The 72,089-nt window shown below is 38.1% G+C and overlaps 2 protein-coding genes across 2 annotated transcripts; both read left to right on the top strand.

Annotated features, from left to right (window-relative positions):
* Nucleotides 1-18,453: 18,453 nt before the first annotated feature.
* Nucleotides 18,454-58,113, top strand: LOC149183803 (uncharacterized). The gene is made up of 4 exons (XM_089415088.1): nucleotides 18,454-19,845; nucleotides 19,966-20,390; nucleotides 21,147-22,883; nucleotides 57,996-58,113. The coding sequence occupies exons 1-4, from the start codon at nucleotides 18,454-18,456 to the stop codon at nucleotides 58,111-58,113; spliced, it is 3,672 nt and encodes a 1,223-aa protein (XP_089271214.1).
* Nucleotides 58,114-61,745: 3,632 nt separating this feature from the next.
* Nucleotides 61,746-62,447, top strand: LOC149183802 (protein SENSITIVITY TO RED LIGHT REDUCED 1-like). The gene has a single exon (XM_089415087.1). It carries the CDS (start codon nucleotides 61,746-61,748, stop codon nucleotides 62,445-62,447), a length of 702 nt encoding a protein of 233 aa, XP_089271213.1.
* The last annotated feature ends 9,642 nt before the right edge of the window (nucleotides 62,448-72,089 follow it).

The following is a 72,089-nucleotide window of genomic DNA, read 5'->3' as shown; positions in this document are numbered from 1 at the left end:
AGGAAGGTAACCTCTCCTTTATATGTTTCTTGCTGAAAGAATAAAAGTTAATGATCCCATTATTTCCAACACTTGAATCACTATGCTCTAGCCCATCATTGATCCTTGAGCTTATTCTGATTGTAAATTTATGTTAATAGACTTTGTAATTTGTGACTCGCCTCCAAAAATGACTTTCAATATGACTATTTCTAAATGGAACATTGCATAGTCAATAGGAAGAAATTGAATTTGTCAGCAAAAATAGGAGGAGAATGTTATGCTCAAAGCTCTCACAACTCAACCACTATGCTAGGAAGCCCTAAGGACTGTGGCTCCAATACCAATTGAAAGACATAGTACACATCGAAATCATGTGTAGATTTACCTCACTAGATGTGATGCCAATGGAAGAATTTAATAGAGTACACATCAAACCAAATAACATGCACAACTAAAAACACAAAGAACATAGCTCAATCAAAAAACCATATATGAATTTGTATATGACTATGAATTGTCAAAGAAAACCCAAATATGAATTTGTATATAACCATGAAATATTGAAGCAGCAACTACAACTGCATCCAACTACTCGATGCATCTTGACTATGCATCCTCCTATGCCCGATCATCTACTTTTATACACAAAATTAAGTTAGTTTTTTCATTTGAGATTGATATGGTTATGGCAGTGATGACTCTTCGAAAGTTGAACATGTCATGGTGATGATGCCCTCTCTAATATGCGCAGGTCAACCTATTGAAGATAATGGAGAATATCCTAGAATAGGTAGAGTTGGTTCACGTAACCTCAGGATACGAATTAGTTTCTATTTCTTAGGATGTTGTTCTAACTTACCTAAAGCCATGTTTTCTATTTAATATGTAATGTGCACGAACAATGTAGAGTGTTCTGCAGATCTAGACTCCCCTGGTTCAGACTTTCCTTCGTAGAGATGACCAGTGGGTTTTATTTTATTAATACAAACATTGCCATTTTTATCATGGTATCAGAGCGTCAGGACTAACGAACATGTATGTTGTCTAGTGGGTGTGACTAAATAGAAATAGTTGCAGGTTTTGAATGGATAGGTGCGACAACCTCATACATTAGGTGTATATTTGTGACACACTCAAATATAAGGTGTGCATCGATGACGACATCTTAGAAAATTGATGTATATCTACGACACTCTTGGATATTGGGCATATATCTGTGAAGATCGTGTAAACAAAAAGAAGGCTTTAAGAGAATGTTGTATCTTGGAGAAGGTTGCGAAGGCTAACAATAGAAAGCTCTCTGGAGGCTGTGAAGGAAGCCACGGTGATCTGCAGGTGTGTTGCGAGATCAAACAACATTGAAGATCAGTGATGGTTCTTTGTCACAAATCTAGGGTAAAATCTAACATCTTCTTTTACCTATCTAACTATTTTTTCTAAGTCGCTTAGATGAATAACAATATGTTTGAAGCGTGCTTGAATGAGCATAACAAGCTCGATGGTTCCAATTATGCAAATTGGAAATTCAAGATGTAGAATCTAATAGAAGTGCAAAGTACTTGGAAGATCGTGAATGGGGATGAGCTGAGGCCCGCAGCTGGATCAACATAAATCCTAGATTGGGAGAAGTAAGAAGGTAGAGCAAGGAAACTATTGAAGATGTCAGTGGAAGACTGCATCATAACTCACAATAGGGAATGTAAGACAGTTAACAAGATCTGGGGAATTATAAAGGAATTGTATGAGATCAGGAATTCAAATCAGCTTTTGTTCCTCAAGAGTAAGATCTTATCCCTTAAGATGGAGGAGAATGAAACAATTACTTCATTCGCAGCAAGGATCAAGGATCTGAAGAACAAATTAGCAGACATTGGTCATACAGTTGATGATACAGATCTTGCAACCATTACAATGAATGGTGTCATTGATGATTACCAAATGTTCATCACTGGGATAAATCCTAGAGAGAAGATTGTTGGGTCCCTATAATACTAGTTATTACCCCATTACTATTGTAGTTATACCCCTTATTTATATCGTTGTGCCCCCATTACCCCCAAGTTGTTATTTTTGTGCCCCATGGAATCCCTCTATTGTTATTTTTGTGGCTTTATATTATTATTGTTAGGTCAGTTGGATTATATTGTGACTCCTTAGACTCCTATATATAGAAAGGAGGTTTGTCATTTGAATCATCGAAGAATTGTTCTTTTATGCAATGTAAAGGAGGTTTCCCCCTCAAAGAGGCTGAATTCTAAGGCGTTGATCTATCTTTTCTATCTTTTCTTGAGCTGGTTTCATAACATTTGGTATTAGAGCATTGGATTCTAGGGTTTCGATGCTCCAAACAGGTCACTGTGGCATTTTCTCTATAACGTTTTTCCTGTGACGTTTCAGAAGTAGAAAAAACAACCCATTTGAGAAGAAATCACGATGAACCTTGGGTGCAAATTTTAGAGCTTTTCGCACGATATTTGCGGAGATATGATCTGAGGAAGTTGGTCTTGTTGCAGACTCCTGAATTACATTCAAAACAGGTGACTTGGGGAAAATCGTCATAACTTTCTCTCTGGGGATCGGATTGAAATTTCGTAAGAAGGTACAGAAAGAGGATGGACAGTAGTTCCTTTTATGCTTCTTTCAGATCCAAAGGTCGAAACAGTGACTCGTCGCACGTCGTACAAGTTCGCTCTACTGAACTAGTCTATAAGCAAGTCACTGTGGGAGATTTCACATAACTCTTCCTTGGAGAATCCAATTTGGGTCAGACTTTTGGCATTAGAAAGAGGACACAGAAGGCTACTACAGCTCACAAATTCAGAAGTAGATGATTGTAAAGTACAGAGATACATTAGAGGCAATATCGAGCTCCTACAAAGTGAAAAAAAGGTGTGTAGATTTTCTTAAATTTTTGCTTAAGCTTGGTTTGAAAATTTATTTTGAAGGAATTCAAAGGGCATAGTAGAGCATTATTATCGATAAATGATTCCCTGAGGAAATAAAATGCAAACACCTAGTAAGGAACCTGAGAGCTCTAGCATGACTCATGAAGAAGAGGAAGAAATGCAACATGATATATCAAAATTACAAGACCAAGTGCAACAACTGTCCCTTGTACAAAAAGGAATAGAATCTAAGATGGATGGTTTAAAGAAAGATGTAGAAGCTAAGATGGATGGTTTAAAGAAAGGTGTAGAAGCTAAGATGGACTGTTTAAAGAAACACGTAGAAGCTAAGATGATTGACGTGGAAGCTAAGATGGATGATTTGAAGATAGATTTGAAGACAAACATGGACGAATTGAATATAAATATGAATAAGTTGCTACAAGAAATAGTCCCTAAGGGTGAAAGGGTACTAAAGGAAACTCATGATGAGAACAAAAGAAATGTTAATCATGATTCCATAGACGCTAATGTTATATTGAAGACTCACCATATTCTAAAAATCGATATGAGGAAGTTTGATGGCAAGGATCCCGCCACATGGATATTACAGATGGAGCAATTCTTCGATCTCAATAATGTGCAAAACAAACAAAAGGTACGTATGGCAACTGTATATTTGGAACCAAATCAGTTTGTATGGTATCAATGGCTTTGCTCTCGTAAACAATTTATCACTTGGGCAATTTTTATGGAAGAATTGACAGCACATTATGAAGATACAAAAAGCAACACTTATTTCAGCTAATTGATAAGTCTCTAACAAGAGGGTTCAATAGTGGAGCACATTGAGGAGTTCCAAAAATTGAACATAAGGGTAAAAGATATTCCAGAGGAGCATAGGATTGATGTATTCATAGGGTCTTTAAAGGATAATATCCAACATGATGTTCGCCTTTGGGAACCTGATTCATTAGAGAAGGCATTTAGGTTAGCAAGAAAAATGGAAAGAAAAATTATGGCAACCAGGAAGCATACCACTCACAACTATAAAGACGAAAGTGTTGTTTCCCCTAGTCTTCCACAACCTATAAGGTTGACACCACAACAATTGGAAGAAAAAAGAGCAAAAGGGCTTTGTTACAGTTGTGATAGAAAATACACTAGAAGTCATAAGTGTGCTGAGAAGAAATTATTCTACATAGATTGTGAAGGGGAAGAAGAAAAGGAGCAAGAAATGCCAAAAGAAGAATATATACTCCAGGAACAAAGCCTAGATGAAGAACAAATAAATCTGACCATATCTTGTAATGCATTGGCGGGAATTACCACTCCTCAAACCATCAAGATAGAAGGACAAATCAAGAAGAAAAAGGTAATAGTGTTGATTGATTCAGGAAGCACCCACAATTTTATTCATTGTAGGGTAGCAAAAGAATTGAATTGCTTCATATATCCAGCACCAGAGTGTCAAGTGATGATTGCAAATGGAGGAACAATAAATTTCTTTTGAAGGTGCCATAATATCAAGTTATCCATGGGAGAATATGTATTGACTAACCCAATGCTTGCCATTCCAATGGGAGGTGCTGATGTTGTACTAGGAGTCCAATGGCTACAATCCTTGGGTACAATAGCTTTTAATTTTCAAGAACTTTTCATCAAATTTTCTACGAAAGGAAAGGATGTTGAATTAAAGGGTATTGCAGGGAAACCAGGAAAGATAATCACCTATAATGGTGTGACAAAGCTTCTAAAAAAGGAGAAAAGAGGTGTAATTGCACAATTATGTTCGCTAGATGTTTCCACATCGGAATCATCTATTTCTCCACATCTCCAAAAAGTCCTGGACAATCATTCCAAGGTATTTGAGACTCCTAAAGGTCTCCCACCTATGCATGATCATGATCATGCTATCCATCTGATTCCAGGAAGTGTTCCTCCAAACATCAGACCGTACAGATATCCCTATGTCCAAAAAAGTGAAATTGAACGTATGGTTGCAGAAATGCTAGAGGCTATTATAATTCAACCAAGTCAAAGTTCTTTCTTTGCTCCAGTAGTATAGGTGCACAAGAAGGATGGATCATGGCGCATGTGTCCAGATTATAGGGAGCTCAACAAGCTCACTATTAAAGATAATTCCTATCATATATGAATTATTGGATGAATTGCATGGATCAATTTACTTCACCAAGATGGATCTTCGTTCGAGATATCATCAAATTAGAATGAAGATTGAAGACATTCCGAAAATGACATTTTGAACTCATGAGGGTCATTATGAATTTTTGGTCATGCCTTTTGGCCTTACCAATGCACCTTCAACATTTCAAGGTTTGATGAATTCAATTTTCAAACCATTCCTTAGAAAATTTGTGTTAGTATTTTTTGATGATATACTAATCTACAACAAGTCTTCGAAGGATCATGTTGAACATGTTCACAAGGTGCTACAACTATTGGAGGAGAAACAATTCTATGCAAAAAGATCCAAATGTTTCTTTGGAGTCCACGAGGTGGAATATTTGGGTCATATTGTATCTCATGAAGGCGTTAAGGTAGACCCTAGCAAAATTAAAGCCATTAAGGAATGGAAAATCCCCACATCCATAAAGCATCTGCGAGAATTTCTTGGGTTGACAGGGTATTATCGCAAATTTGTTAAGAATTATGGGAGAATAGCAGCACCTCTAACAACATTATTGAAGAAAGATGCATTTTCATGGACTCCGGAAGCAACAAAGGCCTTTGAACATCTTAAAGAGGCAATGTGCCAAGCACTGGTCTTAGCTACACCAGACTTCACAAAAACCTTTATTGTGGAATGTGATGCTTCAGGAAATGGAATTGGTGCTGTTCTAATGCAAGATGAAAGACCCATTGCTTTCGAAAGTCGTCCAATCAAGGGAAAGTTTTTAAGAAAAGCTATTTATGAGAAGGAAATGTTGGCAATACTCCATGCACTTAAGAAATGGCGACCCTACCTAATGGCAAGACACTTCAAGGTAAAAACAGATCATGATAGCCTTAAATACCTTTTAGAACAATGATTATCCTCTGAAGAGCAACAAAAGTGGGTCACAAACATGTTGGTTTATGACTTTCAAATCATCTACAAAAAAGAGAAGCAAAATGTGGTGGCAGATGCACTCTCAAGAAAGGATGAGGATGTGGAAGCATTGTTGTGCGCCATTTCTATTATCCAACCAGAATGGATAAACGAAGCAAGGGAGGAATGGAAGAATGATGAAGAAGTGCACGAGCACTTATTCGAAAGCTACAACAAGATTCCAGTACGTCTGATACATTTAGCTGGAAATATGATTCGTTATGGTACAAATATCGCTTATACCTCTGTAAGAATTCCCAACTAAAATAAAATATTCTTATGGAATTGCACACTTCTCCCTTAGGAGGGAACTCAGGATTTTTAAAAACTTACCACAGGGTTAAGAAGGAATTTTTTTGGGATGGCCTTAAATCAGATATTCAAAAGTTTGTGGCAGAATGTTTGATTTGCCAACAAAATAAAGTTGAAACAATTAAGACACCGAGTCTATTACAACCTTTATCCATTCCAAGCCAACGTTGGGAGGAGGTTTCAATGGATTTTATCACAGGTTTACCTAAGTCTGAGGGAAAGAGTGTAATCATGGTGTTAGTTGACAGACTTACTACGTATGCACACTTTTGTATGTTATCACATCCATTTAAAGCCAGTACAGTTTCTACTGCATTTATGGAAACAATTCAAAAGCTACATGGAAACCCAAAGATTATTGTAAGTGACAGAGATCCCATTTTTACTGGAAATTTTTAGACAAAATTATTTTCTTGTCTTGGTACTCAGTTAGCTCATAGCTCATCTTATCAACCTCAATCTGATGGGCAAAATGAGATAGTAAACAAATGTTTGGAAGGATATCTTTGTTGCTTTGTATCTGATAAACAAACACAATGGGTCAAATGGTTGCCTCTGGCTAAATGGTGGTATAACACTTCCTTCCATACAGCAACAAAACTGACACCATTTATGGCACTTTATGGGTATCAACCACCATCCATCACATCATATTTAAGAGAAAATTCTAAGGTTCAGGTAGTGGAACATCACATCGAACATCAAAAACAAGTCCTCCAACTCTTGAAGGATAACCTTGTGTTGGCACAAAATAGAATGAAACAATAGGCAGATCAACATCGAAGTGAAAGAAATTTTGATGTAGGTGATTGGGTATTCCTACAGCTACAGCCATACAAGCAAATGTCCCTAAAGCAAGCAAAGAAGGATAATAAATTATCACCAAAGTATTATGGTCCGTACAAGGTGTTGCAAAAGATTGGTACTATGGCATACAAATTGGAGCTTGCTGCAGCTTCTCGATTGCACCCAGTTTTCCATGTTTCATGTTTAAAGAAGGTTATAAGTGACAAGCTCCCAGTTCAAACAATATTTCCAGAACTGATGACGAAGGAAAAATTATATTAGAACCGGAAGAAGTCAGAGAAGCAAGAACTCGACAGCTATGAAATCGATCAATTTCAGAGTATCTTATCAAGTGGAAGAACTTATCCGCTGAAGATTCCACATGGGAGGATGAGAATTTTATGCAGAAGTATCCAGAACTACTCAAGCGTTGAGGAAAACACATTTTTGAAGGAGATGGGCATGTTGGGTTCCTATAATACTAGTGATTACCCCATTACTATTGTAGTTATACCCCTTATTTATATTGTTGCGCCCCTATTACCCCCATGTTGTTATTTTTGTGCCCCATGGAATCCCTCTATTGTTATTTTTGTGGCTTTATATTATTATTGTTAGGTCGGCTGGATTATATTGTGACTCCTTATACTCCTATATATAGAAAGGAGGTTTTGTCATTTGAATCGTCGAAGAATTGTTCATTTATGTAATGTAAAGGAGGTTGCCCCCTCGAAGAGGCTGAATTCTAAGGCGTTGATCTATCTTTTCTATCTATTATTGAGCTAGTTTCATAATAAAGATCCCCAAATTTGAAGAGCTGACAGGAATACTGATGCAGGAAGAAGAAAGAAGATTGACTTTGAAGCCCCAAAGCGTCGATCTGGCATTGATGGGGAAGAAAAAATTCTTTAAAGGGAAAGGAAGTCCACAACAGCAAAACGGAGAAAATTCATAGAAAAGACAAAATTAGACCCAAGGTATGAATCTCAATAAAAATTACTCTGAAACTATATGTTTTTATTGCAAAAAATTGGGTCATATTTCCAGGGAGTGTAGGAAAAAGAAATATCATGAAGAACAACAGAAGATGAAAAGACATGCGGTCATCTCGCGAATGGTGATCAAGTGCAGAATTTCAGATTGTTCATGAAAGATCATGATGAAAATGTTGATGTAGACATTTGGTATGTAGACTCAGGAGCGTCAACACACATGACAGGGAATAAGCACTAGCATGAAGAATTTAAGGGAATCAACGAAGGCGCGCAAATTTACCTAGGTGATGACATAAGTCATCAAATCAAAGGATGTGGGAAATTTTCTGTCATTCTACCTAATGGTAATATCAAACAAATTTCTAATGTTATGTATGTGCTTGGTATAACAAAGAACTTGATTGTTTTATCTATGATTACAGATCAAGATTTGAAAATTGAATTTTTAAAATCTAACTATTATATTAAATATCTGCTAGATGCCATGAATATAATTTCTACAGGAATCCAAACAGGAGGTCTATACAATTTGGATGTGAAACCTGCACCAGTTCGAGCATTGATAGTAGCAAGCCTAACTACACAAGAGCTTTGGCATAAGATATTTGGCCACATCAACTACAATGATTTGGTGTTACTACAAAAGATGGAAATGGTAAGAGATCTTCCTATACTAAAGCACGTACATAATGATTGTCATGCTTGTACATTAGAAAAAATTCATAGAGAATAATTCTGTATTCGAGTAGAAAAGAAACATAGGGATGTACTTGAATTAGTGCACACAGATATTTCCGAACCCATGCAAAAAAAATCATTAGGAGGTGCACAGTATTTCCTATTGTTTATTGATTACTGTACAAAGTTTTCTTGGGTGTATTTCTTAAGTAAGAAGAGCCATACATTCAAAAAATTTAAGCAGTTTAAATATATGATTGAAAGACAACCAATGAAATAGATAAAAATTATATGTTTTGATGAAGGGGGAGAATAAAAGAAGGATGAGCTTATCAAGTATTGTGAAGATCATGGAATTCTGCAACAGTTCACAGTACCCCATACTCCATAACAGAATGGAGTAATAGAAGGAAAGAACAAAACACTAGTGGAATGTGCTAGAAGTATGCTGAAAGGTAAGAATATTTGGAGTTCTTTTTAAGCTGAAGCAGTGAATACTATAGTTTATTTTAAAAATAGGAGTCCTACAAAAATTCTTGTGTCTAAAGCTCCTTTTGAAGCATTATATGGATATAAGCTTGCAATAAAACACTTAAGAATATTTGGATATAAGACATTTTCCCACATTCCAAAGGAAGATAGAAGAAAATTAGATTCAAAATCCATCAGATGTACTTTTATAGGGTACTGTTCATCATATAAAGCATACATTATTTAATCCCTCTACTCAAAGGATTTTTGTTAGTAGAGATGTCAAATTCCATGAATAGGATCATGAAGAACCTGATGAGCACTATGAGGAATGGGACATTCCGTACTTTTTGGAAGAAAAAGTAGAGAACAATCAAGGTCAGCAACAGACAAAGGCAGAGGATGAACAACAACAGCGACAACAACAGCAATAGCAACAACAAAAACAACAATAGCAGCAACAACAACAACATCAACAACAGCAACAGGAGCAACAACAACAACAACAACATGAAGAAATAAATGATAATCAAATAAGGTTTGAAACCACCACCCCACCACTCAGGAGATCAGGTAGGAAAGCTCAAATTCCTACAAGATATAGGGAAATTTCTTTAATAACTAGTATGATGAATGTGATTGAACCTCTAGTTATAAAGAAGAAAATGAATGTAGTGAATGGAAAACAGTCATGGAATAGGAATATGATTCAATAATAAGAAATAACACTTGGGAATTGGTTGAACTTCCTTGAGGAAAACAGACCATAGGTTGTAAATGGTTATATAAACCAAAGATAAATGGATATGGAGCCATAGAAAAACTAAAAGCTAGGTTGGTAGCAAAGGGGTACTCACAAAAAGAAGAGATAGACTATGAATAAACCTTCACTCTTGTAGCTAAATTGAACACTATCAAAATGTTAATCGTGTTAGCTACTAAGAAACATTGGATGATGCACCAAATAGATGTAAGTTCTGTATTTTTGAATGGAGAACTAAAAAAAGAGGTTTATCTAGAGCAACCGGAAGGGTTTGTCCAGAAAGGAAAAGAACATTTAGTCTATAGATTGAAGAAATCACTTTATGGACTAAAACAATCTCCCATGTCGTGGTATGAAAATACTGATTCAATTTTTGTGTAAGATGGCTATAATAGAAGTAAGAATGACCCTAATTTACACCATGAAAGAGTAACAAGGGTGCGTAGTGCTGATTTCATTATATCTAGATGATTTGATAATTACAAGTGATGCTACATATCTAATCGATTAAATCAAGCAACATATGTCACATGTGTTTGAAATGAAGCACCTCGGTGAACTCAGGTATTGTTTAGGTCTTGAGATCTGGAGAGGTTCAGGCCAAACATTTATGTCCCAAGCAATGTATGTTAAAAGCCTATTAGAAAAGTTTAGAATGGATCAGTGTAAACCTGCAATGGTACCAGTACAACAGAACATCAAATTGTAGTGTGAGGATGGCTCAAAAGCAGTGGATGCAGCACTTTACAGATAGTTGTTTGGGAGCCTAATCTACCTAACCACCACTAGAACTAATTTGGCTTATGTAGTCAGTGTGGTAAGCCAATTTATTTCTAAGCCACTAGAATGCGACGAAGAGTGTTTTGAGGTACCTACAAGGTACTGTAGATTATGGTATTATTTGCATTGACTCTTCTGATGTTAGATTGGCATGATTTGCAGATTTAGATTGGGCTGGAAATGTAGATGATCATAGATCTATAACAAGTTATGCATTCAACCTTGGATCTAGGGTGATCACATGGAGCAGCAAGAAGCAGAACATAGTCTCCTTGTCCTCAGTGGAAGCAGAGTATCAAGCCATGTGTGCAACAATGTGTGAGGCAGTTTGGTTGCGAAAACTTCTCCAGGATGTTGGGGAAGAATAGACAGACACAACAACAACCAGATGTGACAATCCGAGTTTAATCAAACTTGCCAATAGTCCAGTGTTTCACAAAAACACTGAACATATTGATACAGAATTCCACTTTGTCAGGGAGAAATTGCAATCCAAAGAAATCCATTTGGAATATTGTAATACATGTGATAATGTTGCAGACATCTTCACTTAGCCTCTTAGAAAAGTTAAGTTTCAAATGTTTATGGAGATGTTAGGCATATTTGTGAACCCATTCTCCATTAAGGGGGAGTGTTGAAGATAATGGAGAATATCCTAGAATAGGTAGAGTTGGTTCACGTAACCTCAAGATAGGAATTAGCTTCTATTTCTTAGGATGTTTTTCTAACTTCCCTAAAACCATGTTTTTTATTTAATGTGTAATGTGCATGAACAATGTAGAGCGTTCTGCAGAGCTAGACTCCCCTCATTTAGACTCTCTTTTGCAGAGCTTACCAATGGGTTTTATTTTATTAATACAAACATTGCAATTTTTATCACAGGCGGTGAGGTGGTGCAGTAGTGAAGACGGTGAGGTGGTGGCGATGCATTGGTGAATTTGACAGGTGTAATTATTTTCAACGAACTAAAATACAGTTAGCTTAGACTCATTACACGAATATTTCATATGAACTTTTCCAGAGTTACCTATGGTCAAAGACTTGACTACAGTGAAAAAGCTGAAAACTCATTTCCGTTGGGAACTTCACAATTAAAGTATATGACAGAACTAGAGTGAAAAATACCCTAACTCATTTATGTTGGCATCTTAATAATTTCAATGACAGAGACATCTTGATTAAGAATGATGAAAAAGTTGAAGCAACGACTAAAGAATTTCCATGTTTAGGTTTTAGAGATTCATTGACCTTCATGATTGAAGGTTGATAATGGCACTCCTCAGTCAATTAATCAATGAAAAATTTATAATTTCACTCATTTTGAGTCATGACCAGTAAATTGGCTTCCTTCGTGGCTCGTCATTATAGTAATATCCCATCGCTTCTAGGCACATTGCCTTGAAACTAATCATATTTATATGTTGCCAATCACATATCTAGCATCAGGGCAAAATGATATAACTCTTGAGAGTTTCAGTTTTTGTTGTACTATAGCAATGAGTAGCCCTTCATATCTTATACTCCTTAGAGTAATGCATTTATAGATAGAGGTGATACTTAGAAGAAGAATTGCAATGAAGAGATTGCAGTAATTTTTTGCTCCTCTTCAGGTGAAGTACTTTGGAAGAGATAAAATCATGAACATGAATTCAATATCAAGTGGTTTGAATGACGACTATGAATTTTCATGCATCAACTCTCCTTCAACTAAGTTATTTTACTTATTGGTGCCCTTGACACTAGCGCATGACAATAGTGAAAGTGAGGAGATGTAGTTTTTAGGAGGAGCCAACTCAAAATATGGTTAGATTAGAAGCATTATAATAGTTATATTTAAAGAAAACCTATGGTATCATGAAGAAATAGACAATAAAAGAAAATTAAAATTAGATGAGTATTGATATGTTTCATAGTGAAAGTGGGCATAGTAAGAAACTGAATGTTTTCAATCTTTGTGATACTAAGGAGGTAGAAGATCAAGATCACTTTAATCACTTGGATTTATAATATTAATCCCTTGGTTTTATTAACATAAAGGTTAACACATGGTCAACCATAGTACAAAGTCACATTTCAACAAGTATTGTCTCTATATGAAAATAAACCATGGTCAACGATGTTTATTGAAGGGTGTATCATTTTTGTCTTAGGGTTTATATACCTTGGGTTTATGCTATTCCCTTGGGTTTATTATTATTCACTAGGGTTTATAATATCAATCATGGCAAACCATGCTTAGTCATGGTCAAACATTTGGAAGCATGGTCAACCATTTTTTATAAAATCAATCATAGCCAATCATGGCCAACGATGGTCCAACTTCACTTTGTGACAAAGATTGTCTCAATATGAAAATGAACGTTGTTGAACAATGGTCCAATGTCACATTGTGATAAAGAATGTCTTGATATGAAAATCAATCTTGGTCAACCATGGACAATCATTTTCCAACTTCGCATTGTGACAATGATTGTCTTAATATGAAAATGGTTCAATGTTGCATTGTGATAAAGAATGTCTTGATATGAAAATCAATCTTGGTCAACCATGGTCCAATGTCACATTGTGACAATGATTGTCTCAATATGAAAACCAACAATCATGAGCTACCCTCAACATGAATTATTTTAGGGCTTAGAATATTTATTCGGTTGGTTTCATTATCCCTTGGGGTTTTAGTATAAATTCTTGAGGTTTATTATTCCATTAAGTGTATAATATAAATTCTTTGGGTTTATTAATCTAAAGGTTCATATTATTATGGCTTAATAATATTATTATTAAATAATTAATTTATATTCCATAATTTAAAAGTAAATAATAAAAAATAATATTTAATATTAAATAATTATTATTATTTATTGAAATATATATTTTTTAATTATGATGAGAATAATAATATTTTTATTACAACATTTTTTTTATTATTATTTTTATTGTTACATAGTTATCAATGAATGTGTGATACAAATGAAGTTTTTAATGTTATATATTTATCAATGAATGATGGATACAAATAAAGCTTGAGGCTATATTAACCACATTAATATATTAATGTGGTTGTGCTAGTCTTAGAATGTCTTTCTTATTGGCCTACTAGGACTCACTTTTAAAATATTTGCAATGCTAATCATTCTTTATACTCGAAAAAATAAAAAGAAAAAATGAATTTTTTTTCCAATAAAACAATTGAATTAAATTTCTTTAAGTTCTAATATTCCAAAATACCTTTCCTCTTGGATCTTCTTAGAATAACAAATTTTACAAATTTTTTCTACCATAAAACTTTAGAACTTCTGAGCGTCTCCCTTTCATTGTAAATTTTATGAGAAAAAAAATGTGTGTATATATATATATATATGAAATGAAATAAAGTTAATTTTGATCTTTCCTGGAGCGAAAATTGTTTTTATAATAAATTAAATCTTTTTCTTATTTTTAATGTTTTGTAATATTAAAAATAATTGTCATAACATTATTAATAATTTTATATTAAGAAAACTATTATCTACGTCATTTCATAAATAGAGATTGAAAATACATCATCTTTCTTAATTTTTTTATTTTTCTTTATGTTTCCCATTTTTATTCATAAAATTTTTATATGTAATACATATATTACAAATACTTTCTTTATAATTTATGGCTCAATTATGATAGGTTTTTTTCCACCTGTAAAAAAAGACATTTATAATGAAACTTATAATAATATGTTTCAATTTCTTATGATCAACATCTTCATTACACATCAAAGTATCTAAAATTTAATTTTTATTTTTTTGGTTAATTTTTCAATTAAAATTTTAACCAATATTCTAGTTTAATGTTTTATTTTACATATAATATTCAGAATTAATACAACCGGTTTAGAATAAATTTTTATTAAATTATATTAATAAATTAGTGTTATTTTTTATTATATATATATATATATATATATGTATATTAATTTGATCGGTGGACGATATCCTGTTTGTGCCGTGAAACTTCGCAACACCTAACTAGCCATACATAGGGTATTTAATGCCTGGGGATATGCACGCACACGAAAACCCAAAAATTATTTAATGCCGAAACTCCCCGTTCCCATGTTATCGTGTTAACCTGATCCCCGAGCATTAAATACCCTATGTATGGCTGGTTAGGCGTTGCAGTGAAACTTTACGAAATGAGCCCTAAGACATAAATAAGATAGTTGATAACACAATTTCTCTTTCTCGACATACTAAGTGGTTTGGAATCTGGATTGGTAATCATGGAGAGTGCCTCCAATACAGAAATCAATGGAGAAGTTCAGTAGTTTATCGATAAATTAAAATTTGTCACGGAGAGTTATTCTGATGCAGAAATCAATGGAAAAGCTCAGGAAATTATCGATATGTTAAAAGATCAGGATACTATGGAGAGTGCCTCTGATGCAGAAATCAAAGCAAAAATTCAGGGGATTGTGGATATATTAATAGTTCGGAAAATTATGAAAACATTACACCTCCCTTACGATCAGTATTTGGAACATTATAAACTGTTTCATGAAGACATGCAGAACCCAGAAATAGCCGCACGAGTTCAAACAGAATTCGATGTGAAAGTTCAGAAAATAAAGAAAGATATACAGTTAGCTCGTGAAAAGTTAGAGAAATCTTCATTTTTTGAGGAAATTATGAGAAAAATGCAGAACCCAGAGACGGTGGCACGAATAGAAAGGGTGATAGGCACAGATCCCCTTCATTCACAATTACAACTGGTTCTCTACGGGGTTGGACAGCTGAGTGAGGAGCAGTCTCAGATGCAGTTTACTTTCGGAATTTTATTGAGAGAGAAATTTCAATGGGTTAACGGTGTAGAGGTGTACGATCCAATTCTTTCTCCAGTTGAGCGAACAGTTATAAACGAATTGAACTCCACAAGTCTTACTGCGAATGAAAGCGCCACGCAAACTGTAGACGGACCCACGCTATTCTTCATGCCTCACTGCCCTGTATATCTCCTGGAATCTGTATTGGAAGCGAACTGGACACCTGAAAATTTGAATAAGATTACCATATTAGGCAACAGTTTGAAGCGCGAGGATACTTTTGATGGGGTACTAGCAAAAGTTACGGCCGTTCGCAACACTGATCATGTAATGTATGAAATTCCACTTCCAAAAACATCTTTTAAAAAATCTTGTCCTGCTGCTCCTAGCAACACCAGCAACACCTCACTTGGAACACACACATTAAGCTCCCTTGATGTTGATCCTGATCGAGTCTTTAGAAAGGCATTCGATCGTTTGAGTTGGCATTTCTTTGCATGGGATGTTTCTTTGCGTAATGCTCCTAGTGTTTTCAATGAGCTGAATCGCCATGCCATTCTTAAATAATTTGATTATGTAGTTGAATTTTATTTATTAAAATAATAAATGAAATTGGCTTTTATCGAAGTTACTGTTACTAAATTTTATTTATTAAAATAATAAATGAAATTAATGTTTTTTATATAGGTTTAAATTATATTATGTGTTTGAATGTATTTATACATTGTATTTTTCCATTTAAGAGCAAATTCTGCTATACTTATGCATTTCTAGAACAAAATAACGATCACCATATTCATATAATGCTGCAGTGTCACAACTATGCATAGAATCCTTTACATATATAATTCAATCACGTAGACGGCATGGTAATCCCGCATATGATGACAACTATACCACAAGAAGTTCATCGTTTGCATCACAAAGTTGATTCGCGCCCATAGTATGTTATCATAAATTATAGTGGTATATGATGCAGGAGCGTCCAACTTCGAGGAGACATGTGACCGTTGACTTACGCACGGGAGAACAGAAACAAGACAAAGACTCCAGGATTGGGTGGACAGGTCACCAAGTTGGTTGTTGTCCTTTCTTTAATTATTGTTTGTTTTCCTTTTATTTCAGAACATTTTAAATTACAAGTTGTTAGCTTAGGAAAGGAAAACTGTTTAGTTAAATTTTTGTTAAAAGAAACCAAATGACAGTTACAGGATTCAGGTAGAACAGTTCAATAAGCAGTTATGCTTCCATGTAATTTAAAAAGCAAAGAAAGAATGTAACAGGGAGACTTTTTCCCCTCATAACAAGAGTGACATATAGCAAGACCGAAACCCTCTGTAACAGAACTAATTCATTTATAACAGAGACAATTTATTACTGATATTTCCCACATATTGCATACAAAGGTTTATTGTGTATTTACTGTGTATCTTAAGAACGAGTTGGAACAAACTCTAACTATAACAGGAATTAGAATAACAGAGAATGCTACAGGCACCAAACAGAAATCAAGTCGACAACAAAAATTATCGAGACAACTCATACGTTGAAGCAAGAAGAAGCGTTGTGGACACATAACCCCAGCAAACAAGATTACGAAATCTTACAAGGGAACCAGGTACAAATAAACACCATCACTGTTTTAATTCTCTTTCATAAAAATAATATAGACATCGTATACAGAAAGTAAGGTTCGACTGCACAAAATCCGCCACGGGACTGTAGAATATTACTGTGTTAAATCATTTGAAAAACCCTGACATCTATCGAAGTACCAACGACTTCCAAGGCCGAAACCACAAGTTGTTGCAGAAGAAACAGAGCTATCGAAATTACAAACGCCGGAAGAGACACGGCTGAGACCATACAACGACGCAGGCAAACATTTCAACTGTGCAAACCCTCCGCAACCTACAGTGATACTAAAGAAAACTACAGTTACACTAGCAAGGGAGCAAACCCTACCCGTTTGCGAAGAGAGACAGGGGTGAGCGGAGCAGTTCGAACGAACCCTAAACCCTCGAAAGCTAGCCACCAGGTCCACCTGCGTCGAAAGCAAAGCAGGGTTAGATAACAGAAATAACAAAACAGAGTTATAATAAAATCAGGGAGCCAAGAACCATAGACGTGCAGCGTAATGGGGTCATAGAACTTACAGATAAGTCGACCAGGAGACCGCCGAGACAGAACCCGATAACCCTAACTGAACAAGGCACAAGAAGTTGTGAGTGGTTGTTGCAAGAACCAGAGCAAAGTGAATCAGGGATTGATAAGTTACCTTTGAGAGCGAAGAGGAACCCAGCAAAGTGGAAGCGCCGAACTTGCAGATCACCTGTACAGTAACCATAACTGAGTAATGAAAGCCGGAAGAACCAAGCGTTAGAGAGTTCATATCAAGACCAGAAACTTACCATTGCACACAGGTGAAGAACGACAGAATCATGTGCGCTCAAACAACTCGTTAACCCAGCGAAGAAAGCCCGGAGACACAGTTTATCACCAGAAGCCGCAACAGGGTGAGACCCAAGGTGTGGACAGAGAGTGAGGTCCATAGAAAGACCAAAGAGCGGACCAGGTTCGAGCTCGGAAAGCGACGACAGAAAAACAAAACGAAACAGAGTAAACCTCAACTGTGCGACAGAGCAAATTGACCCGAAACCTCAGCAAGTAGGGTTAACAAGGGCGGGAAGCTTATTGACCGAAAGAACCGACGGGTGGCCTTACCAAACCGACAGAGAGGGTATAATCATTAACTGCAGATTAAAGGCAGATTTGACTTTCACTCGAACTGTGACAGCGAGGGCCTGTAGGGTGATCACGTGGGTGCATTGTCCACGTCACCACAGGGCTGGGCCATCAAAAGTGGTATCAGAGCAGGTTTTGAGTAAAAGAAAATGGAGGTTGGCAGAAGAGGAAGAGGAAGAGGAAGAGTCCGGAGGGTAGCAGAAGAGGGACTCCGTGAGGAGATCCGTGTCTTGCGAGAACGTTTAGAAGCAGTAGAAGCTGGGGGAAGAAGAAACCCAGCAGATGACAGTGATGAAGATGTGGCAGAACCAGAGGATGAATTGGAGGGGGTGACACCGGAATTCAGACTGTTGAAGTCGGTTTTGCTGTCAAGTCATAAACCAAAACATGAGCTGTCAACTTACGACGGAAGTCTGTCCGCAGACGTGTTATTGGATTGGCTAAGTGAAGTCAACAAATATTTCGAATTTGAGGAAACCAGTGAGGATAAACAGGTGAAGTTCGCCGCCACCAAGCTGAAGGGACATGCGTCCTTGTGGTGGGACAACATTCAGGCGGAGCGGAAGAGGCTTCACAAACAGCCTATAAAGAAGTGGTCCCGAATGGAGGCCAAACTGAAGGAGAAATTTCTGCCGAAGGATTACCAGATTATGCTGTACAGGCAGGTACAGAACCTGAAACAGAGGGGAATGACTGTAAAAGAATTTACAGAGGAGTTCTACAAGTTGAATTTGCGGGCAGGATATGTGGAAGACACCCCGGAGAAAACAGCCAGATTTGTGAATGGCTTAAGGGGGGAAATCTTGGATGAAATCGGTATCCTTTCACCCCGGACATTGGATGAAGCCTATCAGTTTGCGTTGAAGGCAAAGGAGAAAATTAACCGGAAGCAGAATGCCAGAAGAGGTGGAACTGGCAGAGGGAAAGGCAAGATGTTTGGAAGAGGGCGAGGTACAGGTTCAAGTGAAGAAGGCAGCAGCTCTAAGTCTGTTGGAACAACAGAAAAAGACAATAGCACTAGAGGAGGACGACCACCTCAGCGAGGGCGAGGAAATGGTCGGGGCAGGGGAACTGTCCAGTGCTATCACTGCCATAAATTGGGACACAAGTCGTATGACTGTCCTGAAGGTGAACCGGCAGGTGGAAGAGGAGCTTATGTTGCTCAGCCAGAGGATGCTGAGGCAACACCTCAAGAAGCGGAAAATGCACCAGAGACAGGTGAAGCCTTGGTGTTGAATAAAGTGTTGTTGAAACCAGTAAAGGAGGTTGCAGAACCAGATCAACGAAAAGATTTGTTTCGCACTGTCTGTAAGTCGCGGGGCAAGTGCTGCAAACTGATCATTGACAGTGGGAGTACTGACAATCTTGTGACTGTGGAGATGGTAGAAAAGCCGAGATTAAAAAAATTGAAGCACCCTACTCCCTACAAAGTGTCATGGCTGCAGAAAGGACATCAACTGTTAGTTGACGAACAATGTGAGGTGGAATTTCAGATTGGTAGGTACAAGGATAAGATCCTTTGTGATGTCATGCCAATGGATGTCTGTCACCTACTGTTGGGACGACCTTGGCAGTTTGATAGAAGTGCAGTTCATGACGGAAAAACGAATTGCTATAAGTTTGTTAAAGATGGGATCAAGCACACGCTTGTACCCATCAAGGAGGAAAATACAGCAGAAGCCAGTGGAGTGAAGGCATTGCTGATGGGCGGAAAGGAGTTTGTGAAACAGATTGAGGACAACGAAATAAATTTTGCTGTCATAAGAAGACCAAAGGCAGTGGTACTACATACACAGATATCAGATTTGCCCGAAGAAGTTCAGAAGTTGCTGCAAGAATTTAGGGACATTGTGGTGGATGACCTTCCAGATGAATTACCACCAAAGAGGGGTATTAGTCACTGTATTGACTTTATACCAGGGGCAAGCCTGCCAAATAAAGCAGCTTATCGTATGAGTCCTAAAGACCATGAGGAAATTAGGAAACAAGTCCAGGAATTACTAGACAAAGGGTTGATTCGAGAAAGCATGAGCCCTTGTGCGGTACCGACCGTTTTGGCTCCAAAGAAGGGAGGAGAATGGCGAATGTGCACAGACTCCAGAGCCATAAACAAGATTACTGTTAGGTACAGGTTTCCCTTGCCAAGGATGGACGATATGATGGATTGTTTGAGCGGGGCAGCCTATTTCTCGAAAATTGACCTGAAGAGTGGATATCACCAGATTCGAATTCGAGAAGGCGACGAGTGGAAGACAACTTTCAAGACAAACGAAGGCTTATATGAGTGGCTGGTGATGCCATTTGGGTTGAGCAACGCTCCCAGCACATTCATGCGCTTGATGAATGAGGTACTGAAGGAATTTAATGGTAAGTTTGTAATAGTTTACCTGGACGATATTTTGATTTTTAGCAGGACTAAAGAGGAGCATTTCAGGCATTTACAGAGTGTGTTGAGGAAGCTGCAGCAAAACAAGCTGCTGATTAATCTGAAAAAGTGTACCTTTTTTCAGCGAGAATTAGTGTATCTGGGATTTGTCATTGCAGAAAATGAATTAAAAATGGACCCAGAAAAGGTGGCAGCTATAGTTAGCTGGCCTTCTCCAAAAAGTTTATTTGAAGTCCGAAGTTTCCACGGACTAGCCAGTTTTTATAGGAAGTTTATCAGAAATTTCAGCGAGATCTGCGCACCTATGTTGGATACGATCAAGAAGGTGAATCAACCTTTTCACTGGACTGAAGCAGCAGAAAGTAGTTTTCAGATTTTGAAAAAGAAGATTACTGAAAGACCGATATTGAGGCTGCCTGATTTCAACAAACTTTTTCAAGTTCGTTGCGATGCCAGTGGGACAGCCATTGGGGCAGTCCTTAGTCAGGAGGACAGACCGGTCGCTTTTTTCAGTGAAAAGCTAAACGAGAGTAGGCAGAAATACTCAACCTACGACAAAGAATTTTACGCAATCGTACAAGCTTTGAAGCATTGGCGGCATTATTTGCTAGGAAATGAGTTTGTTTTATTTACAGATAATTCTGCGTTGCAGTACATTATGCAGCAGCATAAATTGAACCACAAACATGCAGCTTGGGTTGAGTACCTGCAGAATTTTACGTTCGTACTAAAACACATTAGTGGACAAGCGAACAAGGTGGCGGATGCACTGAGTAGAAGAACGTTGCTTCTACAGGAAAGCACGATGCAGGTCTTGGGTTTTGAGCACTTGAAAGAGCTGTATCAGACTGATACCGAATTTAAGGAGGCATATGAAGCTTGCCAAAACCCTCTGTTAAGAAATAACAGCATGTGGTTAGACTATAATCTACAGGAAGGATTGCTGTTTAAGGGAGGACAGCTGTGTATACCCAACTGTTCTATGCGGGAAAATATTATACAGGAGAAACACAGTGGAGGACTGGCTGGACACTTTGGTATAGACAAAACGATTGCTCAGGTACGACATTTCTATTTCTGGCCGAAACTGCAGCGGGATGTGCAGAGGTACGTGAGTAGATGCAAAGTTTGTCAACTAGCAAAGGGTCACAGTCAAAACACTGGTCTTTATTTGCCATTGCCGATTCCAAGTCGACCATGGGATTCAGTGAGCATGGACTTTGTTCTGGGTTTGCCGAAGACACAACGGGGTTTTGATTCAGTAATGGTTGTAGTTGACCGATTTTCAAAAATGGCACATTTTGTACCTTGCAAGAAAACCAGCGATGCCACTTATATAGCACACCTTTTCTTTACTGAAATCGTTCGGTTGCATGGACTCCCGAAATCCATTATCTCTGACAGGGATGTAAAGTTTACTGGTCACTTTTGGAGAACTCTGTGGAAAAAGTTGAATACTCAGTTGCAGTTCAGCTCCGCTTATCATCCGCAGACTGATGGTCAAACGGAAGTAGTAAACAGAAGTCTGGGGAACTTACTTCGAAGTTTAACAGGGGAAAATTCCCGGACGTGGGACCGTGTACTTGCTCAGGCGGAATTCGCATACAACGATTCACCTAACCGCAGCACCGGTTACAGTCCGTTCCAGATTTTGTACGGCATGCATCCGCGAGGAGTGCATGAATTACGAGATTTGGGGAAACTCGAGAAACGGAGCGCTGATGGGGAAGAATTCGCTCAAGCGATGAGCAATTTACACGAACAGGTCAAGCTGAAGTTGCAGGACAGCAGTCAAAAGTATAAACAGCGAGCTGACACAAGGCGTCGGGAAGTTCAGTTTAATGTTGGGGATGAAGTCCTTGCGTATTTACGTAAGGAGAGGTTTCCAAAACGGGAGTACAACAAATTAAAATTCAAGAAGATCGGTCCCTGCAAAATCATCCGAAAATTTTCTGCGAACGCTTATGAGATACAGTTGCCACCCGGGATTGGTATTTCTCCCATTTTTAACGTGGAAGATCTGTTTCCCTATGTCGCTGATTCGGAGAATGATGCAGCAGCAACAATGCCACGGAACACCAGCTATGGAGAAGATTCTTGGACGAGACAATTGCCAACGGCACCACCCCTTGAGATCGAAAGAATTCTGGATACACAGGTAGCTAGACGCACACGCAGGAAGGAGTATCTGTGGTATTTAGTCAAGTGGCAGAACCGTCCAATAGAGGACAGTTCTTGGCTCAACGCAACGCAGATAAAAAAAGCGGGCTATTCTGTTGACGACCTCATGGAACGGAGCCATGACTTTTTACCACCCCGGGAGCCTGATGCAGGAGCATCCAGCTCCGAGGAGACATGTGACCGTTGACTGACGCACGGGAGAACAGAAACAAGACAAAGACTCCAGGATTGGGTGGACAGGTCACCAAGTTGGTTGTTGTCCTTTCTTTAATTATTGTTTGTTTCCTTTTATTTCAGAACATTTTAAATTACAAGTTGTTAGCTTAGGAAAGAAAAACTGTTTAGTTAAATTTTTGTTAAAAGAAACCAAGTGACAGTTACAGGATTCAAGTAGAATAGTTCAATAAGCAGTTATGCTTCCATGTAATTTAAAAAGCACTAACAGGGAGACTTTTTCCCCACATAACAAGAGTGACATATAGCAAGACCGAAACCCTATGTAACAGAACTAATTCATTTATAACAGAGACAATTTATTACTGATATTTCCCACATATTGCATACAAAGGTTTATTGTGTATTTACTGTGTATCTTAAGAACGAGTTGGAACAAACTCTAACTGTAACAGGAATTAGAATAACAGAGAACGCTACAGGCACCAAACAGAAATCAAGTCGACAACAAAAATTATCCAGACAACTGATACGTTGAAGCAAGAAGAAGCGTTGTGGACACATAACCCCAGCAAACGAGATTACAGAATCTTACAAAGGAACCAGGTACAAATAAACACCATCACTGTTTTAATTCTCTTTCATAAAAATAATATAGACATTGTATACAGAAAGTAAGGTTCGACTGCACAAAATCCGCCACGGGACTGTAGAATATTACTGTGTTAAATCATTTGAAAAACCCTGACATCTATCGAAGTACCAACGACTTTCCAAGGTCGAAACCACAAGTTGTTGCAGAAGAAACAGAGCTATCGAAATTACAAACGCCAGAAGAGACACGGCTGAGACCATACAATGACGCAGGCAAACATTTCAACTGTGCAAACCCTCGGCAACCTACAGTGATACTAAAGAAATCTACAGTTACACTAGCAAGGGAGCAAACCCTACCCGTTTGCGAAGAGAGACAGGGGTGAGTGGAGCTGGAGGTCGAACGAACCCTAAACCCTCGAAAGCTAGCCACCAGGTCCACCTGCGTCCAAAGCAAAGCAGGGTTAGATAACAAAAATAACAGAACAGAGTTATAATAAAATCAGGGAGCCAAGAACCATAGACGTGCAACATAATGGGGTCATAGAACTTACAGATAAGTCGACCAGGAGACCACCGAGACAGAACCCGATAACCCTAACTGAATAAGGAACAAGAAGTTGTGAGTGGTTGTTGCAAGAACCAGAGAAAAGTGAATCATGGATTGATAAGTTACCTTTGAGAGCGAAGAGGAACCCAGCAAAGTGGAAGCGCCGAACTTATAGATAACCTGTACAGTAACCATAACTGAGTAAAGAAAGCTGGAAGAACCAAGCGTTAGAGAGTTCATATGAAGACCGGAAACTTACCATTGCACGCAGGTGAAGAACTACAGAATCGCGTGCGCTCAAACAGCTCGTTAACCCAGCGAAGAAAGCCCGGAGACACAGTTTATCACCAGAAGCCACAATAGGGAGAGACCCAAGGTGCGGACAGAGAGTGAGGTCCATAGAAAGACCAAAGAGTGGACCAGGTTCAAGCTCCGAAAGCGACGGCAGAAAAACAAAACGAAACAGAGTAAACCTCAACTATGCGACAGAGAAAATAGACCCGAAACCTCAGCAAGTAGGGTTAACAAGGGCGGGAAGCTTATTGACCGGAAGAACCGACGGGTGGCCTTACCAAACCGACAGAGAGGGTATATTCATTAACTGCAGTTTAAAGGCAGATTTGACTTCCACTCGAACTGTGACAACGAGGGCCTGTAGGGTGATCACGTGGGTGCATTGTCCATGTCACCATAGGGCTGGGCCATCAGTATACATTGTACAACATACATGCATTAACTCAACAAAGCATGATTCTAATTCCTTATATATGCCACAACCAAAAGTCACCAAAGGACTATAATATATGCCATTGGTATCCGGGGTCTATTTAATATGCACATCTGAATATTTGTATGCAATTCACTAATCATTCAAATCCCATTTAATATGTACATTTGTTTGTGAGTAATGTTGTTACCATATAACATATATACCTTAAAATTTGTATTTGGAGACATTCAATATGCACATTTGAATATTTGTATTCTATTCACTAATTATCCAATAGACCATGACCATCCATTATGGTTAATGAGAGTTGAACATGAAATAATTGCTCATAAAAATAACAAAGAAATAATTTTTTTTCCTTTATAACATTTTGTAATCAAACTTATAATAATATATTTTAACTTTATACATTATATTATATATTAACATCATCAATACACATATTAGAGTATATAAAGTTTGATTTTTTTTTTTAAACTTGATAATCTATATTTTGTTTTATTGTTTTATTTTACATACAATTTTAATAATTAATACAGCCTGTTAGAATAAATGTTTATTAAATTATATTTATTAGTTTTTATAAAAAAATTATCTTTTCCAGAGTGAGTTGTACATCTTTGGTTATTTTCTGAACTTTCACATGGAATAGTAAAGTTATTGATCGAATTGTCAGAGAAAGAGAAATCAGATCATTAACTTTATTGTTAAGAACCGAATGTCCTAGCGGGTTTGTTTAAAAAGTTGAAGATAATGAAATATTATGTTTTTGTTTAAATAGCTGAAGAAAATGAAATATTATATATGAGGAGTAATTTATAAATATTTTTACTCCGAAGCATCAGAATAAGTAGAAAAATCCAACGAAGCATAGGTAGAGTTTTTAAGGAAAAGATAAGCATAGTACAAAATAATTCCTAATATATCTTGTAATCCATATACAAAATATACAATTGTCAATAGTCGTTTTAATTTTATTAAGAACACGTCCATTTTACCTGGAGAAGTTTGTGCATGGATTAATTCCATTTCTATATATAACTTTTAATAATAAATATAATCTCATAAGAAAGATTTAAAGAAATTCCATGACAATCAAGTGGGAGGGGTGCAAGCCCGTAAAGCTTATGTATTCCCTCATTGTTTTGTTGAACTCATATTGAATACATAATTAAGAAACGAAACATGATGAAGGAAAAATCCTGACTAATTATAAAGACTACACGTTTCTAAGAAAATTCATAAAGAATATAGCATATTTTTATTTCTATCAAATATATTCAAAAGCATAGTAAAGCAAGATTAATCAGATAAGAGGTCTCTGAACTATAAAATGATAATTCATAACAACCATTTCGGCAACCTGGGAAAATAGGTACAAACAGTAGTATACCTTAGTTTACTTTGAAATGGGGATTAATCAAGAATATACCTTTTTGTTTCATATCTAACCACTCCCTTTGCTGCTCTCCAATGGCTTTCTAGAGGTCTAGTCATAAATTGACTTAACACACCAACAAAATATGCTATGTAGGGTGTGGTTATAGTAAGAGAATTAAAACTTAACACACGTTGTTTATACAATGTACCATCTAACTCCTTCGAGCAATCATCAAAATGTATTTTCGCAATCTAGTGCTTTGGAACAATAGTAGCTTTTGAAGTCCATATTAAACCTTTTGAGCACTTCCCTTACATACTTACAATGACTAACAAAAGAAATCATTAAGTCATCAACATACAAAGAAATCAATACTACATGCATAGATTTGGATCTCTTTGATTCCTAATTGGTGACTCCCCTAGGGATAGGTGAATTCCCTTGTTGCTTTGCCTATCTTTAGTGCTTGTTTTACCTCTTTGATACACCTTTATTGTCTTACCTAGTCTTAAATGGACCTACGAAGTCCTTTCATTAAGCTTTAGTTTCATTTTTTGTGTGATACGCTCGTCCTAGCCATCTTCGTACATGTGTTGCAGTGCACCCTGGCCCTTTTAGCATGTGGTATGCTCGTGGTTTGATGAAAAAAAATCATTTTTCTAATTTATTCTCTAATTAACTTTATTCTTGTTGGTCCTCCTATATTCTTCATTGCGTCTTGGTCTTTCATAAGCTTCCATTTGGTTTTTTGTTGTTTTTCAGTGCCTTTGATAAGAATTTGTTTAGATTTTACTTTGTTCATGTCATTAGATCATTAGAAAACTAAATTGTTTAGTCATTGAGTTCTTGAAAGAATTGGTGTTTTAGTAATCTTTCTTAATAGTTTTGTTTTATCAATGATTAGACAAACCTCATAGTTTTCATGTAGAAATTTAGTGGATTTCAAAATAAAAATCTTAAGCATCAAGCATTGGACATAGAGCTTTGAATTTGATTGGCAAAGTCAAGTTATAGAGATCAATTGTTGCATCACTTGTTTGTTGCATTGTTGATTGATTTATTCTTCCCCTAATTAGTTAGGCATGTCATTGTTAAAAGGAAAATGAGAAGAGTCTTCATCATATTAGTTGCATTATAGGTGTGTTCAGCTGACATATAAATTTGATCGTTGCAACTGAAATCTAATTCAAGATAAACTTTAAAATTCATCTCAATTCACCTAAGGAGAATTTCAAATTTAAGGACACATATAGAGGTCTAGGCTAGAGACACTTTCTGACGTCTTTAAATGTAGGAGATGTCATCTTTTTCAGTGTTTCATTCTAGGAGTGATATCTCGTTCCACGTATGTAAGTATATAAGATCATTCTCCTCATACCTTTAGGTATATTGAATGGTGCTCCACACATGATTAGTATATGGAGACACTATCATCGAATGATAATGCGCTAGACAAGACTGTTATGAACTTCACTTCCACAAACCATCGAGTATATTTTGGAAGTCCGCCTTAGATTTGTATCCATCCATAAGTAACCGAGTCGGCCACCTTGTATATTATGATACACCGAACACAACATTTAAGGATATTTCTTGCATGTACGTTAAGTCCTTGGTTCACTTAGGTGTATATTGCAATTGAGAGTTTCTTGATAAACATTTTGCCTAGTTCACCCCTTTGTTTTTTTGTGTTGTTAATTTCTAAAATCAATTAATTGATTGTGAGACCACATCCTCCCAGTGGAACAACTCCCTAGTGGATCTTAGATTGAGCCTAATGTAAATGGTTCGAGATTTTACCAATCAAGGGAACCCCTCTGATCAAAATTCTAGTACTTTTCCTTTTTTGAAGATATTGGTTCTCCATATATGGCAACGTTGTCTCTTCCTGGCTTTACGATTGGTTTGCAAATTTGGTTATTTTCGACTCCTATGGTTCTAAATGTCCAAAACACTCCTCAGCTGAGTTCTCCTCCATGTGAACCATATCAACCTCAAGTCAATCTTAAAGTTGACCCTCTACCTTCTTTAGAATTTTTTTCTTCATCCCTTTCTTCCTCTTTGCCTCATGAAAGTATTGATTTAAGTAAAGAAGAAGCTATGAAGAAGAAAAAAAGGATGAAGAAGAAGAAAAATAACCAGGTGAGGAACCGACAAACCATTGCTATAGATACAACCTGTATGGTCGGATATTCTAATCAACCCAGTAAAGTTAAATTCCCTTGCATGTTATGTTAAACAAAATGAGATTAGTCGTCTCTAAGAAAATTCAAAAAGAATATAACATATTTTTATTTCATACCAAATATATTCATAAACATAGTAAAGGAAGATTAATGGGATAAGAGGTCTTTGAAGTATAAAATGATAATTCAGAACAACCATTGAGAAATGGAAACTGTAACTAGGAAAGATAGGTATAAAAAAATTGATATATAAATATGAAAATAAATATGAATATAGTAAAATGGGAGGTTGTGAAAAGCATTACCCCTTAAAAATGAGTTTTTCAACTAGTAAATAGAAACCTTGACTTGGTTTTAACAATTACAACACATTGAGTGCATACCCCATCTTAGGAGAAGATAGTTTTGGAATAGATGGAAATAAGCCAACGAACGAGACTCCTTTTAATATTTTCAACCTTAGTCCACTTTGAAATGGATATCAATCAAGAGTATACCTCCTTGTTGTTGGGCATGGAATCTCCACAAGCCATGTTTTGGGGCTGAAAGCCCAATTTTTGACTTGATATTGTTGTAAAGACTCCGCGAATTGCAGGCGTGGAGGCCGAAATGTATTCTAGAGTCATAGGGTCATCCGCCCTATTTTTGTAATGTAATGTTGGCCTACCCATGGTCCGCGGACCATGGAATTGTATAAATAGAGTGAGGCTCTAAGTGAAAAAGGAAGTAGAAAAGAGTAGAGAGAAGAGGAAGAGTCTAAGTGATTAGGTGAAGTGTGTCTTTGGGTTGTAGAGTAGGATAAAGCTCTGTAATTGAGTGCATAGAGGCCTAGTAGTCAGTAGCTGAGTGTGTGGACCCCTGCAGCTGAGTGCACAGGGCGGAGTCAAGTCTGTAACTGAAGAAGGGATTAATAAAGAGAAGTTTGATGTCAATTTGTGTATTTGCTGTTGGGTTAATGCATGTTTGATATAAATTGCAAATATGCTTTTTATTGACTCTGCACACCTGTATGAATGATTTATGTTGTTAAGTACAACTTAAAGCACACAAGTACACCAAAATAATCAACTAACATTGGAATACTAGTAAGGACTTGGGTAATAATAGCGTTCAGCCCCCAAGTAGGGCTGCACGAAGTCATCATCTCGGGCTGCGAGGTATGGGGAAGTGCACATAGTGACATGTGCACAGGGTTGAACTGCGGACCACTTGAACTGATCATACATCTCTAGGGTGTGGAAATCTAGTTATAGCAGCCTCCCATACTCCTTCGAGTGAGACCTCAGTCCGAGCTTCGTGGACTATTGCCGAAAGGGCCAGTAGTACTGTGATTTCTTTGGATAACTTAACTGTAAACCTGGGTCAGGCCCTAATAAGCCAACAAATGGTTCCATTTCCAGGACCAGGATCTGCATAAGAGATATTTGATGTCGTTTCACTAGAATCAGACAAAGAAAGAAATTGAAGAGTGGTTAGACAAAAAGATTCACAAGTTCGTGGCACAGGAAAACAACAATTTGCGAGTATCGAAGGAAGAGTTGTTAGAGTGCTACTTAGATACGAAAATCCATGAAATTTTCTTTGCATCCTTCCCCTCTGTGTTGTATGAGTGGGTCGTGAAGCTAGCAGATAGTTAAGGAAGGTGTAGGGTTGACAAGCTTGTTGTGTCGACTCCAGATTTGGTGCGCAAGTTGGAAGCATCAGAAGATAAGATTATGCGTGTTCTGGACCATTGGCACGATCAAATTATAGGAGGATTTATCACCAAGTTCGTGGTAGATACTTGAGTCAACTATAGCAAGGAGGAACAATTCTTCCTTAAAGGACCGCGAGGTAAGTACATTTAATCTTTGAACAGTTGGATTAAGATTCTACTGTGTGAAAAGTGGGTTGTGTGAATAAATTGATGTTTGGGGCTATGTGAAGTGGGAAGATCTATAGAAACGAAGGTAGCGTAGAATTAGGGACTGGTCCCTTGATTTCACCTCCACAGGAGAGTGAGGAAGAGCTCGCGAAAGTCTCACTAGGGAGTTCGATTAGTCTGATAAAGCAATGAATTCCATGCATACCACCCCCATCTACACCACCACCAGCTTCACCATCTTCACCGTCGTCTTCACCCACACCACCTCTGCCACCACTACAGTTCAATATGGCGAGCATGATAAAGTTGTCAGTGTTCAAAGGAGCAGGGAACGAAGATCCAGACCAATTTTGGTTTGTGGTAGAGGATGTATGGGAATTATAGGGAGTCACAGATGACAATATAAAGAAAGCGACGCTGGTTAGTGCCTTGCAGGATGACACATTTATGTGGTACGTTAAGCATTCCAATGACAATCCAAACACAGGGATTGTGGATATCCAAGCTGCGCTAAACAGGGAATTTAGTAGGCAAAAATTAGAGACAGTTGATTATCAAATTTAAGGAAATCGTGATGCTTCCAAGTGAGACCCCCTAGGAGCTAGATTAGAAACTGAAGTGTATGATTCGTGAAGCCAACATGACCTTGACATATGTGCAAGAACATGCATGGTTTGTAGCTTCGCTAACACCGCATCTAAGGAATGCGCTGTCACAGCAGAATATATCCACTCAGTCCCAAGCCTTGGAAATCACAATGAGACTGCATGATACCCCGATACAAGATCCTAACCTGGGAGTCTAACATATCCACGCGTAGTTGAAAAACTTGTGTCTTGAGATATAGAGCTTAAAACAAGACAAGAAAACTCACCTAGAAGTGTACAAGGAGGTAGGGTGCATAAAGTGCAAAGGCCAAGGACATAACAAGAACCATTGTTCAGTATTCACGAACTATGTGGTAACAGGAGGGCTAATGCCATTGAGGACAAACGCACAAGCAAGACTGAGCGCATCACCTGCATTATGGTGCATGATTTCTCAGATAGGAGGGAAGAATGCTACATACAATTGCCATCTATTACAGAAGTATATGAAGATGTCCCAACAGTTGTTCTATAAATTGTGTAGGTCAGTGGGCCATGATGAGCGCACCTATAGAAGTTATGAACTAATTATGGATCAGACTCCTATCTACAGAGTTCAAACAGAAACGTGAACCCTCGATGAAAATGTAGGGATGGCGCACAGTGCATTTCAGGGGCGTGGACGAGGTCGAGGTGGAATGGGACCATGAAGGGGTTGCGAACAACTAATCTGTTATAATTGTGGAGGGCTAGGGCTTTATGTCTGTGATTATACGAATCTCAAGAGACCATCATGCTTATATTCTAGCCATTTTGATCATGAGAAAGAGGACTAATAGCGAGCTTGCGTGATAAAGGAGAACTCCAACCTCCCTTGAATCAGAACTTGCAAATGATGAGGTTTGAGCCGCGCGAGGAAGAACCAAATGTAAATATTGTGCTCTGAAGTGGTATTACGACAAGAAATGAAAAAGGTAAGTAGCTCAAAGAGAGTGCCTAGGTTCGCAAGGCTCCAACAAACGGACCATAACTTGATTTAGAGAGCGTGAAGGAGGCATTCATGGAACCTAAGGACAAATTCACAGAGGCCTCCACTTGAGGTAGTAAAGACAAACTGGAACCAAAAATGGACCCATAAATGCTCACTACCTTTTTGGAGGCTTGCATGAAGCTGTTGCGCGATGGCAAAGCTGTGAAGGGACTACAAGAACTCATCATTACATATTCTTGACTAGGAGAACCGTGCACAGTACGGAACCTCGGAAAGCACACAATGCGAACAGGAAGGGAGATGAGATTGACCACACAGATCGGGGAATATGAAATGGATCAAGTGATTTTGGATCTAGGATTGGACGTGAACATCTTGCCAAAGTAGACATGGGAGCACATGGGCAGACCCATGTTACAATGGTCTCCTATTTAGTTCCGAATGGCGAACCAACAAAGGATCCTACCGATGGGAAGATTGCAGGAAATAATGGTACATATCGAAGGTCGAAGCGTGCTTGCATATTTCAAAGTGATAGAGATCATTGATGACAACAATCCCTATCCTGCGCTACTAGGAATAGATTAGGCCATTGACATGAATGGAGTGATAAATACAAAGAAGCGCAAGATGATTTTTGAGAAAACGTCACCGCACATAGTGGTACCTTTAAACCATGTGGAAGGATTTCACTACACAAAGCCAGTGCACGACTACGATAACAAAGATGATATAGAATGTATCTACAAGATAACCACATGAGAGCAAGACTCGGTGAATCTAACAGCGGATGGCAAGATTTCGTGGGAGCACGAAAGCTCATACACCTCTGATATGGACAAAGAGATAGAATGATGGCAGAACTAGTTACACGAGGTAACCATGCTCAATTGCAAAATGATGATATGGTCACTATGCTATGTAGAAATGGAAGCAAGAGATCTCCCTACATATGATGGGTTGAGTGAGGTTGATGATTTCCTAAACAAATTTGAAAGAGAAGTACCAGAATAACAATGTTTTGATGCTCGAAAATGGGCACTGCATGCAACACCAACAAGATGGTGCGGTAAACATCAAAGAAATTTTGAGGACTGGCATGAATGCAGAAGGATGATACACATGTAGTTTGGGACACCTCAGATGAGGCTAAAAAGCAACTATGACGGATGGGATAATCCATGTGCACGGCTCCTGAAATGGACCAAGGTCTACGAGGAAGGGCCACAACTTGAGTGGGTGGACCTGTTCAGTCATACCTTGTATATCATACCCATGAATTGGTATACTAAGACGGAGCTCCACCATGGCACGAGTGAATGGGATATCTTGGGCGAGGGATTCCTGTTAACCTTCACGTTTGAGAATCGTTGGTGGTATATTGTTGATGATGCACTGCAAGCAGTAAAAGTAGCTATCTTCAAAATATCTTAGGAGCCAATGGAAGTGCTGCAGCTGGAATGGGTGACCTAGTTGAGCTACGCACTCGAACGTTACAATGTAAACATTGAGGAGGAGGATGAATATCCACGAAAAATCAACATTCCAGAAACAGAAGGCTATCGTAAGGTTCAAGGACCATTGATTGAAGATCCTGACATCACTGCATCGGTAAAATCAAAGCAGGTAAACATTGGGACAGAGGCTGAACCGAGGTATGCAACACTCGGTGACTATTGGGATGATGCCATGGTGGAAAAGTTCACTGAGTTAATCCGCGAGTACGAAGACTTATTCTCGACTAAGATCACGAACCTAAAGGGGATCGTTGGCGATTTAGGGATGATGAAAATCACCTTAAAACTCGAAGTGAAGCTAGTTAAGCATAGGCATTACTGCTTGAATATGAAGTACAAAGAAAAGGTCTGCATAGAAATCGACAAATGCTCGTGGTTGGAATTATTAAGCCAGCGAAGAATTCGACTAGGTAAACCCTATGGTAGTACAAGAAAAGAGGTAGAAGGGTGAGATAAGAATACACATGGACCTCAAGAAATTACATGATTCCTGTGTGCACGACCCATTCCCGACCCCGTTCACAGATGGAGTATTGCAAAATGTTGGTGGACAAGAAGAATACTCTTTCACAGACGTGTTCTTAGGGTACCACCAAATCGAAATCGCATCGAAAGATAGGAGCAAGATGACCTTCGCAATAGAATGGAGCTACTTTCGATACACCATTATGCCATTTGGGTTGAAGAACATGCTAGCCATATTTTCACGAATATTTGTTTCTTGCATTCAAATAATACATTCACAAGTTCCTGGAGGTCTAACTTGATGATTGTACTTTCTTTGGATTGGTTAAGCACCACGTAGCAAGCTTACGCTTGATGCTTGATACTTGTCGACGACACCAGATTGCACTGAACCTTAAGAAGTGCACATTCCTCGTTCCCTTTGGGAACCTATTGGGACATTTGGTCTGCAAACAAGGATGATGGTGGACCCTGTGAAGATTAAAGTGATTGTGAATTTCGAAGCACTGCGAAGTGTTAAATCGTTGTACACTACCCAGGGACATACGGGGTAATACAAGAATTTCATCAAAAGTTATGCCGAGATCACCACACCGATGGAGAATCTCTTGAAGAAGGATGTCATGTTTTGTTGGAATGATGATTGCATGAAGATCCTAGATGTACTAAAGAGAAATTGGCCTTTGTGCCCATCCTGGTCTTCCCAAAATGGGATGTGGAATTTCATGTCCATGTTGATGCGTCATGTATAGCGTTGGGAGCAGTACTAACAAAGGAGGGTGCAGAGGGCTTGGATAACCCTATCGCGTTTGCGAGTTGTAGGTTGTCTAAAGCAGAAAAGAACTATTCCACCATCGAACGTGAGGGGTTGGCTATGATGTACACGCTCCAAAAATACTGACAATATTTACTGGGAGGATAGCTCAAGATGTACACAGACCATTCCATGCTCAAATACTTGGTCAATAAATCTATGTTGGGGGGGTGCATCTATAGGTGGCTCTTATTTTTCCAAGAATATGACTTTTAGGTCATGGTAAATCCTGGACGATTGAACAGAGGACTAGATCACTTGTCGTGTATTGAGACGAGCGAAGAACCAACTAGTTTGGAGGAAGGATCACCTGACACACAACTCTTTGCTATTCATCTCACGGATGGTTGTTTCACAGATATCATCCACTTTCTAACAATAGGGACTGCTCCAAAGGAGTACTTTATTCAAGAAAATAAGGAATTGGTGGTGCGCGTGGTGGACGTTTTTGTCATTGTGGGTCACCTATACAAAATGAGTAATGATGAGATATTGTGAAGGTACATACCTGAATTTGAACGAAGTCAGATCCTTGAGGAAGCACATGGGGGTGCTGCAGGAGGACATTATGTAGGATGAGCAACAACACAAAATATTCTCTACGCAGGGATGTGGTGGCTAACCCTTCATCCAGATTCAAAGGCACTGTGTAAGGCCTGCGATATCTGTCAAAGAACTGGTAAACCATCGTGAAGGGACGAGATGCCTTTGCATCCAAAAATGATGTTGCAGTCCTTTGAAAAGTAGGTAATCAACTTTGTTGGTTAAATCAACTCTGAACCTGGGTCAGGCCCTAATAAGCCAAAAAATGGTTCCATTGCTGGAGGGACTCCATGCAAAGATCACCGCGCTGATAGAGTGACACGAGGGCGAGTCATGATATTTGCGTTTGGGGGCTGCTAGGCATGGAATCCACCAAAGGCATGTTTTTGGGCTCAAAGCCGAAGTTTTGACCCGATATTGTTGTAAAGACTCCGCGAATTGCGGGCGCAGAGCGCAAAATGTATGATAGAGTCACAAGGTTGTCTGCCCTAGTTTTGTAATGTAATGTCGGCCTACCCATGGTTGCAGATCATGGGATTCTATAAATAGAGTGAGGCTCTAAGTGAAGAAGGAAGTAGAAAGGAGGAGGGAGAAGAGAAAGAGTCTAAGTGACTCGGTGAAGTGTGCCTTTAGGTTGTAGAGTAGGAGAAGGCTCTATAGTTGAGTGCGTAGAGGCCTAGTAGTCCGCAACTGAGTGTGCAGACCCTTGTAGCTGAGTGCGTAGGGCAGAGTCGAGTCTGTAATTGAAGAAGGGAATAATAAAGAGAAGTTGGATATCAATTTATGTATTTTCTCTTGGGTTAATGCATGTTTGATATAAATTGCAAATATATTGTTTATTTACTGCGTGCACCTCTATGAATGATTTATGTTTTTAAGTATAAATTAAAGCACACAATTAGGCTAAAATAATCAACTAACATTGGAATACTAGTAAGGAATTGGGTAATAATTTCATTCGCCCCCTAAGTATGGCTGTGCGAAGGCAATATCTCAGGTTGTGAGATACGGGGAAGTGTGCATAGTGACGTGCATGTAGGGTCGAAACACTAACCACTTGAACTCATTAGACAACTCGAGGGTACAAAAGCTAGGTTCTAGCATGCTCCCATACTACTTCGGGTGAGACCTTAGTCTGTGCTTCCCAAAATATTTCCGAAAGGGCTAGTAGTACTCAGATTTGTTTGGCTAACTTAACTCTAAACCTGGGTCGGGCTCCAATAAACCAACACTTGTTCCGTATCTAAGCACTCCTTTTGCTGCTCTCCAATGGATTTCCATAGGTATCATCATAAATTTACTTAACGCACTAACAAAATATGCAATTTCAGGTGTGGTTGTAGTAGTATAATTAAAGCTTAACACAAGTTGTATATAAAATTTACCATCTACCTCCTTTGAGCCATCATGAAAATGAATTTTCACAATCTAGTGCATTGGAACGAAAGCAACCTTCACCTAATCCATATTAAACCTTTTGAGAACTTTTCTTAAATACTTGTGTGATTAACAAAAGTATGGCTTGCATCTCTCCACTCTTTAATACCTTCAAGACCTAGACAATAGTGTAACTCAAGCGTTGTAACATTTAAAAAAAAATCAATTATATCAAGTTCCTCGACTAGTTTTTAAACAAAAAATGGGATTATAAATAATCTTATATCACATTCAAAAAAATGGGATTAAAACACATTTTTTGAAAATCTATTGGCTGCATTTGAGTGAGGTTGTTTTTTATTAAAAAAGAAAGTGACATTGTTTTTGGTTTTGCATCCAATTAGAGGAATTATTTTCTTTAAGAGAGCATCCATTTTAAATAATTGTGTTCAAACAAAAGGACCATTTGTTTTGTGATCGCCATTTTGGATCTCGTGATAGATCCATGTGTTTGAATTGTATTCTTTTGAGGACACACATACATTTTTTTTGAGATTTCTCCTTGGATCTGGAGATCCTTTTCTTTTTAATTGTTAGAGGTCATTTTTTTCTTAAGGGAGACTTGTCAAGATGAACAATTAGATAGAAGAGCCTTATATGAAGGATAGAAATAAGATTGACGGTTCCAATTACTCCAATTGGAAATTTAAGTTGAAGACTCTATTGGAGGGGCATAATGCATGGGTGATTGTAGTTGGTGATGAGTTGAAGTCGACCCTAGCTACAAGTGGAACAACAACAACAATCTAGGACTGGGAAAAGAGCGAGAATAAGGCAAAGGTGTTGGTCAAATTGTCTATGAAAGATTGCATTATTCCTCATATTCAAGAATGTAAATCAGCAAGAGACATTTGGAAAACTCTCAAAGGCATTTATGAGATTAAAAAAAAAAATCTCCTATTGTTTCTAAAAAGAAATATTCTCTCCATTAAAATGGAGGAGAATGAATCAGTAATAGCATTCATCTCTTGTATCAAGGAGCTTAAGAATAAGCTAGGAGACATTAGCAAAACAATGTTAGATACTGATTTGATCACGATTACCATGAATGGTAGATTAATGACTCACTATCAGATGTTCATCACTAGGTTGAATTCTAGAGAAAAAGCCCCCAAGTTTGAAGAATTGACAAGGATCCTAATGCAGGAGGAGGAAAGGCGGATAACCCTGAAATCCTAGAACTCATATCTTACTCTAATGGAAAATAAGAAGCTCTTCAAAGGAAAGACAAATGCAGCACACAAAAGCAGAGGAACCCCACAAAGAAAGCCACCTCCATCTCAAGGTATGTCTTCAAATAGAAGTGATTGAGGACCAAGTTTTTTTATTGTGGTAGAGTTGGTCATATAACTAAACATTGTTCGAAGAAGTTTGATGAAGGTCAACAAAGACACAATAACCATGCAGGTCATCTCAGTGATGCAAATCAGAATTTGAATATCAAATTTTTCATATCCGATTTTGCGATATCAACTAAGGAGGATGAATTAGAAATCTAGTTAGTGGACTCAGGAGCCTCCTCCCATGTGAGAGGTAAGAGGCAATGGCTTAAAAATTTCAAAGAATCCAGCACTGGTATGAACGTCTACCTTGGAGACGATAGAGGGTATGAAATCAAGGGATATGGTGATGTCCCTATGTCCCTATTAAGGTAGATTTCTTTAAATCTTATTGTGTAATTAAATACTTGTTGGATCAAATGAAGTCCATTGCAACAAGTGTATGTGTAGGAGGATTTTATAAATTGGATGATAGAAGTGTGTTACATGAAGCATTGGCATATAAACTTAAGTGACCTACTATTCATTTAGAAAAAATGTATGGTGAATGGTCTTCTTGTTTTGAAGAGTATGCATGTTGACTGTGTAGCATGTGCCCTTGGTAAATTGCATTGAGATAAATTTCTTGCTATTGTTGAAAGGAAGGAGAGGGATATACTTGAACTTGTACACACTGATCTATGTGGGCCATTGAAGGCAAGGTCTTTAGGAGGGGCCTACTATTTTATTTTATTTTTTGATGAATGTACAAGGTTCACCTGGTTGTATTTCCTTAGGCAGAAAATTCATGCTTTTGAATACTTCAAGCAATTCAGAAGTATGATTGAGAAGAAAACAGGAAGGCTCATCAAAATTCTTTGTTGAGACCAAGCTGGAGAATTTAAGAAGGGTGACTTCATCAAATACTACAAAGAACACGGAATATAGTAGCAGTTCACAACACCTTACACTCCTAAGAAAAACAGGGTTGCGGAAAGGAAAAACATAACCCTTATGGAGTGTGCCTGTAGTATGTTGAAAGGTAAGAATCTGACCAATGGTTTTTGGGCAGACGTTGTAAACATTGCAGTGTATCTTAAGAATAGGAGTCCTACTAAGCGTTTGGATTATAAAACTCATTTTGAAGCATTCTTTGGCTTCAAGCCTTCAATAAGTATTCTTAGAGTCTTTGGATGTAAGTATTTTTCTCATGTCACCAAAGAAGAGAGGAAGAAGTTAGATTCAAAAGCCATTTATTGTATTTTTGTTGGATACTATAGTGAGTTAAAGGCTTATAATTTGTTTAATCCTTCTACTCACAAGGTGTTTTCTAGTAGAGATGTGGTATTCCATGAATAGGTAGATGATGGGAACCCTGTTCGAAGTGATGAATAATGGCATGTGCCTTTACTGTTAGAAGAAGGTGATGAAAAGGGGGTCAGTGAGAAACAACAGTAGTAGGAGAAACAACAAGTGGTTGATAAAACCAGGTTTGAAAGTAGTCCGCATAGGGGAGATCAAAATAGATTTCACACCACACCATCACTCAAGAGATAAGGTAGGAAAACTCAGTTTCCAGCAACATATAGGGATAATTCTTTTATAACTAGTATGTTAAATGTTGTTGAAGCCTTTAGTTATAAAGAAGCTACTCAATATAGTGAATGGAGGGAAACTATGGAAGAGGAATATGAATAAATATTTAGAAACAAAACCTCGGATCTAGTTGAATTACCTTAATGAAAAAAACCCATAGCTTTTAAATGGTTATACAAGCCTAAATTTAAAGTAGATGGGAGTATAGATAAATATAGAGCTAGGTTGGTTGCAAGGGGGTATTCACAGAAATAAGGTATATACGATGAGGAAACCTTCACCCCTGTAGCTAAATTAAACATAATCAAAATGTTAATTTCTTTGTATGCCAAACATCATTGGACAATAGACCAGCTAGATCTGAATTCTGCATTTTTAAATGGTGAATTAAAACAAGAAGCTTATTTAGTGCAACCTGAGGAGTTTGTTAAATATGGGAAATAAGATTTAATCTGTATATTGAAGAAAGCATTGTATGGAATAAAACAGGAACCCAAGTCATGGTATGAAAAAATTGATTCATTTTTTCTATAACATAGTTATAAAAGGAGCAAGAATGACCCTAATCTATATACCGTGTTTGAAAAACTGGGGCGAATTGTTTTGATTTCTTTATATGTAGGTGATCTTATCATTACAGGAAATGCAGATGAACTCATTAAAGAAATGAATGAGAAAATGTCACAGGTTTTTGAGATGAAAGACCTTTGAGAGCTACACTATTGTTTGGGTCTTGAAGTCTGGAGGGATTTTGGCTAGAATTTTTTATCACAGGGTAAGTATGTTAGGAGTTTACTCAAAAAGTTTAGAATGGATTAGTGTAAAGTTGCAACAAAGCCTTTATAGGAGAATACCAAACTTCATAATCATGATGGTTCTAAGGAGTCAGCTGCAACATTGTATAGAAAACTTGTTGCGAGTATAATCTACTAGACTACAACTGGGTCGAATTTGGCTTATGCAGTCAGTGTGTTGAGCCACTTCATGTCAAAGCCTCTTGAGATTCATTGGGTTGTAGCAAAAGGTGTATTAACTTATCTTCAAGGAACGTTAGACTTTGGTATTATTTATATTGATTGTTTGATGTTAGATTGACAGGATTTTGAGACTCTGTCTAGCCCAACAATATAAACGACCGACTATCCATAATAGGTTATGCATTCAGCATTGGGTCCAGGGTCATTGCATGGAGAAACAAAAATAAGAACATTGTATCCTGTTCTTCAGCAGAATATGAGTATCGAGGGATGTGTGAAACAACTTTTGAAATAGCTTGGTTGAGGAGACTTCTCCATGATGTTGGAGAAGAACAAAAGGTTGCAACAATTATCAAATGTGAGAAGGAGAGCTCTATCAAAATTGCAAATAATCTAGTCTTTCATAAAAACACAAAGCACATAGATACAAAGTTTCGTTTTGACAGGGAGAAAGTTGAGTCAAAGGAAATTGATATTTAATATTGTAATACATGTGACAATGTTGTTGATATTTTAAGTAAGCCTCTTGGTATAACCAAGTTTGAATTGGTTAGGGAAATGTTAGGAGTACTAGTGAACCTTTTCTCTATTAAGGGAGAGTGTTGAAGATAATGGAGAAATATATTTTAGGAGGGAGTCAGTTCATTAGTTGAGTGTATGCCCTTGATTAAGTTTTAGTACCTATTCCTTCGAAGTTTGTTCTAGCTTCCATTTTTTAGTGTAAGTTATATATATTCATGTGTGTAATGAAATGATGTAGAGCATTCTACCAGAGATAGTCTCTAGGTGAAACCCTCACATGAGAGCTACTAAATTTATGAATATATGATTGATTTGATGGATTTTAACATGCTTGGAGATAGTGGCCTGATAACGTAAAAGTAGATTGGTAGCTCAATTTACTCTTGTAGTTTGTTTTATAATGAACAAACAGGTTTTCTTCCACTTGGTTTGCCAACACAAGTTGATTTGTCTTGTGAAATAACAACATATAAATAAGAATTTTTTGTTGCATCATATGCGACCACTCATCACTAGTTAATTCTTCTTCATCAAAATTAACATAAGAAATTTCAATTGTTGGATCCACTAAATTAGTTTCTTCTCCATTGGTAACATTATCTATGCCAAAATCAGCTCGTGATGGTAACACACCATTAACATTGTGATCCACTTTTAAGTGAGATTCACCAAACTCTTCATCTCTGTGTAGATTCATTACTAAAGATCCATCTTCATTCTCATTTTCAATCACTGCTACAACAATACGAACAATGCTACTATCTTCAACTTGATTACTTTCCCTTGCACTAAAATTCCTTTCAACGATATGCCAAGCCTCCTTTGTTGTCTTTGGATTTGCAATGAGGGGAAGAAAGTTGTCATCTAGCCATTCTTTTATCCATTTCAATGCTAAGGCATTCTTTTTCCTTTGGACTTCCAACTCTTTCAATTCAACCTCCAATAACTCTCGCTAATGCTTTGACTTTCTCAGCCTCTTGGCTTTTCAGTATGACTAGCCTTTTACTCATTGAATCTTCACCAGATTTTTATTTAGTTTTTGTTTAAGAATTCAAAACTTTAAATTTATAAATAAGACAATAGTAAATTCGCACTTGGCTAACAGGTGAGATGTTGAATGCTCTAGAGGGAATTTGTTGAACTCAATGTTACATACACCTATGCTCCACAAGGAATTTGTTACACTCAATGGTACGTACACCTCCGCTCTCTAGCTGGCAAAACTTTGACACTGGGTGCTTCACAAGTGGGTTGAACACTACACGTTCAACTTTTTTTACCCCGCCGTTGCTTCCATTTCTAGACAAACTCAAAATTTATTTGCCTCTGCTGTGTTTTTCTTCACAAAACAGCGTCCTGAAATCAACCTTGCTCTTCCTTGGCTCAATTCACCGTGACAAACAATATGCCTCAACAATCCTTCTTGATATGGTCGTAGATTCCTTCTCGATATGGCTATGGCCTGACATGCTCACAATTTTCTCAACACGGCAATAAAATTTGTATCGCATCTAAGAGAAACACTAGTAACAGAGATATCGCATAATAAAAAACCTTATAATTCCACACATCTAAACTTCATGTGCCTGCCTTAAAATAAAAAGATGAATCTAGTCAATTAAAATCATGACGGGGATATCTATAGATTGAAACTATATTCAACCCAGACTGCATATTGTTAGCTCCATTACAACAAAAGGAAATAACTCATCAAATCAAAATAGGCAACCTCAATGCACAATGATTCTGGCTTATGACAACAACTAATATAGCGTTTGACCCAGACTTTTGAGCACAAACTACATACGCTAACAACGCTACAATGAATAATTTGTCTCCAATTAATCCGAAGTGATTGTTGAGATTTTCTGTTTTATTAAATTTGGGAAAAATATCATGTATGTGACAACAATAGGATTAGTTTCTATATTAGCTCCAGTATTTTTTGAGGAGGAGTTAATGCATCCTATATTTGTTGTGAGGGAATTTATGATTCAGTTTTATGCTCCAGCTATATAGAAATGTAATCCCGTAGAGGGTTGTAAGGAGTGTGTAGAGAAAATAGATAAAATAGGGGAGAGCTGAGAGCATGTGTGAATTATTAGATTTGTTGTAATCTCGTTTGAATAATAATATTGTCGATGCCTTTGTTCTGGTGGACGTAGCCCAGATTGGTTGGGTGAACCACGTTAAACCTTTGTGTTATGGTTTTGTGTGGTTTGTGTATGTACTGTGTATGTTTATATTTATTCCAGCTGCGCTTTGTTTAGTCTAACAAGTGGTATCAGAGCAGCGCAGTGGAGCGTGGAGGGCCCATAACCTGGAGCTGGGGCGTGTGACATATCGGCTAAAGTTGTAGTTTCAGCGATTGGCACAGTTTTTTGTAGAGATAGTCATGCCAATTTCTAGCAGAATGGGTTGGCGCGGTTTATTTTGGAACAGTCGCACCAATTGGCGCGGATCCGAGTCAGATACTCGTGCTAGAGATCCAAAATTCAGATTGGCTCGGAATCGACGGGATTAAGCGCGCCAATTTTGCGACGGGATTAAGCACGCCAATTCTGGCGCGGTTGACCGGCTGTCAGCGGAGCACCAGGCAATGGATGTGTTTTAAGTGCGGTTTTTTCGATGTCCAGGAGTGCCCAACAGATTTTTCCCTCTGGTAAACTTGAAATTTTGGTTTTTTCTTTTAAAATTGTGATTACATGGTATGACAAAGGCATTTTTTTATTTGGAATTGGAGATTGTTTGTTTGATACAACATGGAAAAAACTCAAAGTGCTCGTTTTGAGATTCAGAAGTTTAATGGCAAAAATAACTTCGAGATCTGGAAAGTGAAGGTGCACGATTTGTTTGTGCAACAAGGCATGGCAAAGGCGATGTTGGGAAGATCCAAACAGCCTTACCCCATGATAGATGATGAATGGAATGAATTGGATAGAAGAGCTCTGAGCGGTATTCGACTGTGTTTGGCAGATGATGTTTTGTTTAACATCGTGTCAGAGAAAACTGCTGCTGGTTTGTGGACAAAGTTGGAGAAGCTGTACATGACAAAATCCTTGACCAATAGGATTCTTCTGAAGCGAAAATTGTACAGTCTACGTATGAAGGAAGGTACAACTATTACTGATCATTTGAATGTCTTTAATACTCTCATGGTGCAATTAGAAAGTATAGAAGTAAAATTTGAATCAGAAGATAAAGCTATAACTTTATTGTGCTTGTTACCCGAGTCATGGGATCATTTTGTTACTTCTATCAGTCTAAGTATATCAGAAACCCTTGAATTTGATGATATTGTTGGAGCTTTGTTGTCCGAAGAGACAAGGAAGAGGTCAAATGCCAACACCTCTACATCAGAAGTAATGATGGTTAGAGGTCGTTCGAGAGAAAGACGCTCTGGTAAGCACAATGACTCACGATCAAAATCGAAAGGGAAGAAGAGTAAGGTAAAGTGTTGGTTTTGTGGCAAATCGGGACATTTGAAGAAGGACTATTGGAAGAGACAGTAAGCATCAAAAGAAGACTCTTCGACAGCGAAGCAGGAAGCAAACACGACAGATACAGGTTCGGCATCTGGTTCAGGTATGAGTGATGAAGTGTTATCAGTTAATTTGTCAAATCATGATCAACATTGGCTGTTAGATTTTGGTGCATCAAACTGTTATAGACATTTTTGTGCCTTACAACATGAAGCATGAAATGTCGATAATATGAGGGATCCAAAGTCCCTAAACATGTTGTTCCTACCCCTAGAGGAACAAGGTCAGCAAACCACAACACTAAATATCAGTTCTCCCCCTGAAAACACTCAAAAACAAGCTAATTCTGGATCATGTCAAATGCTCCACTGAGCATCTGCGCTGAATGTCAACTGCTCCACTCTGTACCTGCGTTGAATGTCAAAAGCAATGAAGGCTACCTGCGCTGGGCGAGATTGGCCAAGTGGCACAATCATTCCTCAATGTGTCAAATGCCCAGGAAGCTTCCAAAATGACACTTGGATCAGGGAATTCGCCTTGTGATGAGTAAGAGGATCTAGATCTCCAAGTGGAAGCAAGAAACTCCAAGTGGACTCAAGAACTGAAGAATAACTGAAGTGGGAGAGGACACTAGTCAGCTTCATGCCAACCTCAAGCTGACTCATCCTTTCTCCAAAACTCCTATATATAGAGCTCTCTCATGAGGTCTAGGGGGGCTGGAATTTTGTGATTGTAAGGAAGTGCTGTTGGTTTGAGTATAGAACTATTGGGTGATTTCTTTGAAGGAGGTGAAGAGGAGATTTCTTTCTGCTGGGAGGTGTTGCTGGATTGGGCCTCTTATGGTTGTAACACTCTCAGAACTTTACTTCTTCCATTAATAAAGCATTTGAGGTTCTTCTATATGCATGTGTCTCTGTGGCGTATTGATACTTGTATATTTGATTTATTCTAATCCTTGAATCAATTATGAATGTATGCTTCTTGTAGTTTCCCTCTCTTGTTATTTTGCAGGATCTTGGTGTAGTTGGGTCAGTGAAAGAGCAAGGAGCTGGGAGTAAGCAGCAAAGAGGGAAGATTGGATCAATCATTAGCGGAAGATAACGGTTAGTGGATCTCTTTCTCCTCTCTCTTACATCTCGTAAAGAAGTAATCTTGAATAGCTTTGCATTCGGTTGTTGCTGAGGTACTATCACCCTTAGAGTGGGATAGGGTCATTCCGTATTGGATACTTTTCCAAACAACAAATTGGCGACTCCGCCGGGGATCGTATCTTGTTGGTTGTTTGTGTTTTTGCTATTCATTTCATAAACACAGGGAGTACCGAATCGAACTGCATTTGGATCTTTCAAATGCAAAGTAGAGGGCAGCTACTCTAGCTCAGTTTCTGGGCAAGTTTATGATTTGAAGAGCTGATCCACAAGGACTCTAAATAGCTCTTAGTGATAGCTTTTCATCCTCCTTTTCATCCCTTAGTGTGTCCTTGACTGATAGCTTCTGATTTGGCCAAAAACTGTGAATTTTTTAGCAATCTGTGAATCGGAAACCAAGAGAAACAAAAGTTTCATTCTTCAGTGCAGGTTGTGTGAAGGCTGTCTGCATTTCAGCGCAGTTCTCGAAGGGGCTACCTGCGCTGAAGGTCAAACTGCCTGTGTACCACCTGCGCTGGACGAGTCTTGCCTTGTGCTACTGGGGTTTCCTGTTGTTTCTTGCCCTGTTTTCACTCTTGTTTTTGCTGCCTGTTACCAGTCAATGTACCTATCTGAAACCAACTTTCCTTGCCACTATTCCGCCTCGATTGTATAAAGAAACTGTGTTTGTTCTTTGTGTATTTCTTGTATCATTTACAGTTTCCCATAACGAAAGTGAACTAGTCTCGCTGTGGCCTCTTAGATCTAGACCTATGATAAAGTGTCGTATTGATCTTAAGAGTTAGTTTGTTTGCTGTTCATAGCTGATTGAGCTTTTGCTTTCGTCATATGGTTTGAGTTTATACATTTCTAGTGTCGAAATAAGTAAATCTTAAGGTGTCTTTTGATTTTGGATAAGCTTGTTTGTTTTCACTTGAAATCGAATTCAAAGTTATACAACAGCTTTCCTTTTGTGTCGCACAAAGATTAAGAAAGACAAAAGAAATACTTGCATTGTGCATGTTCATTATGACAGTTTGCATGTTGATTCAGGAAAAAGTGCATTGGTGAGTGCTCTTTGATCTGTGTGAAAAGATTTTATCTGTCTTTTCCCTCAGTAGTTAAGATTTTCATAAGTCAAAAAGATTGAAAAAGCTTGCTTCTCATCTTAGACTGCATTTAGGAATTTGTATCAAAACATCTCGTGGTGAACCTTGAAAGGCAAACTTTAAAAAGATCAACTTAAAATATATTGAATGAACCTAACAATGCTTTGAAACATAACGCAAACATCTAGAGGTCTAAGCTAGAGACGTGTTCTGGCGTCGTTAAATGTAGTGACTGTTGATCTCGACGAAGGTGGGTGATTCCTCCTGAGAGTCGGTGGCACTAATACGGACTTGTGCTCCCACGTACCGTCGCGTATATATTGGGAGACCCCTATAGGCATATACCTTTTATCCTTAGGAAGCCGTGTCGGCCTCCCTACTAATCGCAATGCAGTGAACACAGCATTCACGAAGATCGACCACCCGTACTGTAAAACGTATTCTGTGGTTTTGCGAAAGGTTTGCCACACCCTCTGCCTAGATCTCCAGAGCAGTTTCTTTTGGCCTTTTTCAAACTCTATAACTGAAAAAGTCCAACTGCGCATTTGTCACTTCGGGCTCGTTAATACATCGAAGGAGACTAGAGTCATCTTTAGCTTTTTCTTGACTCTTAAAAAGTGAAAAAGAAAGTTGTGTCTAAAAGCGTCTAATAAAATTCATTCAATTCGGAAACACAAATTTCCCCTTTTAATATTTTGGTTGATCGAGTAATCCGCAATCGTGGAAGAAAGTCAATTGAAACCCCGTCGTTTGCGGAGGCTTACGAGTCAACCGTCTTTGTCTCCGGAATCGAAAACAGTACGGACAAAGCGAACTTGTTTAACCAGTTCAAAATCTCCTTTAAAAGTTAGAACAAGTGTTCGAACTGCATCTGAGGTTCCAGTTACTCCTAACATTTCTGGAAACCCTGCCTCTATAGAAGAAGTTCAACAGCCACAGAAGGACAGTAATACTGATCCTGGTCTGGGGGCAAGTACTTGTATAACTGAACCAGTTCCATCTGTAACCGGTCGAGAAGGTTTTGTTCCTCAAACAACTGTCGCTGTCGAAGCAACCACTTCTTCGACACCAGAAATATTTTACGGACCTGACGGTCTCCCTCTTCCACCGGGTTTGATTGCGATAGAGGAAATTGCAGAGGATCCGCAAGCAAGTACTCCAACTCATTTTGGAGTCGGGGTCACTCTATTTCCTTCATCAGAAGTTAATCCACCACAAGTGGAAGTTCCTGTAGAATCGCTAGGCAATCTATTGGAAAAACTTAAGATGTCTGAACAACCGTCATCATCTAGGACTGTGTCAAATGACACAGCAATAGCAGAAGCCCCTGTCGTCACTCCGACAATGTTTGTCGGCATACCAGCTGTCCCGACTAGCTCTCAATAGCTAGAAGGAGTCCACCGAGCGACTATTCCGACAGTATGGTCTGTTCCAGTTTGTTCATCCGGAATAATACCCGGTAATTCTTATGTTGAAACTCGACAGATTGATCCTCATGGAGGTCAATTTGGGCCATCTAGTCCTCAAGGACTAACAATCCCTCTGAGTTCCGGATTGCTACTGTATGGGGGGCAGTATGCCCTTTCATTACCCCCTCCAGGAGGATATCCATATGGCAGTTCTCAACAGTATTCAGGTTATACTGGAATTGCATCAAGTAGTTCGGTACCAATGCTACCTCAACAACCGAGGATTATATATTCTATGCAACAGTGTCTACCTGTGACGAACATCCCAACCACACCGGCTATTGTAACAGTGTCACAAGTTCAAGCGATACCTGTTGCATGTCAACCTCATATTTCTCAGGTTGTAATGCAACAGTGGCTTGACCATGGGTCACAACCACAATCGCCAACTGGTGGGGCAACACAGGTCCAAACGGGTACAATTACCCCACACCTCGGTCCAACGGTTAGCATAGCACAACAGAACATGGCGTCACAACCGTGGCTTGTGCAATACCAACAACCGCAGTTCCACCAAGTGTACCAAGGTTCTGAGCAGCAGATATTTGCGAACAGTGGACAACCATATATCCAAAACGGTCAAAACCAACCACTTTACAGTGGTCAAGTCCACCAACCGTATCAGTCATACCAACAGCAATTACATTATGCTGGTATGCAAAGACCCACTGCTCAAGCGATTCCATCGTACCCTGGTTACGCTTCGCCTAACCTGAATCAACAGTTACCATTCGTGGCAACTTTAGAGTTACCCGATCTACACCGGTTAACCAACGATCCGATTGCTTATGCCCCTTGGTGGCCAATGATTCCTCATAAACTTCCATCTGACATTCCTAAATTCAATGGAAATCCAGGTGAAGACCCATCGAATCATGTGATGACTTTTCATCTATGGTGTTCGTCGAACACCCTAAACGAAGATTCGATAAGGCTTCGCCTTTTTCAGAGGACATTGACAGGTCCAGCGGCTAAATGGTATATTGAATTTCCAAGAGCCTCTTTCGACAATTTTAGTTCCCTAGCCATGACTTTCTTAACCCATTTTCAATTACCGATAAGGTATGAAACGGGAACAGAAATATTAACCAACTTCAAGCAGACTACTGCCACCCATATATCTGATCATATACATGAGTGGCGTCGTCGTCGTAGAATGGTGAAAACATATGTTCCCGATCAGCTATTAGCTGAATGGTTTATAAAGTCATTACTTCCGGCTATTACGGAAGATGTGGCCAAAGGGGGAGTCATAATAGAGGAGCAAGTCATTGCTCGTGTTCAGTATTTGGACTTAGTTTATACTCAGTCCGACACACTCTATGACAAAATACCTGACGCCCCTAGGCCAGAGTTTTCAATTCCTCCCCCTCATAAATGAAACAGTGACTCTCATGCCGGTGACGGTGTGATTGGCACGGCAAACGCGAAATCGGTAAAGGCTTCTTCAAAGAAAGCCCGTAAGAATTTGGATCAAAATGCAAAAGAAGAAATTCTTGCTTCGGAAGTAAATGCTGTATCGGAAGATAAAGGCAAAGAAACCAATCAACCAGGAAGCAAGAAGAAGCAAAACAAAAAGAAGAAGAAACAAGGAGAGTCATCTCCTCGAAAAACTTCTCCTGGAAAAGGGAAACCACCTTTTGGGTGTCAGATATGTGATGAGGATCACTGGACAAGAGACTGTCCATACAAAGCTGAGATAAAAATATTCTTTAAGAGTCCGAAAAATCCAGCTGTGTTGACTGATCCGTTTCCCAATCAAAGTCAAAATCTGGTTGATAGTGGAAATACTTCCTCGTGCCAGGTGCTGATGTTGGCGAACTCTAAGCGACAGAATGATACTTTGATTTTGACAAGGAACAGAAATCCGCAACTGTCAAACAGCGAGGAGAAAGATCAACCAAGCAGTTCGACAACAACTTCGACAAAAGTTGTGCCATCATTCGTTACGGGAAGTATTCCAATGATACATGGAGGCAATCATTCTCTCCAAAATATCGGAGTAATTTTCCTAAAAGACCCCAAGTTAATGGGTACTGTTTCCCTACCGCCTACGAGTAATCTAGCGGAAATGGCCATAGTGGAATATGAAACCTTCTCTTTCTAATGGATCTAAAACTTCGAGGATAGTTCCTATCTCAGGTCAACCTCATTAAAAAATGAAATAAAGAGTCAAGAGGATAGTTATTTACGGTGTCAACCTCATTAAAAAATGAAACGACCCCCTAAAGACTAGGGGCCATGTGCCTCGTTTGCATTATTATGCTGGGGGCATACAAAATTATTTCGAGCAGTTTTAGCACATAGTTCATGCTCGTTAAAAAATAAACATAAGATTGAGCAGTTTTACAGCGGAATTTATGCTCGTTAAAAAATAGAAAAGCGAGATTCGAGCAGTTTTAGCATAAAGTTCATGCTCGTTAAAAAATAAACGCAAGATCCGAGCAGTTTTAACACGGTCTTCATGCTCGTTAAAAAATAAATAAAAGCAGTGAGCAATGTTTCCCCAGAGTTTAAGCTCATTTTTAAATAAAAAATGAACCTATTCCAGTAAATAACCATTGTGATCGTAAATTTATTAGCCATGAAAAGCCTTGGTCGTGTTTGCACCTGCCACCTCCATTCCATTTGGCCGATCGTTCACCCCCATATGATTGTTTACCCATTTTGAGGAACAACTGCGAAGAGTGATTTCACTTAGCCATCCTTGTGACACTGCCGTGATTGGAAAATTCCAACCTATACCTGGAATCTGCTGCTATCCCTGTTTATCACTCGTTCCTCAAAAGACGAGTCTTCTTTGAGCTCTTTTCTTCTGACTCGTAAAATATGAAAATTTTTCCGAGTTTTGACCTTCCAGCTCGTTAAAGTGACCGGAAGAGCTATCCCTCCTCTAGATTTTAATCTTTTTGGACCTGAGGGATTATTACACAAAAAGGTCGAGCGCTTGTTTTATTCGACTCGTTAAAGTTATCGAAAACTCATCCCTTCTGTATTGTTTTATACTTTTTCGGACTTAAGGGATTAGATGACGAAAAAAGAATTTTGGAGTTCACTTTCTGTACCTTTTCAGACTCTCTAAAAATGAAAAGGACTGAGTTTTCCTTGTCGTTAGACTCGTTAAAATGATTAAATAGTGACAAACTTGTCTTTAGATGAGAACGAGTTTCCCTATCGCTAGGCTCGTTAAAACATAGCGATGGGCTTGCCTGAAGGGCAGGTTATAGAACAAGCATAAGTTATCCTCCTCAAGCTTGACAAAAATAAAGAGGTACTGGTCAGAAATGACTGGGGAAAAATTGGGAGAACCTCAAAGCTTTAATGGTAGCAAGTCGCTCTTGAACATGACACTTTGTCCTCCGTATCACATCGGGTTGGGTTGTTTCATTCACCGGTCTCATCACCATGGCCTTCGCCAAACCATCCACATTTGGGGTAATGCTACCGATCCATCACATCAGTGTCGTTATATGTTCAAGAGATGTTGTTCAGAAAGAGTCAACCGTTTCCCATCCACTGCCATACATTATCCTTCATCCACCCATGATCGCCACCCTGAATCATATTTCACAGATTGTTTTCACCTCCACTAAAATCATTAGCTTCGTTCCATGTCATTGATGTGGGATTAATTAACGCCCTCCTTTGACGGATCGCTTCTTGTCGACTTCAGCTCATTATCCAAGAAGTTGATCTGGGAACACCCCCCCCAGTACTTTGAAGCTTGCATGCCTCAATGGCAAGTTTCTCACCTCCAGCGACAGGTATACATCAATGACCTTCGACTGGAAGCTTTTGCGTGGTGTTCGACGCCAAGTCCTTTATTCACACCACGTGAATTGTACTGCAGTACCTTGAGGGTCATTGTCATTATTGGTGATTCCTCTCGCGCTTGTTAACGGTTTACATTATTGACCGGTAATCAAGCGATGTCTTTCCATGTTCGACTTCAGCGTAATTCTCACATGGATCGACTTGTACTTAGAGTGAAGATCGAACGAGTTTGAAGACCTCGGATCTAGTTTCATCCATCCAGGTTGCGATATATATTCAGGAAATATGAAGACATTTGATATGTACATCATTGCAGCAGATGATCATCCTACTCAAAGGATGATAATTTCAGCAGAGAATTATCAGTCTACCATCAGACGATCGTCTGTTCTATGTACCAAAATGAATTCATAAAGCTGAGCATGGGAATTCCCGCCTCAGCTAGATCATGAATGCAGAATGAATCATAATGTATTGTATTGTATTTTATTACAGGTCACCTCTCAGCGATTGAATGAACTTCGGATCCTCCTGATAAATCATTTCACCCAATAAGCGACCTCATACTTTAGGGGGCAACTGTTATAGACATTTTTGTGCCTTACAGCATGAAGCATGAAATGTCGATAATCTAAGGGATCCAAAGTCCCTAAACATGTTGTTCCTACCCCTAGAGGAACAAGGTCAGCAAACCACAACACTAAATATCAGTTCTCCACCTGAAAACACTCAAAAGAAAGCTAATTCTGGATCATGTCAACTGCTCCACTGAGCATCTGCGCTGAATGTCAACTGCTCCACTCTGTACCTGCGCTGAATGTCAAAAGCAATGAAGGCTACCTGCGCTGGGCGAGATTGGCCAAGTGGCACAGTCATTCCTCAATGTGTCAAATGCCCAGGAAGCTTCCAAAATGACACTTGGATCAGGGAATTCGCCTTGTGATGAGTAAGAGGATCTAGATCTCCAAGTGGAAGCAAGAAACTCCAAGTGGACTCAAGAACTGAAGAATAACTGAAGTGGGAGAGGACACTAGTCAGCTTCATGCCAACCTCAAGCTGACTCATCCTTTCTCCAAAACTCCTATATATAGAGCTCTCTCATGAGGTCTAGGGGGGCTGGAATTTTGTGACTACAAGGAAGTGCTATTAGTTTGAGTATAGAACTATTGGGTGATTGCTTTGAAGGAGGTGAAGAGGAGATTTCTTTCTGCTGGGAGGTGTTGCTGGATTGGGCCTCTTATGGTTGTAACACTCTCAGAACTTTACTTCTTCCATTAATAAAGCATTTGAGGTTCTTCTATATGCATGTGTCTCTGTGGCGTATTGATACTTGGATATTTGATTTATTCTAATCCTTGAATCAATTATGAATGTATGCTTCTTGTAGTTTCCCTCTCTTGTTATTTTGCAGGATCTTGGTGTAGCTGGGTCAGTGAAAGAGCAAGGAGATGGGAGTAAGCAGCAAAGAGGGAAGATTGGATCAATCATTAGCGGAAGATAACGGTTACTGGATCTCTTTCTCCTCTCTCTTACATCTCATAAAGAAGTAATCTTGAATAGCTTTGCATTCGGTTGTTCCTGAGGTACTATCACCCTTAGAGTGGGATAGGGTCATTACGTATTGGATACTTTTCCCAACAACACAAACCATATGTGTATTCATAGAGAATGGTTTAAGATGTATAGATCAATTAATGATGGAGTCGTGTACATGGGTAATGATGTCACATGTAATATTGTGGGAATAGGGATTATAGAGCTGCAAATGTTTGATGGGACAACCAAAATGTTAACAGATGTAAGACATGTACCAGATTTAAAGAAAAATCTAATTTCACTAGGATCACTTGACACAAATGGATATAAAACTATAATTCAGGGTGGATTATTGAAAATTTACAAAGGTATTTTACTAGTAATGAAAGCTAAGAAGGTAGGAAATCTATTTCAGTTAGAAGGAAGAACAAGGTCAGATCATGTGTCTATACTGTCTGAACATGACAGTAGTGCCATTCGCTTATGGAATCAAAGGTTGGGCCATATGAGCAAAAGAGGGTTAAAATTTTTGGCTGATCGCAAGTTACTACCTAATCTAAAGTCTGGAAAGTTAGATTTCTGTAAACATTGTCTGTTTGGAAAACAAAGTAAGCAAAAGTTTAAAACAGACAAACATACTAGTAAAGGAATACTTGATTATATCCATTCAGATGTTTTGGGTCTAGCCTCTATAACTTCATATGGTGGCTCGTCATATTTTGTATCGTTTATTGATGATTTCTCTAGGAAAGTGTGGGTCTACATGTTGAGAAGGAAGTCTGATGTGTTTACAGTTTTCAAACAGTTTAGAGAATTGGTAGAAAACATCACTGGTAGAACTATAAAACGTTTAAGAACTGACAATGGTGGTGAGTTTACTTCCAAGGAGTTTGAAAACTATTGCAAGGATGCAGGGATCGAGAGACATAAGACCACTGTTTATACTCCTCAGCAAAATGGAGTTGTTGAATGGATGAATAGGACTCTTTTAGAGAGAGCAAGGAGTATGCTTAGTAGCGTCGGTTTGTAGAAGGAATTGTGGATAGAAGCGGTGGCTACAACTTGTTATGTGATAAATCGATCACCATCCATGGCGATAGGTTGCTAGATTCCTCAAGAGGTATGGAAAGGTCATCCCTGTGATTATTCTAAACTCGGAGTGTTTGGTTGTGATGCATATGCTCTAGTGCCTAAACATCAATGAACAAAATTAGATCCAAAGTCAAAAAGGTATATCTTTGTTGGATATGGTGATGGAATAAAGGGATATAGATTGTGGGATCCTACTACCCGTAAGATCATCATCAACAGAGATGTAAAGTTTAATGGATCCTCTCTTGTACAGTTAGATGTACATAATAGATTGAAACAGGATGATGTATCTGATTTTCAGCACATTCAGTTTGAAAGCACTTCTAATGATAGTCATGATGACCATAGTTCAGATACTAGTCATGAACAGGTTTCAGAATCAGATCATGAACAGGGTTCAGATGTAGATCATGAACAGGTCTCTGATGCTGATCATGAAGAAGTTCCTATAGATGGTAGTCAGCCAATTGTGGAAGCACCAGAAACATCTTTAAGGAGGTCCATGAGAATTAAACGTCCTCCTAGAAGGTATGATGATTATGTTACTTCAATTGCTTTAACCGCTAATGATTATGAACCTTTGTGTTATCAGGAAGCTGTAGAAGATTCAAAAAGTGACAAGTGGAAAGAAGCTATGAAGGACAAGATGATGGCATTACGCAAGAATGGCACATGGGATCTGGTTGAACTTCTGAAAGACAGGAAAACTGTGGGATGTAAATGGGTTTTCAAGTTGAAACGGGGTGTGAATGATACTGAGGACAGGTACAAAGCAAGGCTGGTCAGAAAAGGTTTTTCTCAGAAAGTAGGCATTGATTTCATGAGATTTTTTCACTAGTTGTTAAAATAGTTTCAATTAGAATTGCGTTAGCATTAGTCGCTTTGCTTGATTTAGAATTGCAGCAACTAGATGTTAAGACTGCATTTTTACATGGAGACTTAGATCAGGAAATTTATATGGAACAACCGGAAGGGTTTGTTCAACATCGCAATAAGAAATTTTTTTGCAGGCTCAAGAAATCATTGTATGGCCTGAAGCAGTCGCCTCGGCAATGGTACAAGAAGTTTGATACTTTCATGTTGAGTCAGAAATATATAAGAAGTGAATATGATCATTGGGTTTATTTAAGCAATTAAATGATGGCATGCTCATTATCTTAGTGTTATATGTTGAGGATATGCTTTTAGCAAGCAAAAGCATAGTGGAAATCAATATGTTAAAGGCTCATATGGCAAGGACATTCGATATGAAAGATCTGGGATCAACAAGATAGATTTTGGGCATGGAGATTTTCAGAGACAAGACCAATGGTAAGTTGTGGCTATCACAACAGAAGTATATTGAGAAAATACTCTTGAGGTTTGGTATGAACAATGGGAAGGCTGTGTTAGTCCCTTTAGCTTCCCATTTTAAGCTTTCTTCCAGTTTATGTCCTAATACAGATGAAGAAAGGAATATATGTCTCGAATTCCATATGCCAATGTAGTAGAATGTTTGATGTATGCGATGGTTTGTACTCGACTAGATATTTCACATGCAATTGGGGTTGTTAGCAGGTATATGGCAAATCCAGGTAAAGAACATTTGTCAGCAGTGAAATGGGTGCTTCGATATTTGAGAGGCAGAAGTGATTATTGTATCACTTATAGTAAAAGCAGTGAATTTGTTTGTGGATATGTTGATTCCGATTTTGCACGTGATTTGGATAAGAGAAGGTCAACATCAGGCTATGTCTTTACTCTTGCAGGTGGAGCTATTAGCTGGATGTCAAAGCTATAGAATATTGTTGTTTTATCCACTACTGAAGTAGAAGACATAGCTGCTTCACATGCTTACAAAGAAGCGGTTTGGTTGAAAGGTTTGATTGGTGAGTTTAGGAGGTTACAGGACAACATCAAGTTATTTTGTGATAGTCAAAGTGCAATTCACTTGGCTAAGAATCCAGCCTATCATAGTAAATCATAGCATATACCAATCAAGTACCATTTTGTAAGATAGGTTATCACTGAAAGGGTTGTTTCTCTTGAAGAGGTGCATACGAAGGAAAACTCTGCAGACATGTTCATGAACCCAGTTTTGTTAGAGAAGCTTCGTTGGTTTCTGGATTCTCTTGGCTTGCAGAAAAGATAAAAATAATAAATGAACAAGGCATCAGGCTAATTGTTGTCAAGGTGGAGATTGTTGAGATTTTCTGTTTTACTAAATTTGGGAAAAATCTCATGTATGTGACAACAATAGGATTAGTTGCTATATTAGCTCCAGTATTTTTTGAGGAGGAGTTAATGCATCCTATATTTGCTGTGAGGGAATTTATGACTCAGTTTTATGCTCGAGGTATATAGAAATGTAATCCCGTAGAGGATTGTAAGGAGTGTGTAGAGAAAATAGAGAAAATAGGGGAGAGGTTAGAGCATGTCTGAATTATTAGATTTGTTGTAATATCCTTTGAATAATAAGATTGTCGATGCCTCTGTTCTGGTGGACATAGCCGAGATTGGTTGGGTGAACCACGTTAAATCTCTGTGTTATGGTTTTGTGTGGTTTGTGTATGTTTATATTCATTCTAGTTGCGCTTTGTTTAGTCTAACAGTGATAGGAGGTGGTTGAAGAGACTGCCACAATAGAGATTCTTCAGAATTGAACAAAAAATTAAGTAATGTCTTGCAGCATGATTTTAGGAAGGTAATTCCTTATATGCTGCTGGCTGAAAGAATAAAAGTTAATGATCCCGTTATTCCCAACACTTGAATCAGTATGCTCTAGTCCATCATCGATCCTTTACCTTAGTTTGATTGTAAATTTATGTTAACAGACTTTGTAATTTGTGACTCGCCTCCAACAATGACTTTCAATATGACTATCGGTAAATGAAACGCTCCATAGTCAAGAGGAAGAGATTGAATTTGTCAGCAAAAATAGGAGGAGAAATGTTATGCACAGAGCTCTCACAACTCAACCGCTACGCAAGCGAGCCCTAAGGACTGTGGTTCCAATACCAATTTAAAGACAGAGTACACACCGAAATCATGTGTAGATTTACCTCACTAGATCTGATACCAATTGAAGAATTGAACAGATTACACATCGGACTAAACAACATGCACAACTAAAAACGCAGAGAACATAGCTCAGTCAAAAAACCAGATATGAATTTGTATATAACTATGAAACGTCAAAGAAAAACCAGATATGAATTTGTACATAACCATGAAACGTCAAAGCAGCAGCTACAGCTGCATAAAACTACTCGGTGCATCTTGACTATGCATCCTCCTATGCCCGATCATCTACTTTTATACACAAAACTAAGTCAGTTTTGTCCCTTGAGATTGATATGGTTATGGCAGTGATGACTCTTCGAAAGTTGAGCAGGTCATGGTGATGGCGCCCTTTCGAATATGCGCAGGTCAGGCAGCGAGGCGCTGCAGCAGTGAAGACGGTGAGGCGGTGGCGATGCATTGGTGAATTTGACAGACGTAATTATTTTCAATAAACGACAATATAGTTAGCTTTGACTCATTGGGCAAAGATTTCATATGCACTTTTCCAGAGTTACCTATGGTCAAAGACTCGAATATAGTGAAAAGGCCGAAAAGTCATTTCCGTGGGGAACTTCGCAGTTAAAGTATATGACAGAACTAGAGTGAAAAATCCCGTAACTCGTTTACGTTGGCCTCTTCATAATTTCAATGATGGAGACATCTTGACTAAGAATGATTTAAAAGTCGAAGCGAAGACCAAAATTTTTCCATGTTTAGGTTTTATAGATTCATTGACCTTCATGATTGAATGTCGATAAAGGTACTCCTCGGTCAATTAATCAATGACAAATTTAGAATTTTACTCATTTTGAGTCATGACTAGTCAACTAGCTTCCTTCCTGGCTCGTCATTATTGATATCCCATGGCTTCAAGGCACGTTGCCCTAAAACTAACCATATTTATATGTTTCCAATCACATATCAAGCATCAAGGCGGAATGTTATAACTCTTGAGAGTTTCATTTTTTGTTGTACTGTAGAAATGAGCATCCCTTCATATCTTAAACTTCTTACAGTAATGCGTTTATGGACAGTGGTGATACTCAGAAGAAGAATTGCAATGAAGAGATTACAGTAAATTTTTGCTCATCTTCAGGTGAAGTACTTTGGAAGAGATAAAATCATGACCATAAATTCAATGGCATGTAGTTTGAATGACGACTATGAATTTTCATGCATCAACTCTCCTTCAAATAAGTTATTTTATTTATGGGTGCGCTTGACACTAGGGCGTGACTATAGTGAAAGTGAGGAGACGTAGTTTTTAGGAGGATCCAACTCAAAATATGGTTAGATTATAAGCATTATAATTGTTATATTTAAAGAAAACGTATGGTGATATGAAGAAATAAAAGGTGAAAGAAAATTAAAATTAGATTAATATTGATATGTTTTATAGAGAAAGTAGGCATAGTAAGAAAGTGAATGTTTTCCATCTTTGTGATACTAAGGAGGTAGAGGATTGAGATCACTTTAATCACTTGGGTTCATTATTCCTTTGGGTTTATAATATTAATTCCTTGGTTTTATTAACCTAAAGGTTGATGCATGGTCAACCATAGTACAAAGTCACATTTTAACAAATATTGTCTTTATATGAAAATCAACCATGTTCAACTATGTTTATTTAAGGGTGTATCATTTTTGTCTTAGGATTTATATGTCTTGGGTTTATGCTATTACCTTGGGTTGAATATTATTCACTAGGGTTTCTAATATCAATCATGGCAAACCATGGCTAGTCATGGTCAAACATGCTCAACCATGGTCAACCATTTTTTATAAAATCAATCATGGTAAAATGTGGTCAATCATGGCCAACGATGGTCCAACTTCACATTCTGACAAAGATTGTCTCAGTATGAAAATGAACCTTGTTGAACAATGGTCCAATGTCACATTGTGATAAAGAATGTCTTGGTATGAAAATCAATCTTGGTCAACCATGGACACTCATTGTCCAATGTCGCATTGTGACAATGACTGTCTCAATATGAAAATGGTTCAATGTTGCATGGTGATAGAGAATGTCTTGATATGAATATCAATCTTGGTCAACCATGGACAACCATGGTCAAAAGTCGCATTGTGATATTGATTGTCTCAATATGAAGACCAACAATCATGAGCTATCCTCAACATGATTTATTTTACGGTTTATAATATTTATTCTGTTGTTTTCATATCCCTTGGGGTTTTAATATAAATTCTTGGGGTTTATTATTCCATTAGATATATAATATCAATTCTTTAGGTTTATTAATTTAAGTGTTCATATTCCTATGATTAATAATATTATTATTAAATAATTAATTTATATTACATAATTTAAAAGTAAATAATAAAAAATAATATTAAATATTAAATAATTACTATTATTTATTGCAATATCTTTTTTAATTATAATGATAGTAATAATATTTTTATTGCAACAATTTTTTTGCATTATTATTTTTATTGTTATATATTTATCAATGAATGATGGATACAAATGAAGCTTCAAGTTATATCAACCACATTAATATATTAATGTGATTGTGGTAGTCTTAAATTGCGTTTACTATTAACCTTTAAAATATTTGCAATGCTAATCATTCTCCATACTCATAAAAATAAAAAATAAAATTGAATGTTTTTTCCAATAAAACAAATGAATTAGATTTTTTTAAGCTCTAATATTCCAAAATTCCTTTCTTCTTGGACCTTCTTGGAATAACAAACTTTACAATTTATTTCCTACGATAAAACTTTACACCTTCTTAGCCTCTCCCTTTCATTGTAAATTATATAATGAAATAAAGATAATTGTGATCTTTCTTTTAGTGAAAATGGTCTTTACAATAAATTGAATATTTTTTTTATTTTCAATGTTTTTGTAATATTAGAATTAATTGTGATAATATTATTAATAATTTTAATATTAAGAAAATACAACATTTTAAAAAAAAATAAAGATACATCATCTTTCCTATAATTTTTTATTTTTCTTTACTTTTTTCAATTTTTATTCATAATTTTTTTATATGTAATGCATATATTACAAAGACATTCCTTATAATTTAGAACCGAGTTATGATAGATTTTTTCCAGTGTAAAAAACTATTTATAATCAAACTTATAATAATATATTTCAACTTATTATAAATTTAATTATAAATGTTTTTTTTACACATAAAAAAATCTATCATAACTCACTTATAAATTATAAAAAATGTATTTGTAATATATGTATTACATATAAAAATCTTCTTTACATGTCAAAGTATTTGAAACTTAATTTTCCTTTTTTTCCATTTTTTCAATTAAAATTTTAACCAATACTCTAGTTTAATGTTTTATTTTACATATAATATTCATAATTAATACAACTGGTGTAGAATAAATTTTTACTAAAATATATTAATGAATCATTATTATTTTTTATAAAATATTTTTTTAATTAACATATTATCTTTCATTTTATATATATATATATAGTATATTAATTTAATCGGCCGACAATATAAAAATAGGCACGTTGAATGGACGTACACTTCCATTGTACAACTTTATGAAATGGTCCATAAGACATAAATAGATAGATCAACTTCTCTTTCTCGATAGATAGACGATAACACAATTTCTCTTTCTCGACGTACTACGTGGTAGTCATGGAGAGTGCCTCCAACGCAGAAATCAATGGAGAAGTTCAGGAGTTTATCGATAAATTAAAACTTATCACGGAGGGTTATTCTGATGCAGAAATCAATGGAAAAGCTCAGGAAATTATCGATATGTTAAAAGATCAGGATACTATGGAGAGTGCCTCTGATGCAGAAATCAAAGCAAAAATTCAGGAGATTATGGATATATTAATAGTTCGGAAAATTATGAAAACGTTACAGGTCCCTTACGATCAGTATTTGGAACATTATAAACTGTTTGATGAAGACATGCAGAACCCAGAAATAGCCGCACGAGTTCAAACAGAATTCGATGTGAAAGTTCAGAAAATAAAGAAAGATATACAGTTAGCTCGTGAAAAGTTTAGAGAAATCTTCATTTTTTGAGGAAATTATGAGGAAAATGCAGAACCCAGAGACGGTGGCACGAATAGAAAGGGTGATAGGCACAGATCCCCTTCATTCACAATTACAACTGGTTCTCTACGGGGTTGGACAGCTGAGTGAGGAGAAGTCTCAGATGCAGTTTGCTTTCGGAATTTTATTGAGAGAGAAATTTCAATGGGTTAATGATGTAGAGGTGTACGATCCAATTCATTCTCCAGTTGAGCGAACAGTCATAAACGAATTGAACTGCACAAGTCTTGCTGTGAATGAAAGCGCCAGACGAACTGTAGACAGACCCACGCTATTCTTCATGCCTCACTGCCCTGTATATCTCCTGGTATCTGTATTGGAGGCGAACTGGACGCCTGAAAATTTGAATAAGATTATCATATTAGGCAACAGTTTGAAGGGCGAGGGTACTTTTGATGGGATACTAGCAAAAGTTACGGCCGTTCGCAACACTGATCATGTAATGTATGAAATTCCACTTCCAAAAACATCTTTTAAAAAATCTTGTTCCGCTGCTCCTAGCAACACCAGCAACACCTCACTTGGAACACACACATTAAGCTCCCTTGATGTTGATCCTGATCGAGTCTTTAGAAAGGCATTCGATCGTTTGAGTTGGCATTTCTTTGCATGGGATGTTTCTTTGTGTAATGCTCCTAGTGTTTTCAATGAGCTGAATCGCCATGCCATTCTTAGATAATTTGATTATGTAACTGAATTTTATTTATTAAAATAATAAATGAAATTTGTTTTTTTATCGAAGTTACTGTTGCTACATTTTATTTATTAAAATAATAAATGAAATCGGTTTTTATTGAAATTATTGTTTTTTATATATGTTTAAATTATATTATGTGTTTGAATGTATTTATACATTGTATTTTTTCATTTAAGAGCAAAAGTTGAAGATAATGAAATATTATGTTTTTGTTTAAATAGCCGAAGAAAATGAAATATTATATATCATGAGTAATTTATAAATATTTTTACTGTGAGGTAGAGAAATCAAAGAGAGCATAGTACAAAATAATTCCTAACATATCTGGTAATCCATATGCAAAACATACAATTGTCAATAGTCCTTGTAATTTTATTAAGAACAAGTCCATCTTAATCGGAGAAGTTTGTGCACGGATTAATTCCATTTGTATACCTAACTTTTAATAATAAATATAATCTCATAAGAATAGATTTATAGAAATTCCATGATAATCAAGTGGGAGGGGTGCAAGCCCGTAAAAGCTTATGTCTTCCCTCATTGTTTTGTTGAACTCGTATTGAATACACGACTACACGTCTCTAAGAAAATTCATAAAGAATATAGCACTGAAGTGGTGGCCACCTTGTATATTGTGATACACTGAACACAACATTTAAGGATATTTCTTGCATGTACGTTAAGTCCTTGGTTCGCTTAGGTGTATATTGCAATTTAGAGTTTCTTGATAAACATTTTTCCTAGTTCACCCCTTTGTTTTTTTTTTGCTGTTAATTTCTAAAATCATTTAATTGATTGTGAGACCACATCCTCCCCGTGAACAACTCCTTAGTGGATCTTAGATTCAGCCTAATGTAAATGGTTCGAGATTCTACCAATTAAGGGAACCCCTCTGATCAGAATTCTAGTCCTTTTCCTTCTTTTGAATATATTGGTTCTCCTTATATGGCAACGTTGTCTCTTTCTGGCTTTACCATTGGTTTGCAAATTTGGTTATTTTCGACTCCTATGGTTTTAAATGTCCAAACCACTTCTCAGCTGCGTTCTCCTCCATGTGAACAATATCAACCTCAAGTCAATCTTAAAGTTGACCCTCTACCTTCTTTACCAATTTTTTCTTCATCCCTTTCTTCCTCTTTGCCTCATGAAAGTATTGATTTAAGTAAAGCAGAAGCTATGAAGAAGAAGAAAAGGATGATGAAGAAGAAAAATAAGCAGGTGAGGAACCGAGAAACCATTACTACAGATACAATCGGTATGGTCGGATATTCTAATCGATCGAGTAAAGTTAAATTCCCTTGCATCTTATGTTAAACGGAATGAGATTAGTCGTCTCTAAGAAAATTCATAAAGAATATAACATATTTTTATTTCGTACCAAATATATTCAAAAACATAGTAAAGGAAGATTAATGGGATAAGAGGTCTTTGAAGTATAAAATGATAATTCAGAACAACCACTGAGAAATGGAAACTGTAACTAGGAAATATAGGTATAAAAAAATTGATATATAAATATGAAAATAAATATGAATATAGTAAAATGGGAGGTTGTGAAAATCATTACCCCTTAAAAATGAGTTTTTCAACTAGTAAATAGAAACCTTGACTTGGTTTTAACAATTACAACACATTGAGTGCATACCCCATCTTAGGAGAAGATAGTTTTGGAATAGATGGAAATAAGCCAACGAACAAGACTCCTGTTAATATTTTCAACCTTAGTCCACTTTGAAATGGATATCAATCAAGAGTATACCTCCTTGTTGTTGGGCATGGAATCTCCCCAAGCCATGTTTTGGGGTTGAAAGCCCAATTTTTGACTTGATATTGTTGTAAAGACTCCGCGAATTGCGGGCGTGGAGGCCGAAATGTATGATAGAGTCATAGGGTCATCCGCCCTAGTTTTGTAATGTAATGTTGGCCTACCCATGGTCTGCAGACCATGGAATTGTATAAATAGAGTGAGGCTCTAAGTGAAAAAGGAAGTAGAAAAGAGTAGAGAGAAGATGAAGAGTCTAAGTGATTAGGTGAAGTGTGTCTTTGGGTTGTAGAGTAGGATAAAGCTCTAGTTGAGTGCATAGAGGCCTAGTAGTCAGTAGCTGAGTGTGTGGACCCCTGCAACTGAGTGCACAGGGCGGAGTCAAGTCTGTAACTGAAGAAGGGATTAATAAAGAGAAGTTTGATGTCAATTTGTGTATTTGCTCTTGGGTTAATTCATGTTTGATATAAATTGCAAATATTCTTTTTATTGACTCTGCACACTTCATGGAAAATTTTAGGGGCTAATGTTCGCCCACTGGGCTAATTTTCCATGATTTTTCCACAAAAAAGATTCGCCAATTTCCAATTTTATAAAAGACGATTCGCCCAAATTTTAGAATATAAAATTATTTTACCTTAAAAACCGCCAACATTATAGAGAGACTATATATAAAATAATTATAAATTTGATTAATTTTACAAATATATCAATAAACATTTATAATTTGCATATTAGGGATTAGTAAGATTCGCCAATGTTTTAAACTTCAAGAAAATTTTCCATCCTTAAAATTTTCCTTGGCACACTTGTATGAATGCTTTATGTTGTTAAGTACAACTTAAAGCACACAAGTACACCAAAATAATCAACTAACATTGGAATACTAGTAAGGACTTGGGTAATAATAGCGTTCAGCCCCAAAGTAGGGCTGCACGAAGTCATCATCTCGGGCTGCGAGGTATGGGGAAGTGCACATAGTGACATGTGCACAGGGTCGAACTACGGACCACTTGAACTGATCATACATCTCTAGGGTGTGGAAATCTAGTTCTAGCACCCTCCCATACTCCTTCGAGTGAGACCTCAGTCCGAGCTTCGTGGACTATTGCCGAAAGGGCGAGTAGTACTGTGATTTCTTTGGATAACTTAACTGTAAACCTGGGTCAGGCCCTAATAAGCCAACAAATGGTTCCATTTCCAGGTTCAGGGTCTGCATAAGATATATTTGATGTCATTTCATTGGAATCAGACAAAGAAAGAAATTGAAGAGTGGTTAGACAAAAAGATTCACAAGTTTGTGGCACAGGTAAACAACAATTTGCGAGTATCGAAGGAAGAGTTGTTAGAGTGCTACTTACATACGAAAATCCATGAAATTTTCTTTGCATCCTTCCCCTCTGTGTTGTATGAGTGGGTCGTGAAGCTAGCAGATAGTTAAGGAAGGTGTAGGGTCGACAAACTTGTTGTGTCGACTCCAGATTTGGTGTGCAAGTTGGAAGAATCGGAATATAAGATTATGCGTGTTCTGGACCATTGGCACGATCAAATTATAGGAGGATTTATCACCAACTTCGCGGTAGATACTTGAGTCAGCTATAGCAAGGCGAAACAATTCTTCCTTAAAGGACCGCGAGGTAAGTACATTTAATCTTTGAACAGTTGGATTAAGATTCTACTGTGTGAAAAGTGGGTTGTGCGAATAAATTGATGTTTGGGGCTATGTGGACTGGTACCTTGATTTCACCTCCACAGGAGAGTGAGGAAGAGCTCGCGAAAGTCTCACTAGGAAGTTCGATTAGTCTGATAAAGCAATGAATTCCATGCATACCACCCCCATCTACACCACCACCAGCTTCACCATCTTCACCGTCGTCTTCACCCACACCACCTCTGCCACCACTACAGTTCAATATGGCGAGCATGATAAAGTTGTCGGTGTTCAAAGGAGCAGGGAACGAAGATCCATACCAATTTTGGTTTGTGGTAGAGGATGTATGGGAATCATAGGGAGTCACAGATGACAATATAAAGAAAGCGACGCTGGTTAGTGCCTTGCAGGATGACACATTTATGTGGTACGTTAAGCATTCCAATGACAATCCAAACGTAGGGATTGTGGATATCCAAGCTGCGCTAAACAGGGAATTTAGTAGGCAAAAATTAGAGACAGTTGATTATCAGATTTAAGGAAATCGTGATGCTTCCAAGTGAGACCCCCTAGGAGCTAGATTAGAAACTGAAGTGTATGATTCGTGAAGCCAACATGACCTTGACATATGTGCAAGAACATGCATGGTTTGTAGCTTCGCTAACACCGCATCTAAGGAATGCGTTGTCACAGCAGAATATATCCACTCAGGCCGAGGCCTTGGAAATCACAATGAGACTGCATGATACCCCGATACAAGATCCTAACCTCGGAGTCTAACATATCCACGCGTAGTTGAAAAACTTGTGTATTGAGATATAGAGCTTGAAACAAGACAAGAAAACTCGCCTAGAAGTGTACAGGGAGGTAGGGTGCATAAAGTGCAAAGGCCAAGGACATAACAAGAACCATTGTTCAGTATTCACGAACTATGTGGTAACAGGAGGGATAATGCCATTGAGGCCAAAGGCACAAGCAAGACTGAGCGCATCACCTACATTATGGTGCATGATTTCTCAGATAGGAGGGAAGAATGCTACATACAATTGCCATCCATTACAGAAGTATACGAAGATGTCCCAACAGTTGTTCTATAAATTTTGTAGGTCAGTGGGCCATGATGAGCGCACCTATAGAAGTTATGAACTAATTATGGATCAGACTCCTATCTACAGAGTTCAAACAGAAACGTGAACCCTCGATGAAAATGTAGGGATGGCGCACACTGCATTTCAGGGGCGTGGACGAGGTCGAGGTGGAATGGGACCATGAAGGGGTTGCGAACAACTAATCTGTTATAATTGTGGAGGGCTAAGGCATTATGTCTGTGATTATAGGAATCTCAAGAGACCATCATGCTTATATTCTACCCATTTTGATCATGATAAAGAGGACTAATAGCGAGCTTGCGTGATAAAGGAGAACTCCAACCTCCCTTGAATCAGAACTTGCAAATGATGAGGTTTGAGCCGCGCGAGCAAGAACCAAATGTAAATATTGTGCTCTGAAGTGGTATTATGACAAGAAATGAAAAAGGTAAGTAGCTCAAAGAGAGTGCCTAGGTTCGCAAGGCTCCAACAAACGGACCATAACTTGATTTAGAGAGCGTGAAGGAGGCATTCATGGAACCTAAGAACAAATTCACAGAGGCCTCCACTTAAGGTAGTAAAGACAAACTGGAACCAAAAATGGACCCATAAATGCTCACTACCTTTTTGGAGGCTTGCATGAAGCTGTTGCACGATGGCAAAGTTGTGAAGGGACTACAAGAACTCATCATTACATGTTCTTGACTAGGAGAATCGTGCATAGTACGGAACCTCGGAAAGCACATAATGCGAACAGGAAGGGAGATGAGATTGACCACACAGATCGGGGAATATGAAATGGATCAAGTGATTTTGGATCTAGGATTGGACGTGAACGTCTTGCCAAAGTAGACATGGGAGCACATGGGCAGACCCATGTTACAATGGTCTCCTATTTAGTTCTGAATGGCGAACCAGCAAAGGATCCTACGGATGGGAAGATTGCAGGTAATAATGGTAGATATCGAAGGTCGAAGCGTGCTTGCATATTTCAAAGTGATAGAGATCATTGATGACAACAATCCCTATCCTGCGCTACTGGGAGTAGATTAGGCCATTAACATGAATGGAGTGATAAATATAAAGAAGCGCAAGATGATTTTTGAGAAAACGTCACCGTACATAGTGGTACCTTTAAACCATGTGGAAGGATTGCACTACACAAAGCTAGTGCACGACTACGATAACAAAGATGATATAGAATGTATCTACAAGATAACCACACGAGAGAAAGACTAGGTGAATCCAACAACGGATGGCAGGATTTCGTGCGAGCACGAAAGCTCATACACCTCTGATATGGACAAAGAGATAGAATGATGGCAGAACTAGTTACACGAGGTAACCATGCTCAATTGCAAAATGATGATATGGTCACTATGCTATGTAGCAATGGAAGCAAGAGATCTCCCTACATATGATGGGTTGAGTGAGGTTGATGATTTCCTAAACAAATTTGAAAGAGAAGTACCAGAATAACAATGTATTGATGCTCGAAAATGGGCACTGCATGCAACACCAACAAGATGGTGCGGTAAACATCAAAGAATTTTTGAGGACTAGCATGAATGCAGAAGGATGATACGCATGTAGTTTGGGACACCTCAGATGAGGCTAAAAAGCAACTATGACGGATGGGATAATCCATGTGCACGCCTCCTGAAATGGACCAAGGTCTACGAGGAAGGGCCACAACTTGAGTGGGTGGACCTGTTCTGTCATACCTTGTATATCATACCCATGAATTGGTATACTAAGACGGAGCTCCGCCATGGCACGAGTGAATGGGATATCTTGGGCGAGGGATTCCTATTAACCTTCACGTTTGAGAATCGTTGGTGGTATATTGTTGATGATGCACTGCAAGCAGTAAAAGTAGCTATCTTCAAAATATCTTAGGAGCCAATGGAAGTGCTGCAGCTGGAATGGGCGACCTAGTTGAGCTGCGCACTCGAATGTTACAATGTAAACATTGAGGAGGAGGATGAATATCCACGAAAAATCAACATTCCAGAAACAGAAGGCTATCGTAAGGTTCAAGGACCATTGATTGAAGATCCTGACATCACTGCATCGGTAAAGTCAAAGCAGGTAAACATTGGGACAGAGGCTGAACCGAGGTATGCAACACTCGGTGACTATTGGGATGATGCCATGGTGGATAAGTTCACTGAGTTAATCCGCGAGTACGAAGACTTATTCTCGACTAAGATCACGAACCTAAAGGGGATCGTTGGCGATTTAGGGATGATGAAAATCACCCTAAAACCTGAAGTGAAGCTAGTTAAGCATAGGCATTACTGCTTGAATCTGAAGTACAAAGAAAAGGTCTGCATAGAAATCGACAAATGCTCGTGGTTGGAATTATTAAGCCGGCGAAGAATTCGACTAGGTAAACCCTATGGTAGTACAAGAAAAGAGGTAGAAGGGTGAGATAAGAATACACATGGACCTCAAGAAATTGCATGATTCCTGTGTGCACGACCCATTCCCGACCCCGTTCACAGATGAAGTATTGCAAAATTTTGGTGGACAAGAAGAATACTCTTTCATGGACGTGTTCTTAGGGTACCACCAAATCGAAATCGCATCGAAAGATAGGAACAAGATGACCTTCGCAATAGAATGGAGCTACTTTCGATACACCATTATGCCATTTGGTTTGAAGAACATGCTAGCCATATTTTCACGGATATTTGTTTCTTGCATTCAAAGAATACATTCACAAGTTCCTGGAGGTCTAACTGGATGATTGGACTTTCTTTGGATTGGTTAAGCACCACGTAGCAAGCTTACGCTTGATGCTTGATACTTGTCGACGACACCAGATTGCACTGAACCTTAAGAAGTGCACATTCCTCGTTCCCTTTGGGAAGCTATTGGGACATTTGGTCTGCAAACAAGGATGATGATGGACCCTGTGAAGATTAAAGTGATTGTGAATTTCGAAGCACTGCGAAGTGTTAAATCGTTGTACACTACCCAGGGACATACGGGGTAATACAAGAAGTTCATCAAAAGTTATGCCGAGATCACCACACCGATGGAGAATCTCTTGAAGAAGGATGTCATGTTCTATTGGAATGATGCTTGCATGAAGAGCCTAGATGTAATAAAGAGAAATTGGCCTTTGTGCCCATCCTGGTCTTCCCAAAATGGGATGTGGAATTTCATGTCCATGTTGATGCATCATGTATAGCGTTGGGAGCAATACCAACAAAGGAGGGTGCAGAGGGCTTGGATAACCCTATCGCGTTTGCGAGTTGTAGGTTGTATAAAGTAGAAAATAATTATTCCACCATCGAACGTGAGGGGTTGGCTATGATGTAATCGCTCCAAAAATACTGACAATATTTACTGGGAGGATAGCTCAAGATGTACACAGACCATTCCATGCTCAAATACTTGGTCAATAAATCTATGTTGGGGGGGCGCATCTATAGGTGGCTCTTATTGTTCCAAGAATATGACTTTTAGGTCATGGTAAATCCTGGACGATTAAACAGAGGACTAGATCACTTGTCGTGTATTGAGACGAGCGAAGAACCAACTAGTTTGGAGGAAGGATCACCTGACACACAACTCTTTGCTATTCATCTCACGGATGGCTGTTTCATAGATATCATCCACTTTCTAACAATAGGGACTGCTCCAAAGGAGTACTTTATTCAAGAAAAGAAGGAATTGGTGGTGTGCGTGGTGGACTTTTCTGTCATTGTGGGTCACCTATACAAAATGAGTAATGATGAGATATTGTGAAGGTACGTACCTGAATTTGAACGAAGTCAGATCCTTGAGGAAGCACATGGGGGTGCTGCAGGAGGACATTATGTAGGATGAGCAACAACACAAAATATTCTCTACGCAGGGATGTGGTGGCTAACCCTTCATCCAGATTCAAAGGCACTGTGTAAGGCCTGCGATATCTGTCAAAGAACTGGTAAACCATCGTGAAGGGAAGAGATGCCTTTGCATCCAAAAATGATGTTGCAGCCCTTTGAAAAGTAGGTAATCAACTTTGTTGGTTAAATCAAATCTGAACCTGGGTTAGGCCCTAATAAGCCAAAAAATGGTTCCATTGTTGGAGGGACTCCATGCAAAGATCACCGCGCTGATAGAGTGACACGAGGGCGAGTCATGATATTTGCGTTTGGGGGATGCTAGGCATGGAATCCACCAAAGGCATGTTTTTGGGCTCAAAGCCCAAGTTTTGACCCGATATTGTTGTAAAGACTCCGCGAATTGCGGGCGCAGAGCGCAAAATGTATGATAGAGTCACAAGGTTGTCCGCCCTAGTTTTGTAATGTAATGTCGGCCTACCCATGGTTGCAGATCATGGGATTCTATAAATAGAGTGAGGCTCTAAGTGAAGAAGGAAGTAGAAAGGAGGAGGGAGAAGAGAGAGAGTCTAAGTGACTAGGTGAAGTGTGCCTTTAGGTTGTAGAGTAGGAGAAGGCTCTATAGCTGAGTGCGTAGAGGCCTAGTAGTCCGCAACTGAGTGTGCGGACCCTTGTAGCTGAGTGCATAGGGCAGAGTCGAGTGTGTAATTGAAGAAGGGATTAATAAAGAGAAGTTGGATATCAATTTATGTATTTGCTCTTGGGTTAATGCATGTTTGATATAAATTGCAAATATATTGTTTATTTACTGCGTGCACCTCTATGAATGATTTATGTTGTTAAGTATAAATTAAAGCACACAAGTAGGTTAAAATAATCAACTAACATTGGAATACTAGTAAGGAATTGGGTAATAATTGCGTTCGGCCCCTAAGTATGGCTGCGCGAAGGCAATATCTCAGGTTGTGAGATACGGGGAAGTGTGCATAGTGACGTGCATGTAGGGTCGAACCACTAACCACTTGAACTCATTAGATAACTCGAGGGTACAAAAACCAGGTTCTAGCATGCTCCCATACTACATCGGGTGAGTCCTTAGTCTGTGCTTCCCAGACTATTTCCGAAAGGGCCAGTAGTACTCGGATTTGTTTGGCTAACTTAACTCTAAACCTGGGTCAGGCTCCAATAAGCCAACACTTGTTCCATATCTAAGCACTCCTTTTGCTGCTCTTCAATGGATTTCCATAGGTATCATCATAAATTTACTTAACGCACTAACAAAAT

This window comes from Pinus tabuliformis, chromosome 3_2, assembly GCF_031772625.1.
Source record: "Pinus tabuliformis cultivar Carrire ecotype Pingquan chromosome 3_2, CPIR1, whole genome shotgun sequence".
Classification (NCBI taxonomy): Eukaryota; Viridiplantae; Streptophyta; class Pinopsida; order Pinales; family Pinaceae; genus Pinus; species Pinus tabuliformis.
This window is presented reverse-complemented; position numbering and strand designations above follow the sequence as displayed.

Excerpts from the sequence above, each read along its gene's own strand:
- LOC149183803 (XM_089415088.1), top strand. The coding sequence starts at position 18,454 with ATGGAGGTTGGCAGAAGAGGAAGAGGAAGAGGAAGAGTCCGGAGGGTA. Across the intron at positions 19,846-19,965 it reads GTGATGTCATGCCAATGGAT|GAGGAAAATACAGCAGAAGC; the intron begins GTCTGTCACCTA and ends GTACCCATCAAG. Across the intron at positions 20,391-21,146 it reads AAGGGAGGAGAATGGCGAAT|TGGGACAGCCATTGGGGCAG; the intron begins GTGCACAGACTC and ends TTGCGATGCCAG.
- LOC149183802 (XM_089415087.1), top strand. The coding sequence starts at position 61,746 with ATGAGGAAAATGCAGAACCCAGAGACGGTGGCACGAATAGAAAGGGTG.